Genomic DNA, 57,781 nt, shown 5'->3' on the forward strand with positions numbered 1-57,781 from the left:
TTTAGGTACTAAAAGTATTGGAAGCAATGTCATTGTTATTTCATTTTCATTATGTGTTAAAGAAGTAGCAATGTGATCCCAAGATTAAGGAAGACTATTTAGTATGGTTATAACTTGTATTTTATCAATGAGAGGATTACCAGTATCATATAATTCTTTTACAATCAACTCCATTTGAAATAAATGATCACCAATGTCATCATTCTCTTTCATACAAGTTCGATTATACTTATCCAATAATAACTGTATATAAGTATTCGACCTTAAACCATACTTAGCCTTAACTGCATCCATAATTTTTTTAACAGTTTCATAGTCATCAAAGAGATGATTGATATTATCATTCATACAATGCAAAACCAAAATTTTTGTCCATGCATTGTGTCCTTCCCATTTATTTTCACTTGGTTCGCTGCTCTCGCTTTCATTCAATTTTCTACAATTTCTGATAGATTTGGTATTGTTAATGTGTATAAGGTCTTTTCATGGGTTAGAAGAAAAGTTATATGCCTTTTCGAGGCCCAAAATTTCTTCCATTCAGTTTTTCTATCCCCAAAGGATTAATAATTTTCTTCGGTACCATAAATAATAAATCTTAAAAAATCAACAACAGAAAGAATATAGAAATAATAAATGTGTTCTATTGTAAATAAATTAAATACAATAGTTCAACTATAAAAAAATTAAAATTATTACAAACTTAATAGTAATAATAATCCTTGGATTTAATCCAAGGTAGTAGCCTGAAAATTCTCCTATTATATTTTAAATAAGGAGAATAATGGAAGTGACACCCCGCTCGAGGATGTCCACGTACTTCCCTCGATGTTTCTCCCTTTTCAAAGAATTTTTGTCGATAATCTCAACCAACAGGTGCTCTGTATTGATTTGGCATGAAATTTGGAGCACAACAGCTTTTGAACGGACCAAATTAGACTTGAAATGACCCTGAACGACCCAAAATACCAAATCTGGCCCGAACCGATTTAGAAAACTGAGTCAACCGGTTTAGCCAGTTCAAACCAAGTTGAGGAGAAGAAAAGCGATGGTCAACAGTTTCATCAGCAACTCAGTCAATGGCTTGGCTCGGAGAAGGGCTTGTGGCTCAGCTTGAAGGGGATGAAATGACGCCATTTGAAGGAGAATTCTGTTTCACAGCATTAGCTAAAATGACATTGTCGTTTGGCACTTCTTTGGCTGAACGACTATGTCGTTTAGCCCTTGTAAATTTGAAATTTTATGAAATTTTATGGCTGAATGTCAGGGTCATCTTCTTCCTCTCACTGAGTATTTTTAGACTCTGTGAAGCTTATGTCTTCACTTCTGTTTGATGAGATGGTGACCGGCTTTGGATATTCCGATGTGCTCCCAACGTCCATGAACTCTGACAGCGGTGAGGAACTCCAGCAACCCCCTAGAACAGTAACAATGGGTTTAGAAAAATTGCACAGTGCACTAGGCCTTCCACTGTAATTTGGAAGAGTTTTTCTTGAGGATTTGAAAGCCTCCAAAGATGATTGCAATATGCAAGTGTGGTTGAGAAACCAAGCACTTGTCTATTGATTGTCTTTTCAATGTGCGAAAAAATTCCCTCTATCATGATCAGGCTTTTGATACCACTGTAGAAAAATAAAGAACAAAAAGAGATGAAATTTGAACAAAACGTCAATATAGTGACACTCCTGTGAGGGTAATTGTCTTACAAGTTGGTGATGTACAAGAGAAATTAAGTGCCTTCAATGTGCACCAATGTCCCCTATTTATAAGCCATGAGACACTGGTGGGCAAGGGGTCAACCATTGGTAATGCAATGTTTGGCAAAAGGCACAACTATTAACAAGTGACACAATCTTTTGATTAAATCAAAAGATTGTGTCTTTTAACAGATTCTCAATCATCACTCCCATGAGAATCATCATCATTAAAAATGTGTCATTTTAAGGGGTATATTGTTTAATGATCACATTCCTTAAAATTACAAGATCATGCCTGTCTTAGAGCCGCTGATCAGGGCAAGCAACAAAAGGTAGAACAAGGCTAATGGGGTCTGCAATTTTCGAGCCATTATTGTGCTTTGAATTAATAGTGAAGGATGGGACATATATGTATAAGCATATGTAGACTAACTCATTTGTTTTCAGGAAACTTCTCAACTCATCTTATCTAATCATTACAACTTTCCCAAATTATCATACAAAATAAAATAAACAATTCAACATTTTCAAATCCTAAAACAAAAATAATATTAAAAAAATATATTCTAACAATATTTTATTCAACTTTTTAACTTTAATCTCAACCCATCTCATCTCATTTGCGAAAACAAACTTTTGTGGAAGAAGATTGTGTGTCAAACTGGAAATGTAGTGACCAGTCACTCATCAAGGTGCATATTTAATAGAATTGTAGGACCAAAAACTTAGGTAATTAATTTAATTATATGTAACGCTAAATGAGCTTGCTTAACTTTCACTTTAAGGTTCCGTTTAGTTATTAAACTCATCTGAGTTTAACTTAGTTCAATCTAATTTTAAACTAAATCTAACATCCAAATACCCAATTCTCAAATTACTAAACTTATCTCAACTCAAAACTTCTTTACACGTGGGACACACAACTTTTTTCAATTTAACACTTCTTTACACGTGAGACTCACAACTTTTTTCAACTTCTCATAAATACATCTAAACTCATCTTAATTTCCAAACACATTTAAACTCATCTTAGGTGGATCCCACAAAACTCACTCTATCATCTCAACTCATTACTATTCATAGAGAATTCAACTCAGTTCAACATCCAAATACAGCCTAAAGTTGCATCGTATTTATCAAAAAAAAAAAAGTTGCATTATATTGAATATCCGAGGTGCATTAGCGGTTGTACAATCTGTGGCAGTATCCTAATCTGGAATACTAAATGCAAATGTCTCTAGCCCTCTCTTGTTAAAGTAATAGAATAGATGTAGTTTCTTCTACTTGTCCTAAAAATTTAACATTTACGTCACAAGAGAACCAGACTGTAGATCCACGTGAAAAATTTAGTTAAATGAAAATCAAGTGTGAAATCAAGTTCAAATTCAAAATCTTTACTATAATACTATGTTAAATTATCATTTATTTCAAAAACTTAAGCCGGTCGGCAGAGTTATGTTTAATAGTTTAATTTATATTCTAACATTCCCTTTGACTTAGGCTATAAGTTAAGAGGATGAAACCTATTTTAATTGAAAGAGTCATATAATTTGTGTCACAGATTGAGTAACTATAATTTTAAGTGTTTTGTGAGTACGATTTTGCTAAATATCAAAGTCTATTGCCATCTACAAAGGCATCCCCCAGTGGTAAGGAATTAGATTGACTAACGTTCAAGTCTAGTGTTTATAAGGTGTAACTTCCCGTTCCCGGAGGTCCGGACAGTTAGCTCTTAATACCTAATATCAACTTAAATAATACAACTATAAAATCTAGAAAATTCCATAAAATACTAATTCATTTAATCAATCCAAATATCTAAGTTCTTCCATAGGACAATAAAGAAATTTTCAATAACATAAATTAGAAATTCTCCAAAAACTCAAAAATATCCTTAACTCATCAAATCGAAATACCCGAAAAATAAATCATTCTACTAACTACGACTCTCAAATAAGCACTTGTACCCTCAATCACTTATTCCACTACGATCATCACACCTTACTAAAACTTCCTACTCTTGTTCTCCAGCTGAACCATCAAAATTATCTGAAAAATATATGGAGATAAGGGGTGAGTTATCAACAACTCAGTAAGCAGAGGACATATACTAGTGTGTAAACATGAGCATTTACAGAGTTCAGAATGCAGAACAAAATATTTTCTTTCAGAATGTAGAATCACAATATTGTTTTCAAAATACAGCGTCAGAACATGGTATCAAAAATATCAGAGCGAAAGTTTGAAAATATTCATAATAAAAATATCTTTGGCATAACATAAACTGAAACATTACATTTTATCTTATCATATCAGAACAAATACCATGTTTAACCCCCGTGGTAGGGTTGTGCAAACCCCGTTAGCTAACCGAACAGAAACAGAATGTGAATCTTCCCCTTATTCATTCTTGGAATCCCGAGTGTGCACATAGGAAAGACTATGCAGAAAACCACTTTGTTTCCAAAGTGGGTGCACCAGAAACAAAAAAGTTTGTACCAACCGAACAGAGGCCACAGTTTAACACCTGTGGTAAGGTCAGAACGGAACAGAAACATAAATAGAATGTTATGCCAGAGGTTTTCAGAAATCACATCATATCATATCAGAGTACAGAAAATTTTCAGAACAGAACAAAATCATATCACAAAACATAATTTATGCACAAAATTTCATATTCACTCTCTTTTCAAAGTTCAAAAACAGAATGTCAAAAATAAGTTCATGTCCACACTAGTTATGACAAAAATACTTTCTTCTTAAATAAAATCTCATGAGTAATGTAGAATAAATAACTGAAGTAGTTCAATTTATTTTCATAACCAAATATGTATATTTTCTAACAGCTCATTTTATTTTAATGCAAAGTCTAGCATAGGAATCCCGCTTATCTGATCTTTTTATCTTTTCCAGAATTTTCTTCAAAATGTCGAATAATAATTAATCTTCACCTATAAAATAATAACGTAATTCTCGTAAATTTCCAATTAATCACATATTTCGATATTTAATCCTAAGCTTCTAAAATAATCTATTTTAATCCTTCAATACCTAAAACTCCTCATAACCTTAAAATATCCTCATTTTCTAAATTTCTTTGATAATACTCAATGTTTAAGGTAAGTACTAGTAAAAATTTCGTTAAATAATAATAAACAAATAGCTTTAATCATAATTTAAATGTTTAAAATAAAATTGCACAGTTACTAAAATAATTTGCTACCAATAGTACAATTTGAAAATCCTATTTATTTTCTGTAAAATTTTCTTATACTTCCCGCATAAACTATGTAAAAACAGATTTAATATAAACAAAAATTTCAAATTGAAACCATGTAATATTACGGGCAAAATTGTAATTCTATATCTAAATAATATGTAGTAAAGGGTATTAATGTAATTTCTTTCAATTCTTTGAAAACCAACAAAAACCTACGTATAACAAATAACTTGCATGGCAGGGGCTTACTTAAGGAGGAATCACGCGGCAGCGTGCGACGCAGTGAGGGGCTAGAAGCTTAGCGACGTAGCAGTGGTGATCTCGGCGGAGCACTGGAAGCGAGAGAGAGAAACATGGTGAAAGAGGGACAAAGTTATGATATAAAAAGTGACACACGGAGTGTGCATGGAGGTGTTACCGAGAGAGAGCTAGAGAGAGCGGTGGTTGAGGAAGCGGGGTGCAGATCAGTGGCTATGGTGGTTATGATCTGTGGCCATGAACGAAGGTGGGGTGGTGGCTGTGGTTCACGGTGCCCTCCAAGAATGCTCTGTTTTTGGGAGATAAAACAGAGGATTTTGCCTTGGTAGAAGCGGTGGGTTGCTGTTTCCCATGGCTGTGGAACGCAGTTCTGATGGTTGGTCTGGGCAGATGTTTACGAGGGGTGGATGAAGTGGACGGCAACTATGTGGAGGTGCTGGGGTGGCGCAGCAGTGCACGGTGCGGGTTTCGTGCAAGCACGGGTTGCGTCGATTTCGTATGGGGGGGGGGGCAGCGTGAGTTCTGGAGGGTGCAACGGCTGGGTTGAAGAGGCTAGCAGCGGCTGCAACTTGGTGGAGGGTTGGACGGAGGCTAAGCCAGAGTGTGTCAAAAGTGGTGGTCTAGTCTATGGGTGCAAAGCTGACGAGCGTTGAGCTGAGAACGTGGAGAGGCAGTGAACGAAAGGGAGTTACGCTTGGGTTGCTACGGCTACTACTTTTCAGGAGAGAAGTACATGTATATAAAAAGTTGAATGGAAAACCCTAGATGAAAACCAAAAAGGATGGGGATGTGCGTGAGAGACGTGCATGCGGATGGGAAGAGAGTCGTGCGGGTGAGGAAACTGCTAGCTCATAAACCGATAGGTTTTCAAGGTTTAAACAAGCGGCCAAGATCTCCAAATAAAAAGAATCATCGATCCATAACATAAAAACGAAAAAAAAAAAAAAAAAAAAAAAAAGAAAACCTCAAATTTCAAGCTCAAATAAATAAATAATAAAAAAAAAATCTATAGTCCAACCATACAAATTCAGGATCCTGGTATTACATAAGGACTTCAAGGTAGAGAGATCAAGCATATGTTTTGACTTCTAAGTTCTAAAGAAAGATCTCCTCCGTCCATAAAAAGAAAACGATAATTGATTAATAAAGAAGAAAGTTTTTAGATATTAAACAAAAATTGAGTTACAATTGCACTAATATTGTCAATCATATAAAAAAAATGTCTCGAATAATATTTAAAGGATATTGCAATTTAATAGATTAAATTGGAAGAAATTTATGCAACCCAATTTAAAGAAACAAACATAAAAACTTTATGAATATTAGGCTGGGAAATTCTGTAAATTGGAAGAAATGTCTCAAGATTTTTTATTTATAGAGATTATTGCTTTATTTTTAAATAGTAGGCATTACATCTTGTAAACTGGAACATATTCAGTGGAAGCTAAAACAAAATGTTCAAACATTGTTTTTAATAGCTGCGCTATAGCCCTTATCATAATTCCTAGACCAAAGCATAACCCCTCCATATTTTGAAGAACTCTTGATAGATGGCAAAACATCACTATTAAGCACATCGGGAGGGATGTAGCCACTCCCAGCTGCCTCTGGAGCAGCAGGCAACCCCAGAAATATCTGCCCTACTTGAATAGTGTTCCACTGATTCCAATAGCTCTTCAGGTTGTCTGCATTCCCAGAGTATTGACAGGGTGGGTTGTTATAGAATTGGACCCAGACATAGTCAAACAGGCCAGTGTCTAGTGCTCCTTTTAGCCAAGCATCTGGAAATGGACACTGTGGTGCTGCTGTTAAGTAGACCTTTTTCTGTTGACTAAATGCAGACAGTGCCCTTGCAAGCTCGTCCCAGTGTTGGGTTGTGCCTCCCTCGATATCGAAGTCAATGCCATCTAGAACTGCATCACCCAATGGACGGGAGTTGGATTGACCTCCAAGAAAGTTGTTCCACAAGTAGTTTGCAACACTCCTGCACAGTATCAGAGAACATCATTTTCTGCTCTTTTACTAGGGGAAAGGGACCAGCAAAACATTTACATTCCCTTGCAAACGTCTACGCCCGAAAACTTATGTTAAAAAGAAAAACAAAACAAAAGTTCTAAGTCGTGTAAATAGACAATAATTATGGTGGGATCCATTACAATTATCGATAAATGTGGCAAACTTCGGTGTCGGTAGGTGTTTGATGCTTTGACTTTTTAATAATAGCGATGGATTCCAAAAAATTGACGTGTTTACGTACCGACTTATAACAACTTTTTAATATAACCTCAAACTTCTCAAGTTTAAACACCAAAGAAGCTAGCTTTATGAAATATGGTGAAAAGAAGCAATGCTTGCCTGGCATCTTCAGCAGAGGACAGGGAATAGCTACCAGCACCGCCTCCAAGAGAGAGCATCACCTTGATGCCCTGGTTTTGGCAAGCTCTGATGTCGTTGCTCAAGCCGGTGCACCCATTTGTGCTTGGGTCACAATGGCCGGCAAGGTTCATCTGTGGGGCCTGGCCGTTGCCAAATGTTACCAGGAAAGCTATGTTCACTATACCATAATTCCCAGTGGCGCAAGTATCAGCCAAGCTGCCCTCATTTCCATTCTGGCCCCAGTACACAGAGATCACGCCTGCCTTTGAGCCTGTGAAGAGGGCAACCATTAAAAGGCAGAACAAGGCTAATGGGGTCTGCAACTTTCGAGCCATTGTTGTGCTTTGCTAGTTGCTGCTTCGGATTGAAACTTAATGGTGAAGGGAGCTCTATTTATAATTTTATAGGCATATTGGAATACAGTGAACAATGACTTTATTTTCTCCCAGTCAATACGTTTGAGGAAGAAGATTGTCAAGAAACCGTGTCAAACTAGAACGGTAGGACCACAAAACTACATAAAATTAAAATCCTATGCAATACAAAATGTCCTTGTCAGTCCCTGAACTTTCACTTCTGAGGTTGAATGTCCGAGCTCATTACTAGGAAACAGACTAATTCTGAATTTGAGTCTATTTCTGGGAAAAATTGCAGGAAAATTTTCTGTATGAATAGCGGTGTAAAAATGGCTCAAATTTCTTGGAAGTTGGCATAAGTTTCCAAGTTTTTAATGACTTGCGCGCGAAGACTTGATCGTCAACTTCGTAACGAGACAGGTAATGTAAATAAGTCTGAAATGTCGGTCCGAGTGGGGGCAGCAGCTTGATTCTGATAGGAAACTGTCCGGGAGTCACTAAAAGGGGGAAGATGACAGGAAAGTCTTACAGGAAAGCATGCTAAAGGCGTTCACACCATAAAAATAAAATAAATAAATATATATAACTCTTTTCAAAGCTATCAGGAGAGGACATCCAAACGGTTAGTCCCCCTACATAGGCCTGGGTCTTTGATCTAGTCTAGAGTATGTTTCATTGTCAAAAAGCCCATTATTATTATCACGGGAACCCAACTCGTTACAAATACCAAGATAATCACCTAGCGGCGATAAAGGATAAGAACAATTATCATTTGAGATCTAAAATAGGGATAAACCCCCATCTCCAGATTTAAATTTAAATAATGGATAACCATTATCACCTAAGGAACAAAGGCACTTCAGGGAGCTCCATATAAAGGGGGAATCCAGATATGTAAAAGGGATCGGATTCTTTGGTATTAGAGAGATTATTTTCAGTCACTGACTTAAGCGTTGGAGGCGTTCCCTCGAACGCCCAAGCTGCCTTGCTCTTTGGTTGTAGGTGATCGTGCGCCGATGGCAATGAAACACGTCCACAACAGCTGGCACCGTTTGTGAGATTTCGAAATCTCATACTCAGCATGCTTTTCACATACCCATCACCACACGGTCTCAAGCAACTAGAGATCCGGGAGAAACTTCACAAAACATGGAGGAAAGACTTGTGGAAATGTAAGAGATAAAAAAAGAGGCTTACCACAGAGGTTGACTCATTGTGAAAGGAGATGAGGCTCTCAAGTCACGAAATGGACCGTCGGGAGAGGTTGCGATAACCAGTCAGGTTGATAGGGTAGAGATGGAGGCGAACAAGAGGACGAGGAAACGAAGAAGCTGCACCACGACGTGCGTAGCCTGATGGATAAATATGAGGAGATGACCAAGAAGATAGGAACGTCTTCTTTGGTCGACCAGTTGTTGTCCAACACAAATATGCCATTCTCTGCAGAAATAATGGCAATGCCTCTACCTCCAAAATTCAAAGTCCTGTTAGTAGATCTATATGACGGCTCCAAAGATCCCGTTGAGCATCTTAAAACTTTCAAATCCCATATGACACTTCACAGATTCTTGGGAGAAATTGCGTGTAGGGCATTCCCTTTGACTTTAAAGGGGTTAGCGAGAGGATGGTTCGAAACACTACAACCAGGTTCGATAGACAATTTCAATGAATTGGGACGACAGTTCTTAACCCAATTTATGGCGAGTAGAAGGCGCCAAAGGCCAACCGCGTATTTACTGACTGTCAAACAAAGAAAGGATGAAAGCCTGAAAGCGTATCTGGCACGCTTTAACAAGGAAAAGATGATAGCTGATGATCAAGACGAGAAAATTATGCTGGCAGCATTACTCGGGGGTGTTTGGCCGAGGCGTCCCTTTATGGCTGAACTAGCCAAGAAAACCCCTTCCATGTTGCGAGAGTTCATGGATAGGGTCGACGATTTCGTAAATGCTGAAGATACACTTATCGCCCTAACGACCCATGATGAAGGAAGGGGCGAATGGGAACCTGGAGGAAGTCAGGGGAAGGACAAAGAAGGGGTTAGAAGGCAAGAAGAGTCCAACAGGACCAGAGGCATGATTGCAATTTGAGAAGACATAATGACGGTTATGTACACTACTCCAACACACATAACCGAGACAAAACAAAAGAAGAAGAACCAGCCAACAGTAATGGGCGACAAATTGAGAGGTACTTCACTTATCACAAAACAATGGGGCACAAAATTGAGGACTGCCACAACCTAAAGTGAAAAATAGAAGATATGAAAGGCAGTGGGCAATTAGAAGGCCTGGTCGCCAAAAACACTACCCCCCCCCCCCCCACCCACGATATACAAATGACCGAAAAATCGAGCACAAAAAGTGAAGGAGTGAGAGCCCTAAGTGACAGGAATCACCGAGAACAGAGAGGAGGTCACATGAACCTCGTGACCGAAGACTGAGAGCGGATGATAACCACAGAAACCCACCTTTGGGCGAAATACATACTATTGTTGGTGGGTATACAAGAGGTGGCCCGACTTCCTTAGGAAAAAAGGCATACACTAGGTGGGCAAGGTATGAAGAAGTTTATAATATGGAGAGACCTGTCAAGCAGCCCCGATTACAGACATCCCCTACAATATCTTTTGGCGACGAGGATTCTCAAGGTATTGTATATCCCCATGATGATGACTTGGTGGTAATAATGCTGGTGGCAAATTTTACCACAAGGATAATACTAATTGAAAATGGAAGTTCGGCGAATATCCTATTTTGGGATGCCTTCAGCAAGATGGGAATTGGAGCAGATCAATTGAAACCAGCACCAACTGTATTAAAAGGGTTCATTAGAGATGCAGTATAGCCAATGAGGTCCATTGCATTGCCAGTATCTGTAAGCATGGACCCTGAGAGGCGCAGCCATGAGAGGTTGATTTGCGAATGGTAGCTAGACCGGCGATAGGAGAGGAAAGTTTGCAGATTGGAGAGAGTATGCCAGGATGGGCTGAAGGTATAAGAAAGTATTTAGAGACAGGTGATGTTTCCCCATCTCGGGAGAAGGCGAGAAAGTTAAAAAGCAGGGCGCCCCAGTTTACTATGGTAGACGGGGTGTCTTATAGGCGGGGTTTTTCAAACCCATTATTGCAATGTGTAATGAAGGAAGAAGCAAAGTACGTCACGAAGGAATTACACGAGGGAAGTTATCGGAGTCATTCAGGAGGGCGATCACTCGCCGCAAAGATTGTAAGGGCAGGATACTATTGGCCAAACGCGCTTAAAGATGTGAAGGAGTTCATGAAAAAATGTACCCTATGCCAGATTCATGCACCAATCCCAGGTGCACCTCCTAAGGAGCTGCGATCCACAACTTCACCATGGTTGTTCGCCTAATGGGGGATAGACCTAGTAGGCCCTGTGCCCTCCAACAAAGTAGGAACCAAGTTCATCATAGTAGCTGTTGACAACTTTACGAAGTGGGCAGAAGCTGAGGCGATGGCTACAATAACAGGCCAAAGTGTGACGAAGTTCCTGTGGAAGGCAGTAGTGTGCAGATTTAGAATACCTCAGTGTATCATTTCTGATAATGGAAGGCAGTTCGATTTTGAACATTATTGCCAATGGTGAGCGGAGTTAGGAATCAAAGTCAAGTATTCTTCCCTAGGCCACCCTCAGGCGAACAGGCAAGTGGAAGCAACCAACAAAACCATCGTGGGGATATTAAAAAAGAAGATGGGAGATAGAAAGGGAGTGTGGGCCAACATGCTCCCGGAGACCTTATGAGCTTACAGAACAACACCAAAAGCCTCAATGGGAGAAACACCCTTTGCCCTAGCTTACGAAAGTGAGGCAATGATTCCCGAAGAAGTAGGGTTACCAAGCTACAGAAGAGAAGCTTTGACTTAGAAACATACGTAGCAAGGTTGGAAGAAAACCTAGATCTGTTGGAGGAAATAAGGACGGGTGCAGAGGCCAAAGTTGCTTTCCAAAAAGAAGGTAGAGCAGTACTTCAACAAGAAAGTGAGACCTAGATCTTTCAAAATCGGCGATTTGGTGCTGAAGGAGACCGTTGTCACCACGAGAGAAGAAAGAAAATTGGGCCTACGATGGGAAGGCCCTTATGTTATGATTGCAAGCCACAGGGCGGGAATTTACCACCTCAAAGATGCCGCGGGGGGTGAATTATCTCATCCATGGAATGCAGAGCATCTATGAAAATACTACGTCTGAGGGAAAGATATGTAAATTTTCTTTCATTTGTTGATTTACTTATTGATATCATTTTTCAATAAAAAATACCTGCACATTTTTCCCACCTTTCTTTGACTTTTTAAATACTGTGGCTAAGACCTAAAGATTAAAGGTGACATGGTCGAGGAACTCTCCCACTAGCCTAATACTTAAAGGTAAAATGGTTGAGGGATCTCCTGTTGATACCTTCTCACCAAAAGGTGACGTGGTCGAGGGACTCTCCCACTAGCCTAATACTTAAAGGTACAATGGTCGAGAGATCTCTCGTTGACACCTTCTTGCCAAAAGGTGACGTGGTCAAGAGAGTCTCCCACTAGCCTAATGTTCACCTAGCATCGGCGTGGTCGGGAAACTCTCTCGCTAAGGCCATTTAAGGATCAGGAATGAAAAGCATATCTTTAAGCAAATTACCAAGAAATAGCAAAGGGCGCTTAATATCAAGTAAACAAAATATCATGGGATCTATTAAGTTCAAATTGTTCCCTTGAGGGTTACAAAGCCTTCAAATATCATAACACGCAAAGCATTAGGAAAAGTTAAAAAGTTCCCTTACAGGGTACAATGTGAGATCTCTAATTTTCTTGTGTTTTAATTATTTATTTAAATGTATTATTTTATTTATTTATGTTATTTTATTTTGGTGTATTCTCGGTTTGGACCTTTGTTATTTTCGTGTTTTTATTTTTGGTGGGCTCTGTGTGTGTGTGTTTTGTTTGGGCTGTGTGTGTTGTGTTTTGACCCAACCCGTGTCTTTTGAACCCAACTCATGTGAATTTTGGGCCTAGCCCGTGCTTGCATTGTGAAATCTAGCCCCTTAGTTATCAAACGACGCCATTTTAGGTGAACCCCTAGGGTTCCATCTCTTTCTCCTTGGCGCCGCACTGCTCTTCTTCTTCCTTCTATCTTCTTCCAGCTTCTTCATGATCCAGCTGCTGTCGTTGCCACCACCTCCTTTCCTTTACCTCATGGTAGCTCCGTGTCGTTCGGTAGTGGCTCTGAAGACTCGCTGTCGAGCTATCGCTCCACATGGCCACCATCTTCCACCTCCTTCTTCCACTTTCTTTTCCGTGTCGTTTGGTAATGAACTCTAAAGAGTTGCTGTCCAGCTGCCGCACCACACGTCCGCAACTCATCCCTTCTCTCCTCCACTGCTTGCCCTGCCCTTTTTCTCTTCTTCTACCCGTGAGACACGTAGCCTCACAAACCGTCATGCTCAGCCTATAAATAGGCCACGGGTTCCCTCCTTTTAACCTCTCCTTAATTCTTCCTCCTTCTCGTGTTTAAGCTTTTCCCATCTTGATTCTTAGTTTATAATTTTGTATGGTGAGTTTTGGTTGTAAATCCGAGTGTGTTAGAGTAGGTTTGCCGTGCACCGCTGTGAGCTCTGCCTTGCGCCGCCATGTGCACCGCCTCGACCCACCATAGCATAACCCTTTCTTCCATCTATTTACATCTTGACCGAATTGCCCTTGAGAGAAACTCACCAAAAAAGGCACTGTTTTACTCTTGAACTACCGTGTGCCGCCACCTTTGGCAACACCTCCATTTGCATGATCTTCCAGAAATTTTCCAATCTTCGTGTATGTAATTTTCCAACGCAACTCATGAGTTTTAAATAGCATTATTATAATTGGCATTTATTTGTAAACTATTGGTTTGTTGGAATTGGGCCTTGGGCCGTTGATGTGTTGGGTTTTAATTGTAGTTGAGGTTGGATTTGGGCCATGGGCCGGATTGGAGGATGGGATTACGCGTGTAGTTGATTGTGAAACTGTATATTTGCAATTGTTAAGATTTTATGTAAATAAGTTATTTATGATGTCATCCAATATTTGCTGTTTTAATGCATATTTATCGTCTTTAGTAAATTGTGCTATGAAGTCACGTTATCTGTTTGAAATTGAGACTGATTATGTGGATGTGTGTGTATCACGACCCTAAGCCGAGATGGGGCATTATTACGGTAGAGCTCATCTTGTCACTCAGGAGTGTAACAGACTGACGTGACGTCCCCTGAGTTGTCACAGGGCGACGACAGAAATGGACGAGACGGTAACGCTCTCGTACAATTCCATGGCCTTTTGCTAGCGAGGTAAGAGGATACTTGGCCATGTACGCACTGGGCGCGAAACTGGGCATCGCTCGTTACGAAGTCTCATGCACGGACGTTACCCGTGGTGTGACGATGAGAGCCAGGGTGTGCAGACGATCCATAGGGGAGACCATGGTGCATGCATAATAAAATAATAGTTATGATTGGGCCAAAATGGGGTTTTTGGCGTGAGTGATTAAAAGTGTATTTTTGAGAAAAAGAACTATGGTTTTGTTTCCTTCATATTTGACCGTATGTGAACGTGTGATTATATTAATGTGTTTTAAATATCTTGGATGTTTTATTTTGGTTAATTACTTGTTGAGATGTCATAATTTCATTGTGGTGTATTGCCCTACAGTTCCGTCTTATGGTACCGTAGATTCTGACGTAGAGCCCGAGTATGAATCTGAGGGACTGACTCCGCCAGAGGCTTGACTTGCTGAAATCTTGTTCAGCATTTTGGGATTTGTTTCCCTTATGTTATTTGTTTTCTTTAAATTATCCGTTGGATAACTGTATAATTCTTGTAAAGATATTTTACTGTTTTTGAACATTTTGGTACTTAATAAAGAATGACCCTTTTCATTCTCCACTGCGAGTATTATATTGTACACTTATTACATGTTTTACACACACTGAGCACTAGTCGTTAGGGTGCGTGATCCGTGTAGTCATCATCCCGGTGTCACGAACTCCACTAGAATAATACGTGGGGATCGAGGACACTACATACAAAGTCTCCAATATATATATATATATATATATATATATATACACGTCTTAGGATGGGCGAGGGAAAGCATATGGCATTTCAGCCTGACCAATGGAGTCACAAACATCCAAAGCAACCTAAATGGCATGAATAGATTTGCAGTTCAAAGTGTGCAGGTTTGCCTCTGGTTGGCAAACGAGAAGCTTACGTAGTTGTTTTACGCCGAGTTTGAAACCAACACCCCAGGCACGCGCTCGAACTTTGGGAGCGGCTGCTAGTTAGGGAAGAACCTGATTAAGGTCTTGTTGGGAATCCCCCAGGGTGAGAGTCAAATCAGGCACCTTTTTCTCTAAAATAATGATTTTCTTTTTGGCAGAATCGACAACTACACTAAGTTGAAGATACTTATTATTACTATTTTTGTGATTTTTCTTCACCTTAGTCAAAATCTTTTCAACCTCAACTTTCACTAGCTCTCGCCGCTCATTTTCTAGGGAAACCAAGCAAGAGGCATAGTCAGACTTGGTTACTTTCACCTTTTCAAGTTTTGCCTTTGCTCGATCTTGGCTGGCAACTGAGTCATATTGCTCTTTCAAAGCAAGCTCCATCCGAGTGACCAGTTCATCTCTCTCTTTGTTGAGGACCTCTACTTGGGCAGCCAAGTCATCCCTCTCTTGCACGACCACTTCTACTTGGCGAAGGTGAGCAGCCAAATCATCTCGTTCCTGCACAGCCATCTCTGCCTGGCGAAGACGAGTAACAAAGTCATCTCGCTCCTGCTCAATGGTCTTCGCCTGGTTCCGGCGGGTAGCAAGATCATCTTGCTCCTTCCCGAGTATAGCCATTTCTTGACGATAGTAATTGGCTTCCACAGTAGAAGTTCCAACTCTCCCCGAAGTGACTCAACTTGGGCACGGAGAGCATCTAATTCATCATCAACCATGCAGGAATGAACTTCTAGCTGCGTCAACTCATTTGTCATTTGATCTTTTTCCTCCTCTAGACGTAATCTGTCCTCCACCAAGTAGACAACAAGGTGATCGACCCCATAAAATAATAATAATAATAAATAATAATAATAATAAATATATCCTTTCAGAAATGATATGAAAAATATACAGTAAGGAAAAGTGGGTACAAAAAGATTACTGGCGCAAAAATATTCCTGAGATGTTGAACGACGGCGTTGAAAGCCTATTCAAGATAGACATGTAAGGATGGCGAGGAGCCCGACATATGAGGGCTAGAAGATCTTCTCTGGTTGAGGGCCTAAAAAGCGGTATTAGTAAAAGTCCCCGAGGGGAAGCCCCATCGGCCTGACCAGACGGAATGATAGAAGGGTTGCTAATAGGTGCCTCAGCATGAGGACCCGAACACATTTCAGCTTCATCTCGATGAGATAATCCCTGGTTAACTGGAAGGTCTTTCCCAACAACAATCAGGGATGGCTCACCTTCCCCTCAAGAAGAAACACTAAAGGGAGGATAAGGGATTGAAACCTTGCTCCCGGTAGCAAGATAAAGGGCTGGGAAAACAAAAGGCAAGTTGGGAGTAACTCCACCAGATACGTTGAAGTAAGAGGCAAGCTAGAGCCTGCTACTGCCTCCTCAACATAATTCCTTCTCGGCATGTCCCTCCTCGACATTTTCCACCTGTGAAGGTTCCTCGGGAACATCAAGGGACCAAGCAGTAACAGACAGGGGCAAAAGCAATGTAGATAGAGGAGCCTCGAAGGATGGGAAGTCCACTTGAGTAGATGGAGGCACCAGCAAGTCAGGATTCAAAAGAATGACATCATCCTCCCCTAGAGGGTTGTCATCGCCTTTCTTTGGAAAATCATCCGCCGATGTGTTGGAAGGCTGAGCAAAAGCTGCAATAGTAGCTTTCACCGCAAATTATGGCCTCAAGGTCCTCTTTGGCTAAAGACATCACTTCGTCCAAGGAAAGAGTTGATGACGCTGTAAGAGTAGTCAGTTTACTCAATTTCTCTCGAGGAGCTGCCAACTTCGTGCTTCCACTCGCCTAAGATTTCTTTTCACTCTATTTCGCCCAAAGAGGAGCCAATTTAATACCTCCACTCGCCTGGGGCATCGCTTTGCTCAGTTGCTCCTGAAGAGAAGCCAACTTACTACCTCCACTAGGTGCAAGAGGGAGCAAGGAGTCACGCTTTGATGATATGGACTCATCTAAACGAGGCGAGACCCCAGCCCTCTTGTGTTTTCTCTTCTTTGGTCCATTTGCACCAGGGCGATTTCTCTTTTTTAAATCACTTGCCGGCGGGGGGCACCCCAAAAACTCACATCTTGATATATGGGCCCGACTGGGAACTATCAAGAACTTCTCAATGTTGCTGGGGGTCAAAAGCACATCCGAGAAACATAAATGGGAATGAGCTAGGGCCCAAGAATCTACTAACTTCACACGGGCCTCCTCACGTGAGGAAAGAATAACCTCGAAATCATCCACATTAGGAATAGGAGACCAGCATGCCCTAACAGGAAATTCCAGATTAGGAGCCTCATCGACGGGAAATTCCCAACCAGAGCCAGTGAACAAGAAGAACTTATTGGTCCAATCTTTTACATGTGAATACTTGCGCTCTAATTCAACTAGCACCCTACGAGATCTAAAACTATAAAGATTCCCCTCCAAACGCCGAAACCCATGAAGGGACAAAATTCATAGGCGGTTAAGTCTGGGTACTCATCGCCCAAGGGTTCTAGTACCTTTCGCCATAAGACACAGCAAGCCATCAAAATTCTCCAGGCGTTAGGCACCACCTGAGTAGGGGCGAGCCCTAGGATGTCTGACACATCGCAGAGTGGTCGTACAAAGGGCAATCGAAACCCCATAGCAACATGGCAGCGTAAAGGGCAATAGAAACTGTCATACCTTTTGCATCAATATCTTTTGGTTTGGAGTGGTTACCTTCAAACCAACAAAATCAGGAATGTTGAAATTGTTTCGAGTGTTCTCCAGCTCGCGATCAGAAATAGTTGAGGACCATCGAGAACCCACGAATATGGACGTCGGAGGAGCAACAACGATTCGAGCAGGGGGATCACGGGGTGGTGAAGGGCCACAAGTAGAAATCAAAGCCTTGCCTTTGGAAAAGGAACAAGCCATGGAGTACTGAAAGAAATCACGAAGAGAAAAAGAGGGCAAGAACTCAAAAATGAGGGAAAGAACTCAGAAATGAGAACAAGAAACACGAAAGAGACAGAAGTTCGAAAGGGGAGGGAAAACAAGAGCCCGATGGGCATTAAATATGAGTGATGTGAGGTGACGGTTGACATGCCCAAGGAATGGAAAGGAAACGACGCCCTAACACGTCTCAAAAAATGAAACGGCGCTTAGATTCAAGTCCCATCACACCGCGTGTAATGAGACTTCATAGGATAACTGGAGAGGACATCTCAAACGGTTATCCCCCCACATGGGCCTGGCCTTTGATCTAGTCTAGAGCATGTTCCATTGCCAAAAAGCCCATTATTATTATCAGGAGAACCCAACCCACTACAAATACCGACTGGGTAACCACCCAGCGACGATAAAGGATAAGAACGATTATCATTTGAAATCTAAAAATGGGATAAACCCCCATCTCCATATTTGAATTCGAATAATGGATAACTATTATCACCTAAGGATCAAAGGTAGTTCAGGGAGCTCCATATAAGGGAGGAATCCAGGTACGTAAAAGGAATTGGATTCTTTGGTATGAGAGAGATTATTTTCAGTCACTGACTTAGGCGTCGGAGGCTTTCCCTCGATCCCTCAAGCCGCCTTGCTCTTTTGTTGTAGGTGATCGTGCAGCGGTGGTAGTGAAAGTGAAACATGTCCACAACATTATCAATCATCAATATAGTATGCTTCTCTTTTGTTATCGGGAGTTATTTCCAGTTTTCACCATAAACATATCATTAATAAAGAAAGCAACTGTATCAGGAACAAACAAACTCAGCCCCCCAACTAAACTGAGGATCCTAAAATCCTACCATGGCTTTACGACCACTCCCATCATCCACTGCAAGAAAATAGACAATTTTCAACGATTTTAAGATCATTGCAAAAAAATCGCTGTGAAAGGTCATTATTTCCGTCAATTTCTAAGTCGCCGTTGAATTCCATCGCAAAAGTGGGAAATTCTGAGGGAGATTTACTATTCAGTTTTTTTCAACAACTTTTATACCTATAACAATGATTTTTTTCGTCAGAACAAAATATTGAAATTGTAGCATCTTTTTATTTCTGTTGAATTTTGGAATCGATGCAATAGATGCTTTTTGCAGTGAATATTATTGTCATAAAAGTTATATTTGGCCAATTAATACTATTAGTGGCGAATCTAAAGCGTTGGAAAAACTAATAAAATTTTAAACCACCGCATTTTCCCTTCGTTCCTTTAATTCCATCCAGCGTCTCCTCCCTCCTTTCCCACCTCTCCCTTATCCCTCTTCTCCCCTGATCTCCACTCATCATGCCTCCACGCAGCAACCACTGCACGCCGCCATCGACCCACCGTCATCGTCCACCTCTACTGTCATCGGCCAACCCAACCAAGTCCCTCCCTTGCGGCTTCTCTCTCTCCTGCAGATCTCCCTCTCTCTTCTCCCTCAAATTCCTTTCTCTCTCGGATTTCCCGTGCCGCTGCGTCTCCAGCCGCCGCACTACCTCCAGCTACTGTCATACCTACTCGCCCAACGGTCCCAGCCCCTCCACCGAAGCTCTCCCTCTCTTTCACCTTCGATCTGCTCTCCCTCTCACGGATCTCGCTCAAGCTCGTATACCCAGCATGTGCCGCCTTCCTCCAGGGCATAGCACCACACAAATTACAACCCATTGTATTTCAAAATCTAGAGATTTCCAAAACAGAGGCTTGTGGTGCCCAAAGCTTCTATGTTTTTCGCAGTTTGATTCTGTCATAAAAAAGATATTGTCTTTGTTTGGTTTATGAGAAAATTGAATTTAAAAAATTTGAACTCTTGCAAGATCTTACTTTTGATTCCTTAGGCAGTGTTTGGTAACGAAAATAAGACGATGAAAGACTCAAATTTGGTTTGGATTAAGTGTTGCATGTAACTAAGTTGGGTTTAAGTAAGTAAATTTAGTTTTGTTGTTGTTGTTGCGAATTAGAGAATTTTGAAATATGGAAATAGAAGGTTTTGTTCATATATGCCTTTTGTCTCAGAGAAACTAATAGAGAACATCCTGAGGACTCTAATGTGCAAATGGGGCTGGTTTCACAAACTGTGCATCGTGGTTATGGAAAAGTTCTTGGGTACAATCACTTTACCATATCTTCACAATTTTGGGCTGGATGTTTGAAATTGTTCCTTTTAACATAGCTTAAGCTTTTTTATTTTATTTTATTTTGGTTTATAGGATCATCATGCGGACTCTAATGTGCAATGAGGTGCATATAATTCCATTTTCATTTTCTTTTGAACAAGCCAATGGGTTTTTCTTTTTCTTTTTCATGTTAATGGTTTAAAGTTTGGCACTTTCTTACTAGATTTTATGCTTTGGTCAACTGGTTTTATTATAGTTTCCAGGTCACTCGATGTTTCTTATTTTAACGTTAATGGATTGTTTTCATCATTGCCATTAGATCTCTTTGTAAGTTATTTATTTGATAGCTTATTCTTTTACTAAAAACTCGCATCTTCACAAGTCCTTGAACTCATTTTGAACCGTTTGGTAGTTTCTATCTATAAATCTCTTGCTGCTTAAGATCTTATCTGCCTTTGCTGTTTTAAGTGCATCACAGTTTTCCAACTGTGGGGTAAGATGGTGCTTTTAATTTCTAGGACAAAGACAGTAAACAGAAGTACTAGTGCCACATGATCATATATGCATGTACGAAAATACTCTTGCAATTATTTTTGGACTAATGTAGCAATGTTATGTGTCTTTTGTTTCTGAGATATGTATAGTTTCTTTTTTTATTTGTTCGTGTAAAAATAAAAACCATTTCATTATATTAAAACCATCTAGACTAAAACCTACCTATCCTTCCCCCAAAATAAAATGTTCACAGATGTTTCTTTCAGCTTGATTCTAATTGGAAATGGGGTCTTAGAATAGTGATATTTTAATTGACCATAGAAATCATATTATATGGTGCATGTTGGTGAAGAAAAAGATAGGTGATGGCACTGATCAACCTGTTTATAAAAAGTTTGTGTTGAATATGGAGCAAAAGAAAAAGAATGTAATATAAGTTGTGCCAATTAATTAGAGAATGTTCCTTTCTCCTTCTCATGATTGGTGTTTTATTAAAGCTGATCTTCCTAATATTGATAGTGATTGGCATAAGGTGGCCAATTAATTACCTGTGCATCTTCTTTAATGTGTTGAGTACTGAATTGTTTTGCATTTGTTTTGTATTATCTGTTAGCTTGTCTCAGTCTCTGATCATCACAGAAAAAAATAAATAAAAATTGGTTTTTATTATTCCAGCTTGTTTTTAATAATATCTATGGACCACATCCTATCATTTCATGGTGCTAATTACAAAGAAATTAGGTTCCTTACACACCAAGTGATCAATAAGGCAATCATCCAAAATTTTTTCTTTAATTAACAGGCAAAGAATGGCTAATCATCTTTCTTAATCAGTCAATATTCCCTTTAAAACAAACATATACAAGAGGTAAAGCAAAGAGTCTTAATGCCTGGGAAACCCCATCTCCATGTTACACATCCAATCCATTTTTCCTTTATGAATAGCACTTCAATTAAGTACTCATTATGACCTTTTCAAACCAGATGCATGTAAAAAGAGCCTAGCTAGGTTTTCAGATATATATTATAGCCCCTATAAAAAAACATATATATTATATTTTTTACTCACTTTTCTTTGTTAAAAATCAAAAAAGCTTATAACAAAGGGATATTGTATGATTGTTGAGATGTCTTTCCATTGCTGCACCAATAACAACTTTCTATTTATGTATTCTGTTTTTTATTATCTATGTATTTGTTTCTTTTTCTGCATCAATCAAAGTGAAAGAGGTGTCTACAGGTCTTGTCAACAAGTGTAAGGAACTGATGTACTATTATATATATCTATCAATAGGTATTGTTTAATACGATGGTAGGCATGTCATGGGTTTCTATGTATATATCTATCAATCGATTTAGGAGGCTAGGAGTTATATATGCTATAGATTATCAATAGCTTTATAAGCTAAACTAGGGAAATGTTTTGGCTATAGTATAATGTAGCATATGAGAATACTGTTGCAGTGTCAAAAAGTACTACTTTTTAGTTGGCCATGAGCTAGATCGAGTTGGGTAGAACAGCAGGCAGCATCAGCTAGGCTTTGATAATATAAGCTTGGGATGCAACAATATTTGGGGATTTACACTTGGAACCATGTGAAAGGAGCTTCATTGGAAGTGTCTGCTTGGCATTAGAGGCCAATCTCTCATGTTTGGTCCTCTTTCACTTAACCAAACAAATCTATTTTTGATGGCCATTTAAGACACCTTTACTTTTAAACTACTAAGAAGCTTAATAATTGTTCAGTGTAGGTTGTGTCACAATAACATATAGTTTTCAATTTCATGTTCCAATAATATAGATCTGATCCTTTTAACTACCTTTAAAAGGCATGTAAACTACTTAAGTTTTAGAGTTTTAGAAGTATTGCGAGTGGGACTCTCTCTAAAAATTTTCTCTCTCCGTACAACCAAAACTCTGACGATGAAAACTTATGTTTTTTTTTCTTCTGGTGAGGTTTCGGTGTATCCAATGGTGTGTTAGTGTTGCTATTAGTGAGTTATGGGTCCTTTGAAACTAGTGCTTATTGAATCCAAGGCTTTTGAGATAGTAAGGGAGGGGAGGTTTATCCATATAACAGAAAAATGTTGGAAGGTGGTGAAAGAGATTAGTTTGGGGATAGGCACAACAAGGTGGTTCTTACATGCCTTGGAGGATAGCTTGAAGGCTAGGAGACAAGGGTATTATTCTGCTCATAAAGATGGTGACAGGGGCTATGTTGCTCAGCGTTGCCTTAACTCACGAGGCTGCTTCATGGCGTTGATGGAATATCTGGGGGGGTGGGGGTGGGGTGGGTATCGAAATTTCCTATTCATTCCAAAGGACAAGGAAGGAAGGGGGTGGAGGAAGATGATGGAGGTGTTGAAGGTGTTTGGTTGTGTAGGTTCTCCTCTGCCTCCACATCAGCCCACATCTCGGTCTTACAGGGAGGTGTTGCAGTCTAGAGGTAGTGGTTGGGTTAGCCATCACTCTGACACTTCAGCAGGCTCGAAAGGGGTAGTCCTGCAAAGGGGTGTCGCCCTTCCTATAGAAGATCAGACGCAGACGGTAGAAGGCAGAGGTGTTGTCGGTCTGCATGAAGAAAGTGTGTTGCATGCCTTACAGGAAATGAAAACTCAAGTTGGTTTGTTACAAGCTAATATAGCTTGGATGATACGGTGCGCAGAGGGGTTTAAAGGGCTGGGAGTGGACTTGGGTAAGTTGGTGGGTTGTGGCCCAAGTGGGCCTCAAGAGCTGCCTAAGGCTGATGGGCAATTAAAGATGGGTCAGGCTCAGACTAGTGGGCCTCAGGCTGGGAGTGTGGGCCAGGAAGGAGAGGCTGATTTAAAGGGGAAGAAGGTTGTAAATGGGTTGGGCCTGAACAGAAGCCCACGTTGGGTTTGGCAGGAGAAAGGCCCGAAATCCAAGATTTCGGGTATGCTGAAGGTGCCCGAATCATCCACTTCAGGCTCGAGTCTTGGGCTGGGTGCTGCATAGACAAGGGCGACAGCCTGCGGCGCCTTAGGTGGTGGTCTGGTGGCCTCAGAGTCGCTGGAAGTGGTGGTGGGAGAAAATAAAGATGGCGTTGAACCTGTTTCTGCCGTTGATGGTTCTCGTGTTGCTCGAGGAGGGTCACCTCTTTATGGGGTGTCTCAGTCTCCTTTGGCAGATCCTGGGTCACCATTATTTTTGGCCCAGACACAGTTAAAGCTATGGGGGGAAGAAGATATGGCTTTCAGTTATGAGGGAGCCAGTGAAGGCTCACGGAGATGAGGGGGAAGGTATGTTGACATTATTTGACCCTTGCAAATATTCTTTAGAGGGGGAGGAGGCTGTAGGAGAGGATCCTACTCTGTTAAGTATGATTCCTCCTAGTATTTCCTCGGACTGGGTTTTGAAAAAAGTAGAGGAACTTCAGAACTGTATGGGAATCTCGTGTGGTCTATCAAGAGCAGTTTAAGGCATTAAATATAGCCATGGAGGCAGGTCAGCATGGTGCAGGGTCAATAAGAGATAAGGAGCTAAAGAGGCTGATGTGGTTCATTAATTATGATGGAAATGAGGGGAGTGCGAGTTATGGATGAAACAATGGGAGGGGTGGTACAGTTGATAAATGAAGCCCAAAATATTAAGTTGGAATGTTAGGGGGCAGAATGAGATTAATAAACGCCTTAGAATAAGAGATTTATTAAGGCAATGGAAGGTAGACATCATTTGTTTACAGGAAACAAAGTTGAAGCTTGTCAATCGTAGTATTATTAGGAGCATATGGAGCTGCCTATATGGAGGTTGGACTTACTTACCCTCGAATGGGGCCTGGGGAGGTATTTTGGTTATGTGGGATAAGAGGGTGGTGGAGAGCATTGATGAGTTTGTGGGGGAGTTCTCGGTAGGGTGTTTGTTTAAAAATTTTGACAATGGTTTCCTTTGGGCCTTTGCTTGGGTATACGGTCCTAATTTGGATAGTAAAAGGCGGATGCTTTGGGATGAGCTGGCTGGTCTTTGTTCTTGGAAGGAGGCTCCATGGTGTATTGGAGGGGATTTTAATGTGACAAGATTTTCCAGCGAAGGATCAAGGGAGGGACGTCAAAATCAAGCTATGGTGGATTTTTCAGATTTCATTTTTGAGTCAGGCCTTATGGACATACCCCTAATGGGAGGGGAGTATACTTGGTCAAACCATTTTTCTTGTTCTAGACTAGACAGATTTCTCATTTCCCCTTCATGGGAACTTCAATATCCAGATGTAAGCCAGAAAAGACTCTCGAGGATTTGTTCCGATCATTTTCCTGTAATGCTTGATGGTGGTGGTATCATAGGGGGTAGAAGGCCATTCAAGTTTGAGAATATGTGGTTGAAAAATGAGGGTCTTGTGGATTGGGTTAGACAATGGTGGAGTTCCTATTTATTTGAGGGCAATCTGAACAATGTGTTGGCCAGGAAACTGAAAGCTTTGAAAATGAATTTGAAGATATGGAATGAACAGGTGTTTGGTGATGTAACCTTACAGATGAAAAGCTTGACACGAGCTAGAAATCTTGGATGGTGTAGGAGTCAAGAACAACCGTAAAGAGCAAGTAGTTTCTGAAATTGAAAGATTGACTTTATTGGAGGATATTTCGTGGAGACAGAAGTCAAGGGCTCTATGGCTTCGGGAAGGGGATAAATGTATTAAGTTTTTTCACCGTATGGCTAATGCACATAGAAGGTTTAATTCTAGAGTCCTTGAATATTGAGGGAGTTGCATCCTCTGATTAGGTCGTGATGAAGGATTTTGTGGCTGGCCATTTTGAAAATTTGTTGTTAGAACCTCATACATGGAGGCCTACGGTAGATGGCCTAGTTTTTTAGGGCATTGATCAAAATAACATGACGTGGTTGGAAAGACCTTTTGAAAAGGAAGAGGTAATACTAGTAATCAGAAAAATGAACAAAGATAAAGCCCTAAGCCCAAATGGTTTCACTTTGGCTTTTTTTTAGACTTGCTGGGAGGTGGTAAGAGAGGATGTTATGCTGGTTTTTCAGGAATTCTTCACTTATGACAAATTTGAAAAAAGCTTAAAAGCGACCTTTATTGCTCTAGTCCCAAAAAAGGCCGATGTAATAGAGATACAAGACTTTAGACCGATTAGTCTCGTGGGCAATGTGTATAAGATATTGTCAAAGGTTTTTGTTAATAGGATGAGCACAGTCATGGAAAATATTATCTCTAAGTCCCAAAATGCCTTTGTGAGGGGGAGGCAAATTTTAGACTCGGTTCTTATCGCCAATGAATGCTTGGATAGCAGAATCAGGTTGGGAGTTCCAGGTCTTCTATGCAAACTAGACATGGAGAAGGCATATGATCATGTTAATTGGGATTTCTTGATATACATGTTGAGTAGATGTGGTTTTGGGGAAAGATGGAAGATGTGGATAAGGCATTGTGTGTCTATGGCTTGTTTCTCGATCTTGGTAAATGGTGATCCTGTGTGCTTTTTTAACAGTTCATGGGAACTACGACAAGGTGATCCATTATCACCTCTCTTATTCTTTCTAGTAATGTAGACACTAAGTAGGATGGTGTCGGCAGTAGTAGGGGAGGATTTTTTTCAAGATTTTTAGTGGGAGCTTCATATTGTCCTACCATTATTTCTCACCTTTTGTTTGCAGATGATACCTTGCTGTTTTGTGAGGCCAATGCAGGACATATCCAATCTTTGAAGGCCATCCTACTCTGTTTTGAAGCTGTATCTAGGTTGAAAATTAATCTTGCCAAGACGGAGATGGTAGCAGTTGGAGATGTAAGCAATATTAGGGGCTTGGCTAGCATCTTGGGTTGTGTGGTTTCTTCGTTGCTGTTGAAGTACCTTGGGCTTCCGTTGGGGGCTGTTTTCAAAGCTAAGTCTATTTGGGAGGGGGTGTTGGAAAAATTTGAGCGTAGGTTGGTCGGATGGAAAAAGTTGTATTTATCAAAAGGGGGGCAGATTACACTTATTAAGAGTACTTTATCCAACATTCTTACGTACTACTTATCTTTATTTCCTTTTCCCGCTAGCATTGCAACTAGAATTGAGAAGTTTCAACGTGATTTTTTATAGAGTGGCATAGGAGATGAGTTTAAGTTTCACTTAGTGGGATGGGACAAGGTTTGCTCACCTATGACGGATGGTGGGTTGGGGGTTCGAAATGTGAGGGCTTTTAACAAGGCATTACTAGGTAAATGGTTGTGGCGTTATAATTATGAGGGGGAAGCTTTATGGAAAGGGTTGATTGACACGAAGTATGGGAGTGAACGGGAGGGGGGGGGGGTTGGTGTTCTAAAGAGGGTCGGGGGACATACGGAGTGGGGTTATGGAAGTACATATGTAAAGGTTGGTGCTCTTTTGCTAGTAATACTTGGTTGTGCTTAAGGGATGGTAGTAGGATCATGTTTTGGAAGGATATGTGGGTAAGTGACACGGCTTTGAAGGATACTTATCCAACAATTTTTAGCATTGCAAGGGATAGGGAAGCCATGGTGGCTGATCTGCGGGTACTTCATCAAGGTTCCCAGGAGTGGAACATTAATCTTACTCAGGAGGCTCATGATTGGGAAGTGAATATCTTGGTGAAATTTTTCAATTTGCTGTATAATACTGCTATTGCGGCCACAAATGAAGATGCCATGGTATGGACACTCTCTAGGAGAGGAAAATTCATGGTACATTCTTTTTATGACTCTATTACCATGCGATAAAGGCATAATTTCCCTTGGAAGAACATATGGAAGAGCAAAGCACCAACCAATGCAGCATTCTTTGTTTGGACATCAACTTTAGGGAAGATCTTGACCATTGATAACCTTAAAAGACATGGTTTAATCATTATGGATTGGTGTTGTTTGTGTAGAAATAGTGGTGAAACGACGGACCGTCTACTTTTACATTGTGAGTTTGCTAGAGGTATTTGGAATTATTTTTTCAGCAAAGTGGGAGTCGCATGGGTAATGCCAAGCAGGGTTGTTGAACTTCTAGTATGTTGGAGAGGGATCACTGGGACACCACAGATTGCAACTGTATGGAAGATGGCCCCTATTTGTATTTTTTGGTGTATTTGGAGTGAACGAAATGAGCGACTTTTTGAGGATCATGAACGTTCCTTGGAAGAGTTTCGTAGTCTTTTATAGAAGACTTTGTTTCTATGGGCCATTGCTTTAGATTTCAATGGTTCCAGCTTCCATGATTTCCTTTTAACTATTTCTAGTTCCTAAATAGGTGTATGTCTTTGTATACTCCTAGTGTACTTAGGCTATGCCTATCTGTCTATCAATGAATTACTTATTACAAATAAAAAAAAAAAAAGTTTTAGATGTTTCATCCTTTAGTACTTGGATATGATGCAAGCTTGGATGTGTTGAGTTTGAGTGATGTATCTTGTAGCTTCTGATCTATTTATCAACTGGCAGGAATGCCTCTTCTATTATGTTCCATTTGGTGCATTGGAGACCTACAGGAGTGACTTCCGCAGATATTGAAGGTGACAATCACGAAAGCATAGTTTTAATTGTCATTTTTTCTCCCAATTTTCATGCTGTTTTTATGGAGTATTGATTTCGGCTTCTGTGGTTTTAAAGTTCCAGATATTAAATTTCCATATTACTTCCTCAAAAATATAATTAATAGATGTATTAGATGATTCATGATTGCAAGTTTTGAACCCAACAAATCCAGTCTTATTTATTGATACAGGTCAATAAGCAGACAATAATTTATACTCTTGTTGGCATACAAGAGTATAAACTGATCTGTTCTGGAGGGAGACATTGCAACACTTTCAAATAATAGATAGTCAAACACGATATATTAATCTAAGCAATATTGTTTTAATAATTTTATTTTTTTTCCTTCATGGATTGTCAAAGAACAGTGCAAAATTACAGTTTCTCTTGGTTAGGTAGCTGATTTAATTAGTAGTTTGCCTTAAGCTCTCCCAACTACTGGATTATCAGTGTAACATCGATGATGATTTTGATGTGTACTGGTGGAGTTCTTCATTGTATGCAATAAATTTGTTCTCTATGATTCCTTTGGTCCATGGTGAGTAAGTAAAAATGCTGAAAACTTTTGTATGAGAAAGTCACATCTATGACTGATGGATCATGGTTCCCTTATAACTGTTTTTTCCTTATTCAAGGACAATATTAGTCTTTTGAGTTTTTTGAGTACTTCAATGACAAGAATTTTCTGCATTGTTTATGACTTTTTCTTTAAATTTTGTGAATAAATCCCAGTGTTTGGGTGCCTTTTGTTGTATCATCAACGCTTATAATTGTCTTTGATAAAAGTGGCAAAACAAGTGGAGGGGAAGTGAGACTGGTGGGTGGTTTGGCATGGGATTATACTTGGTTGTAGTTGAGCTGAAGGGAATTGTGGGTTTCTTTTTCCTCTTTCTTTCCCTTGATCTGTTATTTTTTTCCTCTTTCTTTCTGTTGATCTGTTATCTTCATCTCCCAATGTTTTGGTATGAATTGCCATAGTTTTAGGATATTATGGTTGTGTATACTTTGTTTGGTTGCTTGGAAACATATAATGATATATACACACACACACATACACACTTCAAATAGGATAATAACAACACCTGCAAGTGCTAAGAAATTCTTCTTATTCATGTTAATATTCATGTTTCCAGCATATTGATAAAAATAGATTATTTTTTCTGGTTTTATTCAAATCGGAATATTTTGAACGTGGTATTAGCAAGTAAATATGTTCTAGCAGATATGCTTCTTTGAGTTTTTATGGTGGGCAAAGTGTTCTAGCTGATATGCTTCTTTGAGTTTTTATGGTATTAGCAAGTAAATATGTTGAAGCAAATATGTTCTATGGCGTTGAATTCTGTTCTTGAATTAGTTGGTAGTTTCTTTTTCCTTTTTTATTGAGAATTAGTTAGTAGTTTCTGTGTCTCTGCATCTTAGACCAATTGTTTGCTCAATTTCAAATTCTTATGTAATGGCATTCTGCCACGACAAGTTAGAATGCATTTTAAATCTTGATATCAGAAAAAGCTTAGACATAGTTGTTAGCCTGTTAGATTGTCAGGGATATGGCTTACATTCATTCGAGTCTCATCAAGTTTTTTGCATTCCTCATGAATTGGTGTCTTCTAATCATAGATGAGCCAATTTTGGGCTAAATAGGGCAGATCACCATTGACAACTTTAGGTTTCATGTTGTAAGTTGTTGGAGCTTGAAGGCCATGAGATCAACTGCCAGACAGTACTAACATGCAACTTTAGGAGTTGATGAATGGCTTTATATGCATTTAATTTAGCATCTTGTCATGGATATAGCTCATACTTTGGATCATTTTTGAGTATGTAAAAAGAATATTAGTTCAATCCATAGTATAAGGTAAAATTGTGAAGCCTGCAAAACTTAGATGTGTATAATATTTTTTCTATATTTTTTTTTCTGAAACACCATTTCTAGCGAGTAAAATTTGCCTGAAATAATTTTTTCATAGCATAAACATATCTACTATGACATGAAATTGCCGCAAATTTGCGGCGAAACTTACCCCACTAGATTCACATAATGACGATGAAAATTTAAAATCACAGGAAAAAGTAATGAGTTTTTTGCGGCGATTTATTAACTTTTTTCAACGATACATATCGCCGGAAATAAATTTTCTCAGCGATTTAATGGAAAATGGGAAGATCATTTTTGTCTATTTTTGGGACATTTGCGACAGACTAAAATTGCCGGAAATAGTAGTTTTTGCAACGATTTTTGCCTATCGCTGAAATTGATCAACAATGGCGCTTTAATTTTGTCGAACATGTAGCGATTTCAAAATTGCCGAAAAATGATCAAATGCAGTGATTATTGATAGTATTTGCGACGATTTTGAGCCTGAAAAATGTCTAATTTCTTGTAGTGATCGACAACTTTGATACTTTAATGAACTGATGATATTTTTATCTTATTAAAATCTAGAGGTTATATAAAAGATTTGAATGGTAGGATCTGAAAGAATATCAGCTTATCCACACTATTTTGGTATTGTAAGTAAAAAAATATTGTTAGGCACGAGGCTTAGTAATGCAAGCTCTTTATAAAAAAATTGGGTCAATCGAGAAAAACTGATATATTTAAGCCTTTTTCTTTTTATTATAAAGGAATCTACCTTTTTACAAAAGTTCTGTATAAAATTTTTGTATTTGAAACTTGTATAAATAAAAATGATATTTGCAATCCTAGAGTCTATAAGCCTCGTATACTCTCTTTGACAAAATTGGATAAATATAAAACCTACATAAAAAAAAAAAATTAATTTTTAATAGTAGACTTTACTCTTTTTTAAAAAAGGTGCGTGAGATTTGTACATCTAAGACTATATCTAACATTATTCTTGAATAAAATGAGATTTACTATTAAAAAAATAAATTTTTTTGTGAGTATTAGATTAATTTAAAAAAAAAAAGTACGTGAGACTTCTGCATCCTAAGATTGTAAATATTATTTTTTTAATATAGATTCATTTTTGTTATATTAAAATGAGAATTTTTGGTTTTAGATGAAATTTTAAAATATTATTTTTTAATATTATTATTGTTTTGGGATTTAAAAAAGTTGAATTGAAATTTTAAAAAGTTAAATTTTTTATTATATTTGGTGTAAAAATTTAAAAAAAATTATAATAATGAGATGAGAATTTTATATTTCATCCTACTTACCAGATCTGCTATAGAGTCAACTGATATATGGGTCAAGGTCTTCTATAATTTGGGTCCATATCAGTCAAAAAGGCTAGGATAGGCATTAGATAGCTCAATATATAGCATAGTCCATATCAGTGCATAGGCGCTTTTCTTCATATTTTTTTTTTTTTTTAAGGGATGCATAGGCTCTTGTTGTGAGTATGATTTCTCATCATATTCTCTTCGGTACACATGACATGGACAAGGCCGCTAATTCTGCAATATTATTATATACGATTTAATATCCCTTGTCACCACAAATAAAAACACTATTAATTGATATGGTTTCCTCTCTACTCGAGAACTTTCTGGTGAGGAGGAATTATGTCCTTCACCTTCAGTGAAAGGTAATTTTGCCTAGGGCAAGATTGTAGCCAACCGAGTTACCAGTTATGAGGTTTTTGGATACACAAGCGTTTTTGTTACACTTCTATCAACACAAGTTTTAAACTTCAAGTCATTACAAGATCGAATTCTGGTTTCAAATGGAAGAGGAGCTTTCAAAATTGTGGAATAAGTTTTCCTTAACTAAAGAGGAAAGGTATGAGATAGTCATAACTGACCAAGATATAGAGAATAATATAGAGAGAGGGAAATTATGTTTGGTGGGAAAAGTAATTGCTAATAAAAAGATCAATAATGATGTTTTTAAGAATACAATGTTAAAGGTGTGGAAATCTTGTGCTGGAACAAAGATTATTGAAGTAGGAGACAACCTTTATATGTTTGAATTCCAAACTGAGGTAGATTTGAACAGAATTTGGGGAGGTCAGCCCTGGTTGTTTGATACAAATCTGGTTTGTTTAAAAAAGTTTGATGCTGTTACTCCACCTTCTGAAATGAATTTTAATTCTACTACTATGTGGGTTCAATTGCATAATTTACCTCTTTGATGCATGAATAAGGAAATTGGAGGTAGAATTGGATCCACGATAGGTATAGTTATTGAGGTGGAGGCTGATTATGATGGAAATTGTTGGGGGAAGTGGATTAGAGTGCAAGTAGAGATGAATTTAATGAAACCTTTAATAAGAGGGAAAAATGTGGAACTGCTTTGCTAGAAAAGTTTTATTCAATTCAAGTATGAAAGACTTCCTAGATTTTGTTTTAAATGTGAGGCTATCAAGCATGGAGTGCAAGGATGTGTGGGGATGTATAAACATCAGGAGGAAAATAAAGAATACAATATGCAGCGGTATGGATCATGACTGCAAGCTTCAAGCTTGGCTGCAGTTTCAAGTTATGGAAGTACATCAAGTCCAATATTTCCAGCTATACCAAAGCAAGGGAATTGTAACAAGGTGGAAAATATGGCACAAGAAGAATTTAGTCTGTTGAAGTTGATCCAAGCAGGGAACTAATGAAGCAGAATATAACAGGAGAGGATGTAGAAGAGAGTATTGTAGGCAACTTTCAAATTATTGAAATACCCTGTGCTTCATAGGGTGTTAGAATCTAAAGCAATAGTTCATGACACTGCAAAGGATTTACTGGATCAGTCAGTAACATAATCTCCATTAGCAATGATGAGAACTAGTCAGCCTGCTCAAATAGAAACAATGCAGGATCAGAAAAATGTGGGTGAATTACAGAAAATTCTTGAAGTATGTGCAAACAAATGGAAGAGAAGAGCGAGGGGATAGCAAACCAATGAATTGATGCAACCTCCTCATTATGCTCAAGGAAGAGAAAGAATGATAAAGAATCTGGTATGTGTGTAATGAAAAATCAGCAAGATGGTAGGAGCAAGAATCAGACTTTACCATTTGTTTTTTATATATTGGCGGAGGCTGTTAATCAGCCTTGCCGGGAGAAATGAGGCTACTAAGTTGGAACTGCCAAGGGCTTGGCAACCCTCAAACAGTTAGAGATCTTAGCCTGTTGGTTAAGGTCCACAAGCCTAACAATTTGTTTTTTATAGAAACAAAATTGCATAAGAAGAACTTAGAAGCTCTGAAATTGAAATTGGGGTTCTAATGTTTATTTTCAGTAAAAGGTGTTGGAAGAAGTGGAGGTATGGTCCTGTTATAGGCAAAAGAGGTTCAACTCAAGATAAGCACATATTCACAAAGACACATAAACATGTGGGTTTCTAACCCAGAAGCAAAGTTGATGCTAACTTGTTTTTATGGCAACCCTGAAACAGAAAAGAGACATGAAGGGTGGGGTATTCAGAGACATCTAAATCTTCTAAAGCCTATCTTCTAAAGCCTAAAAGGTGGCTATGCATAAGAGATTTTAATGAAATCTTACATCACAATGAAAAGTATGGAGGGGGTCGAAGAGATGAAAAACAAATGGATGATTTCAAAAGTGTTTTACAGGACTGTCAGTTGAGGGATTTGGGTTTTATTCAAGGCAAATACACCTAGTCTAACTTTAGACAGGATCATAATTTCACTATAGAAAGGCCTGATAGAGCCACAACCAATTATGAGTGGTGTGCAGCTTTTGGTGGGGGAGAGGTACAAGTTTTAGCCTCATCTACTTCATATCATTGTCCTCTTTTGATGACAGTTGGGCAACAACATCATTGGATTGGGAAACCTGATCAAATTTGCAGATATGAAGATAGTTGGTCTCTATTTACAGATTGTGAGGAGGTTATCAATAATGCTTGGCAAATGCATGTGAGAAACAAGGAAGGCCTCACAAAAATTAATAAAAAACTTGAGGGTTGCTTGCAGGTGCTAAAACAATTGAGTTACCAAAAAGAGTGTGCCTTTAGAGCTAGTATTAAGCAAAAAAGTAAATCTCTTTAACATTTACAACAATCTGTTACAGCAAAATCAGTGCAGCAACTTAGAGATTTACAAACACAAATTGATACCCTGCTAGAAAGAGAGCATGTGAAATGGAAACAAATGGCAAAAGAGAATTGGCTACAGAAAGGAGATAGAAATACAAGATTCTATCACCTTTGTGCAACTTAGAAAAAGAAGAGGAACAATATATCCAAGATTGTTGATGACACTGGCAGGACATTTTCTGATTCAAAGCAAATAGGAGAGGCTTTCACTCAGTTTTTTAAAGTGCTTTTGCAACCTCCAATCCTAAACAAATCGAAGATGTGATAAGAAAAGTTAAGAGAAAGGTCACTCCTAAAATGAATGAAGCTCTCTTGGCACCTTTCAAAAAAGAGGAAGTTGAGGAAGCTATCTTTTAGATGGGCCCTCATAAAGCTCCAGGACCAGATGGGTATGGGGCTTGTTTTTACCAAAAATACTGGTCTGTTATAGGGGAGGATGTTAGTGATGCTATACTTGACTTTTTGAATTCTGATCATGGCATGGAAGACATCAATTTTACCTATTTAGTGATGATTCCAAAATGCAATAACCCAATGAACATTACTGACTATAGACCCATTAGTTTATGTAATGTTCTCTACAAAATCATTACTAAATTGTTAGCCAATAGACTCAAACAAATCCTCCCTCCCATAATCTTTCAAAACCAGTGTGCATTTGTACCTGGTAGGTTAATCTCTGACAATATATTGGCTGCCTATGAAACTTTGCATGTTATGAGAACAAAGATGAAAGGAAAAAAGGGCTAGATGGCTTTGAAATTGGATATGAGTAAAGCCAATGATAGGATTGAGTAGAATTTTCTGAAAGAAGCTATGTTGAAGATGGGTTTTGAAGTTAGATGGATTGAGCTGATTTTGAGGTGCATTTCTTCTTCATCCTTTTCTGTGTTATTAAATTGTGTCCCTCAAGAATACTTTAAACCCACTAGGGGACTTAGACAAGGCTGTCCTTTGTCTTCTTTCTTATTTATCATGTGTTGAGGTGCTAATAGACGAGTACAGGAAGCAGAACAGAAATGGTATATCTCAGGGGTTCCAATTGCTAGAGGTCAGATGAAGCTGAGCCATTTGTTTTTTGCTGATGATAGTATACTATTTTGTCGCGCTAATATACAAGAGTGGGTCAATTTAAGTAAGATATTGTATAGCTATGAGCAGGTCTTAGGACAGAGACTCAACAAAAACAAGACTTCTTTATATTTCAGCAACAACACAAAGCAAGAAACAAAGAATTATATTTTGCAAGTTGCTGGTTTGAGAGCCTCATCAAATATGGAGAAATATTTGTGTTTGCCATTAGTTATTGGAAGATCAAAAGTCACAGCTTTTCAAGGAATAGTTGGAAAAGTGTGTAAAAAAATTGAGAATTGAAAGGTTAAGTTTCTCTCACAAGCTGGTAAAGAAACCCTAATCAAGGTTGTTTTCCAGGCTATTCCTACTTATAATATGAATGTGTTTTTACTTCCAAGAACTTTATACAACAAGTTGAATTCTTTGATTTCAAACTTCTGGTGGGGTACTCAAAACAAAGTTGCAAAGATTCACTGGAAAGGGCGGAACAGTTTGAGTAAAAACAAAGCAGCTAGGGGACTTGGTTTCAGAGATTTGATGGTTTTCAATTTAGCTTTACTGGCCAAACAGGTTTGGAGGATTCTCAATAATCCTACAGCCTTAACAACTAAAATTCTCAAGGTTGTTTACTTCCCAAACAACTCTATTTTGCAGGCCAAAGTTGGATTCAAACATTCTTATACATGGAAAAGTATCAGCTCAGCAATTAATACTGTTAAAGAGGGTATGATTTGGAGAATTGCTAATGGGGAAGATGTTAAGATATGGCAAGATAAGTGGATTCCAACTAATAATTCTGGCAAAATATGTCTTCTATGAAAATATTGTCATCGAATGCCAAGGTAGCAGAGCTCATTGATCCTAATACTAGGTGGTGGAATATGCAGTTGCTTAAAGATATTTTCTGGGAAGAAGATAGGCAACAGATTATAAGGATACCTGTAGCACAGACCACTAATTTAAGGGACAATATAGTATGGAAGTACACAAATAATGGCTATTTTATAGTCAAGAGTGCCTACCAACTGTGCAAGTAGAGGCAAGATCAGAAGAAAGGGGAAACTTCAATAGCAGGGAAGCATAAAGCATTATGGAAGCATATATGGCAAGAGTAGTGCTAGATACAAGCTCCAAATAGACAAGCCCCATACAAGCTTTTTATAAAACAATGGGTCCCAATAATAAATAATAGTTTTTTTTTACACTTTTTTAAAGTGGGGTCCACTTTTTTACAAAGGCTTGTATGGGGCTTGTCTATTTGGGGCTTGTTCAAATCATTTCTCATATGGCAAATCCAAACTACAAATGCTGTCAAAGTATTTATTTGGTGTGCTTGTAATGATGCTTTACCCACTAAACAAAATCTATACAAGAGGAAGATTGTAGAGGAACCTCTTTGTCCAATCTATCAACAAACAGAAGAAACTCCAGGTCATGTTTTGTGGGATTGTTCATCTGCACATGATGCATGGATGTTAGGAAGCAGAAAAGTGCAGAATGCTGCAATTACTCATGAAGAGTTTGGAGATATTTTTATGCATATGCTACAAAGAATAGGTAAAGCTGAAATCTGTTTGTTTGCAGAAATTGCTAGAATGTTGTGGACAAGAAGAAACAAGGTGCTGTTTGAAGACTATATTTTAGCCCCTTCCATTTTGATGCAGAAAGCAACACAGGCATACACTAAGTTCCAACAGATGCAACACAAACAATGCAACTCGAGACATCATGGCAGTTTGGATCAAATAAACAATGCTCATTGGCATCCACCTGAGATAGACTAGATTAAGATGAATTGGGATATTGCAGCAAGAGAAAGAGGCCATAGAATTGGAGTTGGGATTGTTGTTAGAGATTCTGAGGGGGATCTATTGGCTTCGTGCATGCAACCACTAACATTTTGCTCACAAGTTACTATGGCAGAGGCTAGAGGATTAATATCAGTTGTGAAGCTATGCAAAGAATTCGGTTTACAGAAAGTTATTTTTGAAGGAGATTCACTTCAGGTTGTAAATGCAGTAAAGCACCATCTTCAGGAGAATGGTATGCTCCAATGCCTTGTGCAAGATGTTCATTCCATCATGGCAGATACAAGATGGGAGATTAGACATGCAAAGAGGAGTGCCAATCAGGTGGCTCATCAGCTAGCACAGCAAGCACTCTACCAAAGTTGTGAGGTTATCAATATTGATTTTATCAACTCAGGTATAGGTGCTCAAGTTATGGCTAACAAACATAGATCAGGTTTTTGTCCAAATGTAATAGCTGTAGCACAATCTACTATAAATGGTGAAAGTCATAGTCATGTAGTGTCTAATCCTGTCCTGAACAATGTAATGGCTTTTGAAATGAAGTTTGAGGTTTAAAAAAAAAAAAAAAACTATTAATAATCCCAACGTTTTTCTTTCTATCTTATTTTTGTCTAAATACTTTCTAGATTTTCAATTTTATCGTTTCTCTTGATTTATAAAAATTCTTTAGAACAGTAGAGGTAGAGTAGAGGCAGAGATTCTTTAGAACAGAGAATAATATAAATAATAAAATTTATTCATTCTTATTTTGAACTTGATTCTACACTTCATCATTTAGGTATTGGATTCACTTATTAAGAAGATTCCTAACTCACATGTGAGAGATAGTATTAAGATATAATATAAATAATAAAATCTATATTTTCTAACTAGTTTAAATTTTAAAGATAAATAATGATTGCACAATGCTCTAAGTACGTAAGAAGGTCGACAGTGAGAATTCCTTTAGAACGACATTATACTTTCTATTTTGGAATTCTAACCAAAGTTATATTTTTGGAATTCTAGCCAAAGATTTCCTCAGTCCACAAAATTGTAATTTTAATATAGCAGTTTAATATATGTGAGAGGAAAGGTTTATCTAATTTTAGTTGTTACTCAACTTTGCGAACACGACTTGCTCAAGTACTTCCCCATGAAACCTGTTTCACCATCTGCGAAATAGTATTTCAAAGGAATCATTTTAATTTCTTCAACCCAATTTACAAAGTTTATTTTTGTCAATGTCCTTCTAACAAAAAAGGAGGAAAAATACATGAATATTTGTCTTCCAACTAATCCCGGTTTATACTTACAAACCATATTATTAAAACTAATATACTGTGGCCTCAAACTTCCATTAGAAACACTGTTTTTAATAGCTGAGCAATAGCCCTTGTCATAAGTCCAAGACCAAAGCATAACACCTCCATATTTTGAAGAATTCTTAATAGAAGGTAAAACTTCATTGGTAAGAATATTGGGAGGCATGTAGCCACTCCCAACTACGGGAGATGCAGGCAACCCCAGAAATATCTGTCCAGCTTGAATATTGTTCCATTGATTCCAAGAATTCGTAAGGTTGTCTGCATTGCAAGAGTATTCACAGGGTTGGTTGTTGTAGAATTGGACCCAGACATAGTCAAACAGGCCAGTGTCTAGTGCTCCTTTTAGCCAAGCGTCTGGGAATGGACACTCCGGTGCTGCTGTTAGGTAGACCTTTTTCTGTTGGCTAAATGCAAACAGTGCTCTTGCGAGCTCGTCCCAGTGCTAGTTTGTGCATGCCTTAATATAAAAGTCAATGCCATCTAAAACTGCATCACCCAATGGACGGGAGCTAGATTGGCCCCCAAGAAAGTTGTACCACAAGTAGTTTGCAACACTCCTGCCCAGTATCAGAGAACATCATTTTCTTTTCTTTCACTTGGCGAGGGACCAACAAAAGATGCACATTCCCTTCTAAACATCTACGCTTTAAAACAGATTTTAAAATATAAAAAATAAAAAAGAGTTCTACCACTTTCTTACAAGATGGTGTATAAAAGCATAAATTATTGTGGGATCCATATCAGTAGGTGTTTGTTGTTTTAACCGCTTAATAACAGCAATAGATCCCAAAAGAAGTGACGTTTTAATACACTCACTTGAAAGTGGTATGACTGTAAAATAATAGAACCTAATAATTATACTCCACTATTATTTATTATTTTATTATTACTTTTTACATACTTTTTATTACTATTCAATATTTTATTATTACTTTTCACTATTATTTACAGAATATTTGAGATCGTCTCACTATTTAAACGCAATCTAAGGCTCAATTTTGATTAAAAACACTTTCAACCCATTTCATCTTTTCTCGTTATCCAAACCTAACCTAAAGATTCTATGTGGAATATAGTGAGAAAAGGCAATGCTTGCCTGGCATCATCAGCAGAGGAGAGGAAATAGCTACCATCAGTGCCTCCAATGGAGAGCATCACCTTGATGCCCTGCTTTTGGCAAGCTCTGATCTCGTTGCTCAAGCCCGTGCACCCATTTGTGGTTGTGTTACAGTTACCGGCAAGGTTCATCTATGGGGTCTGGCCGCTGCCAAATGTTACCAGGAAAGCTATGTTCACTATACCATAATTCCCTGTGGCGCAAGCATCCACCAAGCTGCCCTCATTTCCATTCTGGCCCCAATACACACAGATCACGCCTGCCTTCAAGCCGCTGAACAGCGCAATGAACAAAAGGCAGAGCAAGGCTAATGGGGTTTGCAATTTTCGAGCCATTAGTGTGCTTTGAATAAATAGTGAAGGATGAGATATATATATGTATAGCCACTATATTGTCTTCCAGTCAACACGCGGTTTGTGAAACACGATTGCAGAGACACCGGGTCAAACTGGAAATGTAATAACTAGACACTCGTCAAGGGGGAAATTGCAAGAGTTGTATTAAATCCAAGGCAAATTATGCCGAGTGATGATGTGTGGCGTAAAACTTATATTCTTAAGGATAATGCTAGTCCTCTCGCTCCTAGCTCCCGTTAGAGCTATTGTTGGCATTTTTTTTTTTTTTTAGTTGGTGATTAAGAAAATATTTTTTTTAATAATATTGTAAATTTCTTAAAAAATATATTTAAAAATGTTAAAAAAATATATGTGAAAAAAAAAAACCAAAATAACTAGCGGGAGCTAGTAGTGGCTATAGTGTCATCCTAAAATTTAAGGAAAATAATATTCTCACCATTGGTTCTTATATATCGGTGTTACTGTTAGAATTTTTTATTTTTTATTTTTATTTTTATTTTTACTTAGTGATTAAATAAATATGCTTAACGGTAACTCCCAACGAGAGTTGGGAGTGGTGGACGTAGCACTGTCCAATTCTTAAACCAACATCCCACACGCCCATACTTCTATAAGTTTATACTAGTTCAATTATATCTTTTAATTAATGAGTTATATTGGAATATGAATACCTTTAGATTTTATGATAATTAAAAATTTATTTAAATATTAAGAGGGTTAAAGATTGTCACCTACAATATAATTATATTTCTAGTCAACAGAAACACTCATAAGAAAATTATTAAGGTGATCCTTCGATCTTTGTTAAGTGGAATTCCGTCAAGCTACAATGGAGTTAGAGACATTTTCTAACTGGTATGCCTTAAAATTGCATCATATTTATCGAAATAAAAAGTTGCATCATATTGAATATCCGAGGTGCATTAATGGCTGTACAAACTGTGGCAGCATCCTAACCTGGAATATTAAATGCAAATGTCTCTAGCCCTCTCTTGTTAAAGTAATAGATGTAGTTTCTCTCTATAATTAAAAAAATAAAAAAATTTCTTTCAAGCGATTTCGTGCATTAAATTGTGTATCGATATTAAATGTAAGACTTTTATTTATTTATTTTTTTATGAAAAAAAATTATGTAAGTGTTGGTACGCGGTTTGGCACTCCTAACTCCTTGTACCTAACAAATCCCAATAAAAAATTTAACATTTCCTTCATAAGAGAACCGGACTGGATGTAATTAATCTGGTTGAGTCCGGTATTAAAAAACTTTTGAAACTGAATCGAATATATATTGATTTTAAAAGTTTAAGAATTGATATGGACTAATTGATTACTAAACTCAAAACTTTTAAATCTTTTGGTTTTCATTTCGGTCCAGTCTGATCCCATTTTCGGTTTATCATTTACATGTGTGACACTATATATGTTTAATATTATAATTTTTTTAATACTAAACTTATTTGTGAGAATTTAGTATTTATTATTAACACTTACTAACTCTTTAATGTGCCATTACAGTAGTATAATATAAGTAGTGTCTAACTTATTAGTGAGATTAAGAAACTTGAATAATAAAATTAAAATAGTATAATTAGTATTTAACTATACTAGTAAATTAATTTTATGTTATAAAATTAATAAACTTAAATAATAAGATTAGAATTTCATGTTATATTAATTAGAAATGTAGCATATAATATATATAATAATAATATAAAAATTATATATAATATAAAAAAATTAAAAATATATCTGTACCGATCTGGTTGGGTTTAAATCGGTTTTCAAAATATGAAAACTGATAATGCACAGGTTTAGGATTGATTTTCATTTTTAAGAACCGGTACCGCACCAGACCGGTTTCAAACCAGACTGAATCCACGGTGGATTCGGTCCAGTCCGGTTATCCCATTTTTCAATTTATTTTTTACACCCCTACTCCTTATAAGTAGACTCATGTAAAATATTTAGTTAAATGAAAATGAAGTGTGGAGTCAAGTTCAAATTCATAATCTTTACCATGATGCATGTTAAATTATCATTTATTTCAAAAACTTAAGCCGGTTGGCAGAGCTATGTTTAATAGTTTAATTTATATTCCAACGTTCCCCCTGACTTAGCTTATAAGTTAAGAGGATGAGTACCTATTTTAATTGAAAGAGTCGGATAATTTGTGTTGCAGATTGAGTACCTATTTTTTGAAGTGGAGAAAGTCTACCATGCCGCCCCACTTTGACCGCTCCATTTGACCTTTGGTCATTTTTTTTTTTTTTTTTTGACTTAGTGATTACGAAAGTGATTTTAAATGTATTGATTCATTTTTTTTATTTTTTAAAAATATTTAAATGTATTAAAAAATGTGAAGAAAAAGGAAAAAAAAAAAAAAACCACTTGGCTGTACGCCTAGCGGTAAGAGTGGAGCGGCATAGTAGCCCCACTCTTTGAAGTGTCCTGTGAATACAATTTTGCCAACTATCAAAGTCTATTGCCATCTACTAAGGCATCCCCCAGTGGTATAGAATTAGATTGGCTAAAGTTCAAGTCCGTTTATAAGGACTTCAAGGTAGAGAGATGTTAAACAAAGATCTAAGTTCATATAAAGAATACGATAATTGATTAATAAAGAAGAAAGTTTTTTAGATATTAAACAAAAATTGAGTTAGAATTGCACTAATAGTGTCAACCATATTAAAAAAATGTCTCGAATAATATTTAAAGGGTATTGCAATTTAATAGATTAAATTGGAAGAAATTTATATATGGAACCCAATTTAAAGAAACAAACATAAAAACTTTATGAATATTAGGCTGGAAAATTCTGTAAATTGGAAGAAATGTCTCAAGATTTTTTATTTTATAGAGATTATTGCTTTATTTATAAATATTAGGCATTACATCTTATAAACAGGAACTTATTCAGTGGAAGCCAAAACAAAATGTTCAAACATTGTTTTTAATAGTTGCGCTATAGCCGTTATCATAATTCCTAGACCAAAGCATAACCCCTCCATATTTTGAAGAACTCTTGATAGATGGCAAAACATCACTATTAAGCACATCGGGAGGGATGTAGCCACTCCCAGCTGCCTCTGGAGCAGCAGGCAACCCCAGAAATATTTGCCCAGCTTGAATAGTATTCCACTGATTCCAATAGCTCTTCAGATTGTCTGCATTCCCAGAGTATTGACAAGGTGGGTTGTTATAGAATTGAACCCAGACATAGTCAAATAGGCCAGTGTCTAGTGCTCCTTTTAGCCAAGCGTCTGGAAATGGACACTGTGGTACTGCTGTTAAGTAAACCTTTTTCTGTTGGCTAAATGCAGACAGTGCCCTTGCGAGCTCATCCCAATTTTGGGTTGTGCCTCCCTCGATATCGAAGTCAATGCCATCTAGAACTGCATCACCTAATGGACGGGAGTTGGATTGACCCCCAAGAAAGTTGTTCCACAAGTAGTTTGCAACACTCCTGCACAGTATCAGAGAACATCATTTTCTGATCTTTTACTTGGTGAAAGGGACCAGCAAAACATATACATTCCCTTCCAAACATCTACACTTGAAAACTAATGTTAGAAAGGAAAACAAAACAAAAGTTCTAAGTCGGTGTAAATAGACACAAGTAATGGTGGGATCCATTACAATTGTCGATAAATGTGGCAAACTTCGGTGTCGGTAGTTGTTTGATGCTTTGACTTTTTAATAATAGCAATGGATTCCAAAAAATTGACGTGTTTACGTACCGACTTATAAGTAGCATTACTGAAACTTTTTAATATAACCTCAAATTTCTTAAGTATAAACACCAAAGAAGCTAGCTCTGTGAAATATAGTGAGAAGAAGCAATGCTTGCCTGGCATCTTCAGCGGAGGAGAGGGAATAGCTACCAGCACCGCCTCCAAGAGAGAGCATCACCTTGATGCCCTGGTTTTGGCAAGCTCTGATGTCGTTGCTCAAGCCTATACACCCATTTGTGCTTGGATCACAATGGCCGGCAAGGTTCATCTGTGGGGTCTGGCCATTGCCAAATGTTACCAGGAAAGCTATGTTCACTATACCATAATTCCCAGAGGCACAAGTATCAGCCAAGCTGCCCTCATTTCCATTCTGGCCCCAGTACACAGAGATCACGCCTGCCTTTGAGCCTGTGAAGAGGGCAACCATTAAAAGGCAGAACAAGGCTAATGGGGTCTGCAACTTTCGAGCCATTGTTGTGCTTTGCTAGTTGCTGCTCCGAATTGAAAGTTAATGGTGAAGGGAGCTCTCTTTATAATTTTATAGGCATATTAGAATACAGTGAACAATGACTTTATTTTCTCCCAGTCAATACGTTTGTGGAAGAAGATTGTCAAGAAACTGTGTCAAATTAGAATCCTATGCAATACAAAATGTCCTTGTCAGTCCCTGAACTTTCACGTCTGAGGTTGAATGTCCGAGCTCATTACTAGGAAACTGACTAAATTCTGAATTTGAGTCTATTTCTGGGTAAAATTGCAGAAAAATTCTGTATGAACAGCGGTGTGAAAATGGCTCAAATTTCGTGGAAGTTGGCATAAGTTTCCAAGTTTTTAATGACTTGCGCGCGAAGACGTGTCCAGTACGTCCCTAGAAGGGGGAAGAAGACAGGAAAGTCTTGCAGGAAAGCATGCTAAAGGCATTCAGATAAGCCAGAAACTGGGGGCAGCAGCTTGATTCTGATAGGAAACTGTCCAGTACGTCTCTAGAAGGGGGAAAAAGACAGGAAAGTCTTGCAGGAAAGCATGCTAAAGGCGTTCCAATAAGCCAGAAACAAAGAACGGGTTTGGTTTGAAAAGCATATATATTATTTTATTTCTCTCAGCATTTCACACCATAAAAAATAAAATAAATAAATATATACAACTGTTTTCAAAGCTATCAAGTATCAATCATCAATATAGTAGGCTTCTCTTTTGTTATCGGGAGTTATTTTCAGTTTTCACCATAAACATATCATTAATAGAGAAAGCAACTGTCTCAGGAACAAACAAACTCATCACCCCCATTAAACTGATCCTCTGATCCTAAAATCCTGCCATGGCTTTACGACCACTCCCATCATCGACAACTTTGATACTTTAATGAACTGATGATATTTTTATCATATTAAAATTTAGAGGTTATATAAAAGATTTGAATGGTAGGATCTGAAAGAATATCAGCTTATCCATACTATTTTGGAATTGTAAGTAAAAAAATAGTGTTAGGCACGAGGCTTAGTTATGCAACATCTTTATATATATATATATATATATATAAAAAAAAAGGGTCCATTGAGAAAACTAGTTTTTTTTTACATTTTTTTTCCTTTTACGAAGGAATTCACTTTTTTACAAAAGACTTATAAAAAATTTGTGTATTTGAAACTTGTAGAAATAAAAATGATATTTGTAATCCTAAGATCTATAAGCCTCGTGTACGCTATTTGACAAAAGTGAATAAATATAGAATCTACATAAAAAAAAAATTAATAGTAGACCTTACTCTTTCTTAAAGAGAGTGCGTGAGACTTGTACATCTAAGACTGTAATATTATTCTTAAAAAAATTGGGATCTACTATTAAAAATAATTTTTTTATTTAAGTATTAGATTAATATTTTTTTTATAAAAAAGTGCTTGAGACTTCTGCATATTAAAATTGTAAATATTATTTTTTTTAATATAGATTCATTTTTATTATATTAAGACTTTAAGACCCCATTTGGTTATTAAACTCATCTGAATTCAATTTAGTTCAGTCTAATTTTAAATTAAGTCTAACATCAAAATACTAAACTCTCAAATTACTAAATTTATCCCAATTCAAAATCTTTTTACAAGTAGGACACATAATATTTTTTAACTTCTCATAAATATATCTAAACTCATCTTAAAATCTAAACATCTTTAAACTTATCTTAAATAGATCGTATAAACTTATTTTATTTTTTTAATTCATTATTATTAATAAAAAATTCAATTCAGTTCAATTTAATTTACCATCTAAATGCAGTCTAAGAGTCTACTAATGTATGGATCAAGGTCTTCCATAATTAGGATCCATATCAGTCCTATGGGTCCATATCAGTTAAAAAAGGCTAGGATAGGCATTAAATAGCCCAATATATAGCATTGGGCTAAAAGCTATGATGCATAAGCGCTTTTTTTTTTTTCTTCTCTTTTTTTTAAGGATGCATAGGCTCTTGTTGAGAGTATGATTTCTCATCATAGTCTCTTCGGTGCACATGACATATAATAATTTCTGACTTTACATTTCATCTTTCACGTATTAGATTTATTTATTGAGCTGATTCTAACTCACACGAGATAGGTAATATTAAGATATGATATAAATAATAAAATCTATATTTTTTCTTCAGTTTAAATTTTAGAGATAAATAATAATTGTATAATATTGTAAGTACGAAAAAAGGTCGACATTGCTTTAGAACAACAATATACTTTATATTTTGGAATTCTAACCAAAGTTATATGGACTTTTTATAACTTTAGGGACTTCAAATATATTTTTGGAATTCTAGCCAAAGATTTCCTCAGTCCACAAAATTGTAATATTGCAGTTTAATATATGTGAGAAGAAAGGTTTATCTAAATTTAATTGTTAAAAAATTGAAACCTGTTTCACTATCTGTGAAATAGTATTTCAAAGAAATTATTTTATTTGTCAATGTCCTTCTATCAAAAAAGGATGAAAAATACATGAATATTTGTCTTCCAACTAATTATTAAAACTAATATAATGTGGCCTCAAACTTTCAGAAACACTGTTTTTAATAGCTAAGCTAAAGCCCTTGTCATAAGTCCAAGACCAAAGCATAACACCTCCATATTTTGAACAATTCTTAATAGAAGGTAAAACTTCATTAGTAAGAACATTGGGAGGGATGTAGCCACTCACAGCTACCTCTGGAGCAGCAGGCAACCAAAGAAATATATGCCCTGCTTGAATAGTGTTCCATTGATTCCAAGAATTCGTAAGGTTGTCTTCATTGCCAGAGTATTGACAGGGAGGGAGGGTTGTGTAGAAATGGACCTAGACATAGTCAATAAAGCAAGTGTCTAGTGCTCCCCTTAGCCAAGCATATGGGAAAGAAGACTCTGGTGCAGCTGTTAGGTAGACCTTTTTCTATTGGCTAAATGTAAACAATGCCCTTGCGAGCTAGTCTCAGTTCTGGTTTGTGCATCCCTTAATATAAAAATCAATTCGATCTGACGGGCTAGATTGGCCCTCAAGAAAGTTGTTCCACAAGTAGTTTGCAACACTACTGCTCGGTATCAGGTCAGAACATTTTATTTTCTTTCACTTGGTGAGAGGGACTAGCAAAATATGCACGTTCCCTTCTAAACATCTACGCTTGAAAACAGATTTAAAAAAAAAAAAAAAAAAGGGTTCTACTACTTTCTTACAAGTTGGTGTATAAAAGTAAAAGGTATTGTGGGATCCATATCAATAGGCGTTTGTTGTTTTGACCCTTTAATAGCAGCAAGGGATCCCAGAAGAGGAAATAGCTACCAGCAGCGCCTCCAATGGAGAGCATCACCTTGATGCCCTGGTTTTGGCAAGCTCTGATGTTGTCGCTGAAGCCGGTGCACCCATTTGTGGTTGTGTTACAATGGCCGGCAGGGTTCATCTGCGGGGTCTGGCTGCTGCCAAATGTTACCAGGATAGCTATGTTCACTATACCATAATTTCCTGTGGCGCAAGCATCCGCCAAGCTGCCCCCATTTCCATTCTGGCCCTAGTACACACAGATCACGCGTCACGCCTCCCTTCGAGCCGCTGAACAGGGCAATGAACAAAGGAAAATGCTATGGGTCCGGAGGAGTCCTACTGACGATGGGTACTGATTTTTTTTTTTTAATTAATAATTAAAAAAACATATATTTTAATAATGTTATGAATTTTCCTTTTAAATATTTAAAAATAATAAAAAAATACCAAAAAAAAAAAAATTGCAGAAAGATTCCTCAATAAGCGTAGTGCTGCCATGAACGGCAGAAAAAGGCAAATGGGGATTGCAATTTTCAAGCCGTTAGGATTGTAATCCTGTAATCGAGCCGAGTTGAGCTGGTCTTTAATTTGCTGAGCTTAGCTCAACTCAAAATACTTGAGCATTATGATTTTTATTTATTCTTTGTTCATGCTTAACTCGGTAAGCTAAATTTTTAACTCGAGTTCGAGCGAACTTGGCTCAAATTGTTTATTTTTTTAATTTTTTGAATAACATTTAATAATTAATAAATTAGATAGATAAAAAATAGAAAATCGAATATTGAATTTATACAACTAACAACTAGAATCTCTATTTAATTATAAAATTATAAAATTTTATAAATAATTGATACATAATTAGTTGATACTTATCCATAATAATAATATATTATATGCCTACATAAATTATTAATACATACACATAATATGATAACATATATCTATTTTATATATGGTTCCCACATATTAGTATATAAAATTATTAAATCCTATCGACTAATTATTGTACGAATTATAAAAATAGCTATGAAGTATATTCAATATATAGATATAAGTATTTAAGTAACATATTATATATTTAATTATAAAAGTGTTATGTTTATATTATAAGCTAATACATATATATACATAGGTGTATGTATATATTTATTAATATATGAATGAGTTTTAATCAAGTCAACTCAGGCATAAACGAGCAGGCCTTAACGAGCCTTTGCCAAGTCGAGTCGAGTTTTGTCGAGTATGTGTTATTTACTAATCGAGCGGGTATCTGCTTTCAAGGGTGAACTTTTTTTACGAGTCAAATTTGATTCGAGTTTAATGGAAGAGTACCGAGCGGGCTATCGAATAGACTGGTTCATTTACAAGACTACGAGCCATTATTGTGCTTCGAATTATTAGTGAAGGATGGGACATATATGTATTGGCATATGTAGACTATAAATGACTTTATTGTCTTCCAGTCAATACGTTTGTGGAAGCAGATTGTAGAGACGCCGCGTCAAACTGGAAATGTAGTGACTAATCACTCATCATGGTGCAAATTGCAACAATATTATTAAGGGCGATGCTACACCAATGAAGGATCTCACCAATCGTCAAATATTTTTTCTTTTTTAAAATTTTTTTAAATACTTTAAACATTTAAAAAAATCATAAATTTATTAAAAAACACTTCTTTAACCATTAAATAAATAAAAAACAACCCAATCGGTGGGTTTTATTGTTGGATTTTATAGGTGAGAGTAGTGTTTTCCTTTATTAAAATGCAATGTCTGACGCGTTCATACTTCCATGAGTTTATATTAATTCAATTATATCACTTATAATTAATGAGTTATATTGAAATACAAATACATCTTGTTTTCATAATAGCTAGAAGTCTATTTAAATACTAAGAGAGTTAAGGATTCTTACTTACAACATAATTGTGTCTCTAGTTATCACAAGACATTCGGAAGAAAGTTATTAGGGTAAGCATTCTATCACAGTCAGGTGAAATTTCCATCAAGCTACAATGGAGATGGATACATCTTTTAACTATTATTATTTAATATAGTTGATCATAGAAAATGAAATCCTAATATTTAATGTTTCAATTAAAATATTTAACATGTGGTATAAAAGTGAAATGTTGTAGATATTTTCTGGTTTTAATAAAATATAATATAGATAGTTTTATGAACTGTGTTTTGGTTTTACATGTTCATGTACTTTGTGTTTCGGATATAAACTTCATGTGTTTATGGATTTGTGTATTGATCATTAATGCGGTCTTGGCATGGGAGAGTTATGGAGAGAGTTTATGTTGTTAGGGTATGTGAGAATGTTTATGTAAGGAGTTTTGACACAAGTGAAAACAAGGAGGAAAGAGAACCCATGTGGGTCAGCAGAGGGAAGCGTGAGGCTAGCTGGATTGCCCTCGTCGGTAACCCGAGATGGGAATTGTCATCGGTGGGAAGGCAACAAGCGGTGCCCTTGTTTTTGTTTTCAAAAAAAGTAAAAAAGGTGCTGACGATGGAAGGAGGAGGCCGAAAATCATATCACCGACACCTCCTCTCTGGGATGAGTGGAGCTTCTACACAATAGCGGTGGTAAGGAAGTGAAACAAGAAAAGGGCAAGTGTTCTAGCGTCGGGAGGAGGTGGGCGTCTGCGGCAGTAGGAGGGGAACAAAAGGCTATTTTATTATTATTATTTAATAATGGGGTTTGCAAATCATGCCTGCCTTCTCTTTGTCTCCGAATCCAGCTAGATTATTTTATTATTATTATTTTAATATTAGTTTTCCACATAAAAATGTCAAAAAAAAAATAATTCTTTATCAAAGCATGTCATTTATTGTTTAATAAATGTATGAGTTATTTGTAGTTGAATTAAGGTTATTAGTTATAAAATACTTAAGTATTGTTTCTTTTAAATTTTATTATAGAGTAGACCATAAAATGTATGAATTACTTGGAGTTGATTTATGGCTATTATTTATAAAATTCTTAATTATTATTTCCTATGAATTTTTATTGTATGGTAGGGCATATAAATATATGAATTATTTGGACTTGAATTATGAATATTAGTTATAAAATTCTTAATTATTGTTTCCTATGAATTCTTTTGTATGGTTGGCCATATATATATATATATATATATACATATATATGTATTATAACGACCGTCCTTGCGATGAGACTTTAGAAAATAATTTTAAAAAATGAGACGAGAATTACTGACCTTTTTAAAAAATTTTGCTTGCTTTCCTAGATATAAAAGATTCTAAGTTTGAAACTAAAATCTACTATATAAATCTAAGAGAGAGTTTTGCAATAGAAATCATTAAGTTAAAAAGTCTTTTTACAAAACTTACTTTCATACATTATGAAAAACCTGTCTAGGCTTCCGTACTCTTCCCTTGGGTCATGTTTGTCCTGATGCTTCTTTCTCGTTTTGTTCCTGAGAGGGGCAGTACATCCTTCATAAAGAGCTAAATGATTACACAACATTCAATTTAACTCTTTTTACTTTTCCTCTGGCCGATGCACATTTTTACACCTTGTGTGTTGGGGTTAGCAGTCTTTTAGACCCAGATTTCGCCTGTGGCCACCGGTTAGGAATCCCTTTCAGTTAGGGGTAGCACTAGGTGTACTGTCAGTACTACTTACCTGGCATTACAATCTACCCAGTCCTTTGGTACCATCATCCATCCATTCATTCACGACCATTACATATTTTCATATATTAAAACATTCATTCATTTCAATCCTTTCCTTTTCATTCATTCATTCAGTCATTTCCTTTTAAATCATTTCAGTCATTAGTCTATTTCATTTCTTAAACATCATTTAAAAGTATAAGCATAAACATTATCAGTAAAAATCATTTCAAGTATAAGCTTAAACTTTATTATAAACATCATTTCATAGCATTCTTTAAACATCTTTTTGTAACATCATTTAAAACTCATTTCATAGCATCATTTAAATATCAGTTCATAATGTCATTTAAAAACACTTTCATCGCATCATTTAAACATCATTTAAAAGCATCAAGCATAAACCTCAACATTTCTTTCATGAAAATAAGGATAATAACTACTACATATAGCATCAATTCACTTGCATACAATTATTACTTGGGGTGCATAAATAAGGGCTGCCAGAGAAGGCTTTTACATACATATACATTGAAACACTTATACATAGCATACTTTTGTAAACATAATACTTACTTGGACTTCATGTCATTCTCATTTCATGCAGTCCATTCATCTGCGCGTCAAATGACAACCTACATAAATTCATAATCTTAATGTCATTTCCTTTTCAAGTGCATATATCACTAAACTTAGAAATACATAAACTTCACTTAGACACACTCTATCATCTAAGTCCATCTTCTATACTTTCCTTTATCACATTTCCTAAATTCTCAACCCATAGCTTGGGACCCACTTCAGGTCACCTTTCCAAACACATACTCCATGTTCTTATCCTTTAAAGTGAACCTCTATGATTCACTTTAAAGTTAAGACACACAATCATCTTCATTATACTCTTCCTACCAAACCATCCATCTTGATGCATAACTTGGACCAACCAAGTTATACAACTTAATCCTAGTCAATACACATATCTTTTCCTTCATCCGTACACAATAACCAACTCTTCATTGTAATCTTAACCATGCATAATACACAAATTTAAGCAAACCTTGAGGCTTAAAAATCATGTATTCATGCTTAGGATAGACTATCTATTACATATGGGAAATTTGTCTGGCATATGCATCCAACAAAATTACACATGTACCCTACCCTTTTATCACATAAGATCAACATATAATTCACCAAACGCCTGCTTGTGTAAACAAGCTTCATAAACCCGACACTAACGTCCAACTAAAACACATACAATCATTACGCTTCACAGTCTTTCTCAACCTTCACAATCACAACACTTCACTTGACATCATGCCATTTCACAAACTACACAACTATTCCAACACTTTACACAATTCCCAACCACTTTCAAACTATATCATGATCTCATCACTTCACATGGTATCTGGCCACTGCACAACTACCCAATCACCCCATTATTCTCACAGCACAACTCTACATTTACCCTCCGTCACTTCAAACTACTCAGTCACATCATAAACTACTCCACAACACTGTTTACAGTAATCCCAACACTTCACATCATCTATCGACACTGCATAACAGCCCCCATCACTTCACACTACACAACTTCACACTTCACAACAACAACACACTTCACGTATAATCCTATCACTTCAATTACAAAACTACCACCAATTAATCCATTCACAACTCATAACACAACACCATACACTTCACAACAACAACATAGTCCACAATGCCAATCAAGCTTCACCATAGAATAACTATCGAGGGAAAGGAATAGGAATTATACCGTGCGTTGGGGCTGACTTGTTGCGTTGCTTGCTGCCCGACATGGTCTTGTGGCATCAAAAGCCATTGGTATGGGCAGTGATTGCCCCTTGGTGGTCATTGTCGTGACCCTAAAACAGGGGCTATTTTGGAAAGGCTAGATCTAGGGTTTCTCGTATAATGGTAGTGGTGCATGGTGGTGGAGCTCGGGGCTACGTGAGGTGGTCATGGTCGTGGCTGGAGGTGGTGCACGACGGCAAGGGAGGCCATGGCAGTGAGAAACAGAGGAGAAGGGAGAGGCATGGATCTGTGGAGGGGAAGGGGTTGGGTTGCGGTGGTGGGTGAGGTGACCTTGGTGGCATCACGTCAGCTCGTGATGGCGTTGGGAGGATGGGTTGGGGTCGTGGGTTGGGGTCGTGGGTTGCGGAATAGAGCAAGAGTGAGAGGGATGAAGGGGCTATTGGGCTGGGCATGGAGGAGTAGGGGGCTCCGACGGAGGGGCTGGCAACCTCGATGATGTTCGGTGGCTGTCACGGCAACTGCAGGCGGTGGCGGGAATGGCAAGGAAACCACAGAGAGAGAGAGAGAGAGACAGAGGGATCGACGTGGGGTTAAGGGAGGAGGTGGTTGGCAAGGCTCGTGGGGGGCTACTCATGGTGGCGGCGTGCGGCACCATGGAGAGAAATAGAGGGAGGAGGGAAAGAGGCTACGACATGATTCGGGGAAAGAGAGGGATCCATGGTGGGAGAAGGGATCAGAGGTGGAGGGAGGTCGCTGGTGAGAAGAGGGATCGAGAAAGGTTGTAGCTAGAGGGAGAGAGGAGAGAGAGAAGGAAGAGGGAAAATGGGGAAAAAGTTCAGATTTTTTGGACTTAATCTCAACCCTTCATTTAGGGATCCCCAGATTGATCTAACGATGGTAATTAAATGATGAAAATAAACTAACTAAAAATATGAAAAATAAAATAGAAATACAATGTGACTTATTTAAAACCCAACTTAAATTCTAAAAATATAATTTTTCATCATTAAATAAAATGATGAAGTTTTATAAATATTTCTAAGAGAAATAAATCCATCTAAATAATAGAGTTTTTAACCTAAAATGAAATAGTGAACATTAAATTATACTCTTAAAGAACTAAAATAATTTAAATAAAATAATTTATTAAAACTATATTATTTTTGGGGTTTCACAATATAAAAAGGCTTACTTGAAAATATGGGCTTGGTTCAATAATATCAAAAATAGCCCATTGAAAATAGTTTTGGGCATTTAAAATATTTCAAAGACTTTAAAACACTAGGCTATTTAAAAATCATCCGCTAAATTTAAAACATAAATTCTAGATTTAAAATGCAAAGGCAAGACCCGCGACCAATCGAGAGGAAAAGTAGCGGTTGGTCACACACACACACATTTCTTCATTTTAAATGGAGTGAATAACTTGTACCCAAATTAGGAAAGGTGTTGGTTTCCCAAAGGTACAAAACCTTACTAGATTTTGGATTATATATATTAACTTCATAATATCATGAGTAGTAATAGAAAACTATTTGTACAAAAATCTGAGAAGGTGTTGCTTGTGTATAAAATCTTACTTACTTTGAATAATTTAATCCGTGATATAATTAGCGATGTAGAGAGAACAATTTGTGTGTTAGAGTTCATTCCCAAAAGAGGAATTTTGAAGACACTGCTAGTTTATCCATTGAAGTAAATGTTGGAGAGAACAATCTATATGCATGTTAGAGTTCACTCACAAAAGAGAAATTTTGATGACACTACTATTTTATCCACTGAAGCTAATGCTGGAGGGAATAATTTGTATGTTAGAGTTTATCCCCAAAGAAGAATTCTTGTGATACAACTAGTCCATCCACGTAATTTAAAATTAGATAGTACATTTTGTGTGTTAGAGTTACTCCCAAATGAGGGATCTCGATGTCACTATTTGTTCATCTATAAAGAATTCAATTCTGTTATTATTTATAAGTGCCGAACTCAAAGCATTGATGTGAGTAAAATGTTTTTCTTGTAATAAGTAAACAAGTATTATTACAAGGCTTTCTATACAAAAAAAATTCTACTTTAGAGCAAGATGAGCATGTCAGATTTTCTCTAAGAGTTGGGATCATAATTTATCACTTTGTAAGTTTAAAATCAATCATTATTGAGAATAGTGGTAAAGGACCAGGAAAATACAATGTTTAAGAAGATTGAATTAGTTACCACATCTCAAACTTTGAACCCTAGGATTGAAAATGGTAAGATCCTCTTATTTTTTTATATATCCCAAATTCATTATCAGCTCAAAATGGTCTATTCTAGAGATATTATTGTTTCATCAAAATAATGAAATATGAATGAGTTGATAGCATGCTGTTAGATTGAGACAAATTTATTTTTCCAATTTGGCACTCAAAAAATTGAAAAGAAATTGTATCTTTTAGTAAAGGAAATAAATAAGGGTCATCAAAGTGTAAGAATGGTGTCATTGCACTTTCGAAACAAAAATGGAGGTATGAAAGTTTAGGTGTCCTAAACATAAGACTTAATTCGAAGGGAAGGATAAACTTTTTTTGTTTGTATAAGTTTCGAATCAGATATTATAAATGTTTATAATTACTTTTTGAAGTTAAATTCGAGTGCAAATGTTCATGTTTCAATTTGTTTCAAAATGCTAGTTATGTTGATTCCATTTTTCTTTTTTTATAAAATTTTTATTCGTCATCCCTTCATATTGCTTTTGTTAAAAGTATTTTCTACTCATGAGACATATATTGGAACCAAAAGAAATATAATTTTTAAAAAATCTCTTACAACTTGTAGCATAGAAGTTTAAAACACGATTAAAGAAAAACTCCCGTGACTAGTGACATAAAATCTTTGGGAATATCTCCAAAGAAAAGTTGTAGAGGTTAGTAAATAAAAGACTTTTGTATTTAGATTTTCTAATCTTAGCATGTGTGGATTTGTAATAGAGCAAAACAAATCAAACATATCAAGAAAAGATGCCACTATGAATAGGGAGTTTTTTGAGATAATGCATATAGACACATGTAGACCTTCCCTCTCTAATGTTTGGTAGATAGAAGTATTTTATTACTTTCATAGATGATTTTCATGGTATGGATGCATTTATCTTCTACATGCGAAGTCTCTAGGTTTTTTCAATTATTGAGTTAGTTCTCATGGGGACGAATAGGTAAAAAAGTGAAAATTATCAAATTTGATAGAAATAGTGTCATGAAAAATATTAAGAGTTAGGCCATAACCCCCACCTATTTCCTTAACTTCTTAAAAAATTGTGTAGTAAAACTCGTAAAGGCAATGGTGTATATCTTAAACAGTGTTACAAGTAAGTAGACTCAAATTTGAGTTGTGGACTAATATTATAACACCCCATTCCCAAGAGTTAGGAGTGTTATGTAATTTTCATAAAATATAATCCAACAAGAGATCTCATATTTAATCACATAAAATTAGCATTTATTTCACAGAAAAAACTGTCTAATAAAATGTCTTCCACAAATATTAAATGAATAAACTAAATAAAATTTGTGTCATAAAAGCAATTTTATTCTAGGAAGTCTGAAATTAAATCAATTCCTCCTTCTAATCCTAGCCTACCTACTCGTGTTCATCATCCTCACTTGGATGGTTAAAAACATAAAATAAAATGAGTCAAATAGTGAGTAAGAAATCCATCATAACATAAACATAATAAGTATAAGAATTTTCATGCTAAGAGCTTAAATCCTTACTGTTCATGCAGATGCTTATGCTATGCATTAGGGATTTATTTGAATTAACTGACTGATCTGACTGACTAGCACACTTAACCCTATGTGTAAGGTTGTGCACCGTCCCTCTGCAGTAAGGGGAGCCGTTGATAGTATTATGTCATTCTATGGTAGACCACGATTGAGTCTGTGACTAGCACATCCACCCTGAAACTGTATTGATACCATGCATTTGAATGACCATCTGATTAAACTGATCTGATCTTATATTGCACTTGAACTTAAGATATCTTACGTGTAATATATGATGTGAAATGCATGATATACATACTGATATAAATAACTGTAAATTTTTTAATCTAAACGTGATGTTGAATGACATGATCATGTATTGTGCTTGGTGACATGCTTGCATGACATGAGTGGTACATAAAAAATGGCTATCAATGAACTGACTAGAATAATGATTTATATAAGTTGAACTGTGATGATCCTAATTTATGATCAAATTACTTACCTCGTATCACAAATTCCAAAATCTCACTTTGTAGATCGTTACCTATATGGAATACCATATGTTGCTAATTTCCTAAAAAAAATGTCGTGACGTTATATTTAATTAAATTGATGTCATAGAGAATAATTTAATAGGAATAATTTAATAAATATTTTGATATATGCTAAAATTAAGAAATAATAATATGATTCAAAAGTCGCAACATATTCATTTATTTTCCAATTAATAATATAGCATAATAATTTTATCAAAAATCCAATAAAATAAACATTGGAAATTCATTCTGCTAATTAAACTTGATTATAATTAAAATTCAAATCCTTGTAATTTATTATCGTAATCAAATCATAAATGAATATTTAATATAATTTAAATTGTATACAAGGTATAAGTGTTAACTATATGCAACAAGGACCAAATTAAAACCAAGTCAACATATTACATCTATAAGTAAAAATAGGCCGACGTAAAGAGACCTATTTTAAACACATTTTTTCATGCCAACACAAAAGCTAAAAATGTACCACTCCAAAGATTTCAAGAGACTTGAAAAGTGGAGTCAAAAAAGTTGGAGGGAATTATTTTGAAATAATAAAAAAGCTTGTAGGACTTATGGGAAGGCTAATACACGAAGAAAGCTAAATTGGTAGTTTTGTAATTAACTAAAAAGCATGAAAGACTTTATGAAAAAATAG

At 36.8% G+C, this 57,781-nt stretch overlaps 3 protein-coding genes, 1 long non-coding RNA gene and 2 pseudogenes across 5 annotated transcripts; 2 read left to right on the plus strand and 4 right to left on the minus strand.

Annotated features, from left to right (window-relative positions):
- Positions 1-6,543: 6,543 nt before the first annotated feature.
- Positions 6,544-8,012, minus strand: LOC121256593 (acidic endochitinase-like). The gene is made up of 2 exons (XM_041157439.1): positions 7,528-8,012; positions 6,544-7,156 (listed from the first exon to the last, which is right to left on the minus strand). The coding sequence occupies exons 1-2, from the start codon at positions 7,881-7,883 to the stop codon at positions 6,631-6,633; spliced, it is 882 nt and encodes a 293-aa protein (XP_041013373.1). The 5' UTR covers positions 7,884-8,012; the 3' UTR covers positions 6,544-6,630.
- A 1,247-nt stretch (positions 8,013-9,259) lies between these two features.
- On the plus strand, positions 9,260-9,994 carry LOC121261165. Its single transcript, XM_041163421.1, has one exon. The coding sequence runs from the start codon at positions 9,260-9,262 to the stop codon at positions 9,992-9,994; it is 735 nt and encodes a 244-aa protein (XP_041019355.1).
- Positions 9,995-20,146: 10,152 nt separating this feature from the next.
- On the plus strand, positions 20,147-29,018 carry LOC121256604. Of its 2 annotated transcripts, none has more exons than XR_005939032.1 (2): positions 20,147-20,224; positions 28,137-29,018. It is a non-coding gene; the product is annotated as an uncharacterized LOC121256604 (long non-coding RNA). The 2 variants fall into 2 exon arrangements; XR_005939031.1 differs by lacking the exon at positions 20,147-20,224 and adding an exon at positions 20,524-20,802.
- Positions 29,019-38,217: 9,199 nt separating this feature from the next.
- On the minus strand, positions 38,218-39,889 carry LOC121261241 (annotated as a pseudogene).
- A 2,843-nt stretch (positions 39,890-42,732) lies between these two features.
- Positions 42,733-44,346, minus strand: LOC121240980 (acidic endochitinase-like). Its single transcript, XM_041138539.1, has 2 exons — positions 43,758-44,346; positions 42,733-43,373 (listed from the first exon to the last, which is right to left on the minus strand). Exons 1-2 carry the CDS (start codon positions 44,111-44,113, stop codon positions 42,848-42,850), a joined length of 882 nt encoding a protein of 293 aa, XP_040994473.1. The 5' UTR covers positions 44,114-44,346; the 3' UTR covers positions 42,733-42,847.
- Positions 44,347-46,641: 2,295 nt separating this feature from the next.
- LOC121261311 lies at positions 46,642-47,665 on the minus strand (annotated as a pseudogene).
- Between the last annotated feature and the right edge of the window lie 10,116 nt (positions 47,666-57,781).

This window comes from Juglans microcarpa x Juglans regia, chromosome 1D (genome assembly GCF_004785595.1).
Source record: "Juglans microcarpa x Juglans regia isolate MS1-56 chromosome 1D, Jm3101_v1.0, whole genome shotgun sequence".
Taxonomy (NCBI): Eukaryota; Viridiplantae; Streptophyta; class Magnoliopsida; order Fagales; family Juglandaceae; genus Juglans; species Juglans microcarpa x Juglans regia.

What these genes read in the sequence shown, in the direction of transcription:
- LOC121261165 (XM_041163421.1), top strand. Translation starts at nt 9,260, where the DNA reads ATGGATAAATATGAGGAGATGACCAAGAAGATAGGAACGTCTTCTTTG.
- LOC121240980 (XM_041138539.1), bottom strand. Translation starts at nt 44,113, where the DNA reads ATGGCTCGAAAGTTGCAGACCCCATTAGCCTTGTTCTGCCTTTTAATG. An exon ending in TCCTCCGCTGAAGATGCCAG is followed by an intron (nt 43,374 to 43,757) that starts GCAAGCATTGCT and finishes GATACTGTGCAG; the next exon opens with GAGTGTTGCAAACTACTTGT.
- LOC121256593 (XM_041157439.1), bottom strand. Translation starts at nt 7,883, where the DNA reads ATGGCTCGAAAGTTGCAGACCCCATTAGCCTTGTTCTGCCTTTTAATG. An exon ending in TCCTCTGCTGAAGATGCCAG is followed by an intron (nt 7,157 to 7,527) that starts GCAAGCATTGCT and finishes GATACTGTGCAG; the next exon opens with GAGTGTTGCAAACTACTTGT.